The sequence below is a fragment of the Amblyraja radiata genome, chromosome 15 (assembly GCF_010909765.2).
Source record: "Amblyraja radiata isolate CabotCenter1 chromosome 15, sAmbRad1.1.pri, whole genome shotgun sequence".
Classification (NCBI taxonomy): Eukaryota; Metazoa; Chordata; class Chondrichthyes; order Rajiformes; family Rajidae; genus Amblyraja; species Amblyraja radiata.
The window spans coordinates 43,561,024-43,633,112 of record NC_045970.1 but is presented as its reverse complement, the minus strand read 5'-3'; the positions used below and the strand labels follow the sequence as shown (position 1 = coordinate 43,633,112).

At 44.1% G+C, this 72,089-nt stretch overlaps 1 protein-coding gene and 1 long non-coding RNA gene across 2 annotated transcripts; one reads left to right on the top strand and one right to left on the bottom strand.

The window, feature by feature from the left end:
* Positions 1–474: 474 nt before the first annotated feature.
* Positions 475–4,146, bottom strand: egr2 (early growth response 2). Its single transcript, XM_033034280.1, has 2 exons — positions 3,599–4,146; positions 475–2,832 (listed from the first exon to the last, which is right to left on the bottom strand). The coding sequence occupies exons 1-2, from the start codon at positions 3,765–3,767 to the stop codon at positions 1,745–1,747; spliced, it is 1,257 nt and encodes a 418-aa protein (XP_032890171.1). The 5' UTR covers positions 3,768–4,146; the 3' UTR covers positions 475–1,744.
* Positions 4,147–40,375: 36,229 nt separating this feature from the next.
* LOC116981625 lies at positions 40,376–57,039 on the top strand. The gene is made up of 3 exons (XR_004414263.1): positions 40,376–41,034; positions 52,194–52,341; positions 56,980–57,039. It is a non-coding gene; the product is annotated as an uncharacterized LOC116981625 (long non-coding RNA).
* The last annotated feature ends 15,050 nt before the right edge of the window (positions 57,040–72,089 follow it).

Below are 72,089 nucleotides of genomic sequence, written 5' to 3'. Positions count from 1 at the left end.
CTGCATTTTTATTCACCACACTTTTCTCTCGTGGCGTTCAAAGAATACTATGCATGGATCGTCCCTGTGACTCCTACAACGCGCCATATCGAATAATGGCCTTGGTTTGTTGCGGCAGTTAGCTTGGCGCGCACTTGCCTCAGAATTATGTAAACCCCGCGAATTCAAGACCCCCGCTGATTCTTGGGGCTATAATCCAGGGCGATACATCATTGTAACACCTAGATGGTTGGTAGTTCTAAACCAAAAGTTAGAATTGTAGAATGGCCCTCCGTAGGAGGTGGAAATGGTCTAATCGTATCTCTACAGACCGTTTGGGACAATTGCTTCCCTCTTTTATTTTTCTCGTACTCATTTCTCTTTCAAAGTCAGTATTAAATTCTGTTCCATATTCCTTCAGAGAGTACATTTCAGATCACAACAATCTGATATGTGCAAAAAAGATGAACTTAGTTTATAAACACACACGCACAATCTACTTAATTTGTAAAATTATATTTACATCAATATAACAATACATTTTTAAAGGACTGAGAAGTCCATTGTTCACCCAGTTAGTGGTTTCACACCAATACATTAAACCATTGACAGGTCAGCATCAGCAACATAAGAATTATTCACACTCTTTACAACCAGAGCTTTGCTACAAAATGTAAAACACTTGGAAAATATTAGCACAAAACACGTACAAAAATATTTTCTAAAAAATTTCCAAATTAATTGGCAGGAATTGGACCGTTTCGCCAGCTTGTGGGGGTTATTGGCGATTTGACGGTCGCCGTGCTCAGTCTTTTAAGGCCGGGTATTTACATGCAGACATATAGAATCGTCCACAATAAACAAGGCACCAAAAAATCTCATCATGCAGTGTTTAAATGTGAAAGTACAAAACATCCACTTGCGATTTAAACTAACACAGGATAAAGTTGCCTCTCAGTAAATCTCTGATCAGGTCTAAATTCTCTCATCCCATTTGGGCTTTCCCTGGACCAGAATTTTCCTGGAAATTTTCCCTGGAAAGAATTAAAACATGAATTGTTTGCTGTACACATCGTATTAAACATTAAGACTTCAGCAAAAGGAAGCCTGTTTCTGGTTATCTTGTTTTATCTGATTAGAGAGCTTTTATATCGGTTATCATGCTTAGCTTTTTTTTTCTTGTTGAAAGTATTAGTGACGAATGAAAATAAAAGTGCCGAAGTTAGTTTCCTCAGACTAACATTCGCTGCTCTTTCCACAACCCCCCCCCCCCTCCGTTTTCCCCATCCACGTACATGTTTCCCCGCAATAACACATTCGCCGCCTCAACCCAGTTCCCTCCGTCTGCGATCGCTTTCAACCGTTTCACAACTGGATACGTCTAAGAAATGGCTCTGGAGAAAGGGCTGGTCCCGCCGAACCGTAGACGGTGAAGTACAGGTGAGAGACTTTGCTGACTAACTTGGCCGTTGAGCGAAATCACAGACCATGCACTGCAAAATACATGTTTTTCCTCTCTTTTAAAAAAGTTGTCAAGGGGAACACATTTAAGAAGACAGCGTGCTTTCCCCAAAGATCTTCAGAGGAGAGAGGGGCTCGGGTTCCTTGAGACGACGCCGGAGGAAGGAGCAAAACAGAATCATGCTGCTGTCGGAAACCCGGGTGCAATCTGCCATAAATACTCTGCCCTGCGCCCCCGAGGTTGTTAGCCTGTGGGTGCAGTCGTGTCATTTTACTGCGGGCGTGTGTGTGTGTTTTTCCCAGTTTACAGTGTCCTGGGCGGACAGATGGGCAAGGGGGTGCTCCCGCTGCTGCAGAGGGTCGCCACCGTGGAACCGGCCGCCCTCTCGCTGGCGAGTTTCTTCTCCTTCTGCCTCAAGTGGATCTTGGTGTGCCTCTTCCTCTCGTCGCTCCTGGCGAACTTCCTGCCGCAGAAGTCGCAAGAGAAAGGCTTCTCGCCGGTGTGGGTGCGGATGTGGGTGGTGAGGTGGTCGCTCCGGCTGAAGTTCCTCATGCAGATGCGGCACTGGAAAGGTTTGTGGCCGGTGTGGATGCGGATGTGCCGGGTGAGCTCGTCAGAGCGGGAGAACCGGCGGTCGCAGCCTTCGGCCGGGCACGGGTAAGGTCTCTCGTGGACCGGGGTCTTGCTGGGTCGGTTTGGGTATTTCCTGAGCCTGATGGGCCGGAGAGGTAAGTTGTGTCCGCCGTAAGCGCTGGGCATCCTGGAGCCCTCTCCTGCCGGGTTACCCAAGGTAAAGTTTCTGATGGTGGAGAGGGGAGTCAGAGGTGGTGCCATCCTACCTGGGTCCACCGGGCAGGAGAAAGGCTTGCGCTCGGTGCCCGGGTGCATATCCCGGTGCGGATGTTGAGGTTGGAAGATGCTACTGTAGTCCGGCAGGATGGGGAATAAAGTGCTGTCCACCATGGATTTCGGCGAAGGGTAGGAGGGGGGAGGAGGGTAGCCGAGGCTGCTGGCTGGGTTGCTGTAGAAAGGAGTCGGGTCCTGATACATCTCCCCGCAGGTGTACGGAGGTGGCGGCGAGTACATGTGCTCCATCTCGTTCTGGCTCTGCGCCATGGTACAACTGAGGGAGCTGGGGAGGGGGTTTGGAGAAGCCGTGGACGCGGAAGAGGACGACGAGGGAGAGGACGACGCGGGGATCCCGAAGATCCCGGCGCTCACGATGATGCCTTCAGAACTCCAATTGCCACCGGCGCATTGAGATTCAATGGAAAACTTCCCCGTGTAGCCTAGAGTCTGGGAGCGGTGAGCAGAGGGTAGATGGTAGCCGCTATGATACGGTAAATCGACGGGTCTCTTGTCGCCGCTCATGTCCACGTTGAGTATTCCATCTGAAAAGTAAATGAGATGAGTTGGTCGGTGTCCCGAAGGATAGTTACATGGCAGAGTTTCAGACAGATTTGGACGAGTAACTAACTGCAAGGGGGGGGGGGGGGGGGGGGGGGGGGGGTGAATCAGGACACGGTCCGTAAAAAAAATGAGGCGCACCTGAGACACAAAACCCCCTGGAAATACTCCGGGCAAGTCAACAACACACCAGAAGCTGGGCGTCAGACTAAACAATCGCCTCTACTCTAGCGAAGAGACTTTGAACAATTACACCCACCACGATCTACTGACCGGGGAGTAAAACACAAAGTGCTGGAGTAACTCAGCGGGTCAGCGTCTTTGGTCAGAAGATGCGAAATATCGCCTGTCCATTCCTTCCACGGGTGTCCCGCGGAGTTACTCCAGCACGTTGTGTTTTTTTTTTACTAAAGATTACAGCATCTACGGTTCATCGTGCCTTCACGATCTTTAACTTTTTTTTGGTTATAAAACAGTGGCATGTTTATTCTATTTTCATCTCTAGGTTCACGCGTTTTAATAATCGTCGCTGCTGGCTGCCCGCGAACAGAATGAATGAGAGGGAACGTGTATCTTCCGACCGCCGCTACGCTACTACACAGAGTGTTGTCGCTTGAGGCGAGGAGTGAAGAGGTCCCTGCGTGGGGTTTGCGAGCGGCAGCGGCAGCGGCGGGCAGTGAGAGCGGCGGTGAGAAGCCCCGGTGCAAGTGGCGCAATGGTGTACAGGTAGGTAGGTGCAAAGTCGCTTACCTGAGGACATCTGCTCGTACGGTGTCATTTCCGGGTTAGGGTAGATAGTGACTGAGGCGGGCAAGCCGTTGATGTCCTCCACGGGGAACATGTTGTCGGGTAGCTGATGGAAGAGACCCCCGAGCGACAGCGGGATCTTCTCCAGCGTTTTGGCAGTCATCATTTGCATTGGCCGGGTCTCGAGTGAAAATATTGAAAAATCCCAAACTTTTCTCCTCTCACCTCCAGTTCTGGTTTAGTGTCAATGATGAAGGCGTGCTGGTGTCAGTGTGGGCTTGCCCTGAATTCGGAGAAGCTGAGGAGGTGACAGGGTTCTTACCTCCCCTTTTATTAATGTTTAGCCCTCTTGAGCTGCTGCTAGTCCCTGCCGCTTGTCTCTCACTCTCTCTGTGCTTCAGTCTCTCTCTCTCGAGCTTCATTTACTATTTATCCAGAGTCACCGAATGCCCCATGACGTAAGAGACCATATAAGGACGAGAGAAGAAAAGGACTACGATTCGGTGACGCGGTGGGCGGAAAAGGCGGGTTGTTAGCAGGCGGCTCTCCCTCTCCCCACGGCCCGGGCTAGCAAGCAATCTCCTGGGCACAGCCCAGCGCCTTGGGAGCAACCCCAACCCCCCCACCCCTTCCTCCCCCCACTCCCCTCCATCCCAGGCTAGGTGGTGCAAACGTTGCCAATTGCACGCATTGGCGCTGCCGACCGCTCTGCTCCCTGGAACCCCCAGCGATCGAGGGATTCCGGTTGCCTTTGACTGTCCATGTAAGGCGAGAGGATCCGGCGGGAGGAGGCAGGCCGAGCGACGCCCACGCCCTCCCCTCCACCATATTTGGCATCGGATTCCGGAGAACAAGTCACGGAAAGATCTCAAAGAAGCCACGCTGGTGACTGCGAGACACAACACAGGGAAGCCGACAAGTGGAAGGAACGAGAGACCGCAGAGAGCGCCGTACAGCAAGCAGCCAGCAGCCAGCCGCAGAGAGCTAACCAGAGGTTATTTAAAGAGAGAAAAGAATAATAATATATCTACATCTCATACACGCCGTTACTCCATTAGGGACGCTGTTTATTGATTTTGTAGTGGTTCCATTCCACAGACTCTGCCCCCCTCCCTCTCTCCCCTTTTGGTTTATAAACATTGGTTTTGGGGCTGCGGGGGAGTAAGCATCAAGTGAAGCTTTTTCGCTTTGAGCAATTCAGGTTTCAAAATGTTCCACAGTTTTCACTGCACAGAGGGATATTTTCGCTGGGCCACTGGTCTCGACTTTCTCTCCCAATCCACATAAGTGCTTGAAAGGAAAAGCGGCAAAGGCTCTGCGAACAGTCGCTCCGTCTGCTTCTAATGCAGACCCCCGCAACAACAAAAAAATGTTGCAAGTGAGAAGCACATATGACTGAGTCAGCATTAACTGCTCCCCAGAAAAATCTGATGTTCCGGAAACAATTGTGTTTGAGGAGGCACAGTAGTCTGGGATGCAACATCCACAATGTCACACACCGCCGCAGAAACAATGCAAAACGCGGGAAACAATGTGAACTTGTGTAGGAAGGAACTGCAGATGCTGGTTTAACCCGAAGATTAGACACAACAAGCTGGAGTAACGCAGCGGGACTGGCAGCATCTCTGGAGAGAAGGAATGGGTGACGCTACGGGTCTGAAGAAGGGGCTCGACCCGAAACGTCACCCATCCCTTCTCTCCAACCAATGTGAACGGTCCGTTTTCAAAGCGCAATTCCTACATTTTGGGGGGAAATCTTCATTCACGGTCCTCTAACTCTTTCAGTCCCCTCTGCCCCCCCCCCCCCCCCCCCCCCCTCTCTCTCTCTCTCTCTCATACACATTTAGTCTATACTGTATCTGGCTCATTCGGACCCTCTCACTTGTCAGCTCACACACAGCCACTCACACTCCCTTGCATCCTGTCCCAGTACTCTTTCTCAAATATCCACCGCATGCACTTCCGATCCAACGCTGAACTTACGAAAGGGGTCTCGACCCGAAACGTCACCCATTCCTTCACTCCAGAGATGCTGCCTGTCCCGCTGAGTTACTTCAGCGTTTTGTGTCTATACTCAACTTTCGATGTACGATTGTCCTCATTTCTCCCGACTCCCACGGCCTGTCCTTGTTGTATTCTTGCATACATATTATATGTGTGTGTGTGTGTGTGTGTGTGTGTGTGTGTGCGGAGAGAATAGTTGCAAGTGTGTAGGTGTGTGTTGGTGAGTTGCCATTGTGAAACATTTCTTGTGCTGGGAATTGGACACTTCATTTGCACCAATATGCAGCTGTCAGACACTCCGAAGGCACCTTATGCTGTTCAGAAAAAAGCGGAGTAAAAGCTAAGTTTGGATTCCAATTACTTGTATCAGAGTGATGGTTTATCCACTACTTAATGATAGGAAAATGCGAATGGCACCATCGAGATTCAAAGGCTAGGACTGATTGGAGGTCATTAGAAAACATGGCTGGGTTGGACTCTGTCGGCTCTCATACGCAGGGACCACACTTTCTCATTGAGGACCTGTGAATCAAAATGTTGGAGCATGGTTCCCATCCAATCGCAGGCTCCCCGCTGACCCTTTTGCCTTTCATCCCACGCCACTGCAAAAAACAAAACAAAACATGTACATCAGCTTTGAGCTTTGAAACTGATAATTTATTGAACAAGTTTATGGTTTTGAAAAAAAAAGTAATCACTTTGTGAACAGGACTGAGACTTCAACTCTCTTAATGCGCAGCACATTAGTCCGGTTTAATAGTACATTTGTGTCTAAACATAGAAACATAAAACATAGAAAATAGGTGCAGGAGTAGGCCATTCGGCCCTTCGAGCCTGCACCGCCATTCAATATGATCATGGCTGATCATCCAACTCAGTAAACCTTTCCAGACTCTTAATTGATCTTGGGCATGTTCGTCCCACTCTCTGTATCTCACACTCTGAATCTGCTTTATACTTTTCCTCTATTTTCTGTCACACATCTCCTCACGTATTAATTGGGGGTAGGTGGGGGGCATGTCTTCATTGCTTAGACCAGAGATATTACCCATAGATAATTACCCTTGGGAAACCACACAAGCACTGGAAATATGAATGTCCTCTCATTGACTTCAAACGTTGTTATTTCTCTATCCACAGATGCTGCCTGACTTGCTGAGTATTCCCAGCAATATTTCTCCTTGATTTGCCCATGAAAAGGTAACGGCGAGCCACCTTCTTCGCGGCCCTTCTAGTCCATGCCGAGACTAGAAGGTTGGTTTGGTTGGTGCTGGAACAGATTCCTTTCCCCAGTGGTATCGAGCTTCCTGAATGCATTGGGACAGGATTGGCCTGCTGTAAGGAGAGAATTTCCACCATCATTCTCCTGACTTGTGTCTTGTCTAAATATAGTGGAAAGGTTTTATGTTATCATAGGGTGATCCCTGGTGGAGGAATACTAAGGCTTTGACCTGATCTTGTTGAAACTGTATTTACATGGTAGTCCAGTTGAAATTTTAACCAATGGTAACCTGCCACAACGTTGACAGTGTGGATTGGGAGAAGATAATTCTGCTGAATGTCAAGAGTAGATCGTTAGACTTTCTTTTAGAAGATAAAACATAGAAAAGTATGGCACAAGAACAGGTCTTTCAGCCCACAATATCTATGCTGAACATGATGCCCATACCAACTGTTATCTGCCTGTATGTAATCTATATTCCTCCATTTCTTCAGTATCCGTGTGCCTATCCCAAAGTCCCTTATATGTCACTATTGTATCAACCTCACCCACCATCCCTGGCAGCATGTTCCAGACACTCACCACCCTCTGTAGAAAAATCTTGCCCTGCACAGGTAGCATGGTGGCACAGCGGTAGAGTTGCTGCCTTACAGCGCCAGAGATCCGGGTTAGATTCTAACTGTAGGTGCTTGTCTGATCGTAGTTTTTTACGTTCTCCCCGTGAACTGCGTGAGTTTTCCCGGCAGGCCAAAGGGCCTGTTTCTGCGCTGTATTTCTAAACTAAACTAAACTAAACCTCCTTTATAACACAATTGTTACTTGTCACATCATTGTATGCCTGAAACTTGTCCAGTTCTTCTTACATACACAAACAATTCACGTTGGTTGTCATGGGATGAATGTCTTCGTGAACTACTTCATTTGCTGAGAAGATATCAATGGAATTGAATGTTGTGTAGTCACCAGTGAACCGTACACCTGTGATGTTGTGATGGAAGGGAAAGTCACTGATGAATCAGTTCTACAAGCTATAGGAGTAGAATTAGGCCATTCGGCCCATCGAACTCCGTCATTCAATCATCATGGTTGATCTCTGCCACCTAATCCTATTTCCAGCCTTCTCCCCATAACCCTTGACACCCATGCTAATCTGTGTTCCTAGAATACAGTACAGAGGAACTCTACAAGCTGTGCCCTGCATTTGGGATAATTGGGCTCCACCAACTACATCTATCTGTCTTTGTGCTTCCTTCAACCATTGGAGTATTATCTTTTTGATACACATTGGCCTCGTTTTTACTGAAGCTCCTTGATTCCACACTTAGTCATGATCTTGGCATCACTCTGACCACAGCTCTGTAATCTGGTTAATGTTGGGAATAAAACCGTATTGAGATCTAGAGTTGAGTGGCCCGAGTGAAATCCAAATCTGGGCATCAATGAATAGCAATGAACATCTCACGGCGAGTAAAGGATGCTTGGTAATGCTGCTGATGACATCTTCCTTCACTTTTCCGATGACTTGAAATGGTGGTGGGTCATGCTGTAATCCATCTGTTGGCTTTAATCTTACATAGAAACATAGAACATAGAAAATAGGTGCAGGAGTAGGCCATTCGGCCCTTCGAGCCTGCACCGCCATTCAATATGATCATGGCTGATCATCCAACTCAGTATCCTGTACCTGCCTTCTCTCCATACCCCCTGGTCCCTTTAGCCACAAGGGCCACATCTAACTCCCTCTTAAATATAGCCAATGAACTGGCCTCAACTACTTATTGCGGGAGAGAATTCCAGAGATTCACCACTCTCTGTGTGAAAAAAGTTTTCCTCATCTCAGTCCTAAAAGATTTCCCCCTTATCCTTAAACTGTGACCCCTTGTTCTGGACTTCCCCAACATTGGGAACAATCTTCCTGCATCTAGCCTGTCCAACCCCTTAAGAATTTTGTAAGTTTCTATAAGATCCCCCCTCAATCTTCTAAATTCTAGCGAGTACAAACCGAGTCTATCCATTCTTTCTTCATATGAAAGTCCTGACATCCCAGGAATCAGTCTGGTGAACCTTCTCTGTACTCCCTCTATGGCAAGGTACTGGTTCTGGTACTCTTGTTTCATGCTGGCCGATGAATGGGGTTCTGAACAGATCCACTGGTATTCAGACATGTAAATGACAGCATGTTCCAGATTACCATGCATGTCACATCCAGAAATCCAAGACTCTGTTACAGATATGGAAGGTAGTTCAGTTGCAGAGATCAGTCTTGCTGCGATTTCCCAGCACTAAGTTTGGATATTATCTCTTAGATCCATCATCAGGCGCATGATTTGACATTCCACTGATTCCTGTGGGGATTACAGAGCTGCTGATTAAGAAACAAGTGGAAACATATTTTATTATAGTCATTTCGCAAGAACTTAATGTTTTTAAGAAGTTACATGTTTTAGTTGATATTTAATTAATGTTATTTTAAATATTATTTTATATTTTACAAATCATTTGCTTTATGTTTTATATTTTTAAATGCCTTGGAATTTTCTATTTTCCAAATGGGGAGAGGATTCAGAACTTGGAGGTGCAAAGGGACGGGAGTGCTGGTGCAGGATTCCCAAAAGATTAATTTGCAGGTTGAATCGGTAGTAAGGAAGGCAAATGCAATGTTAGCATTCATATAAAGAAGGCTAGAATATAAAAGCAGGGATGTAAAGATGAGGCTTTGTAAGTTAATGGCCAGACTGCATTTGGAGTATTGTGAGCGGTATTGGGCCCCATAGCTGAGTTAGGGTGTGTTGGCATTGGAGAAGGTCCAGAGTAGGTTTACGAGAATAATCCCTGGGGTGATTGGGTTAATGTATGATGAGCGTTTGATGGCTCTGAGCCTGTACTTGCTGGAGTTTAGAAGGTTGAGAGAGGGATCTCATTGAAACTTACCAGACAATGACAGGCCTGGACAGAGATGATGTGGAGACGATGCTTCCACTGGTGGGAGAGTCTATGACCAGAGCTTCAGAATAAAAGGACGTACCTTTAGAAAAGAGATGAGGAAGAATTTCTTTAATCAGAGGATGGTGAATCTGTTGAATTCATTGCCACAGACGGCTGTGGAAGACTAGTCTTTGGGTTAGCTGAGATTGACAGGTTCTTGATTAGAAAGGGTGTCAAAGGTGAGAGGGGCAAAGTTTAAAGGACATGTGCAGGAGAAGTTTTTTACATAGAGTGTCTGATGCCTGGAATGCGCTGACAAGGGTGGTGGTGGAGCAGATAAGATCGGGGCATTTCAGAACATTTTAGATAGGCACATATATATGCAGGGAATGGAGGGATATGGATCACGTGCTGGCAGGAGGAGATTAGTTTAATTGGCACATGTTCAGCACAGACATTGCGGGCCGAAGGGCTGTACTATCCTATGTTCTATGTTTATCAAAAATCACATCAACTGTACTATGTTCACCCAGGCACTAAGTTGCCTCTTTGAAAACTGTAATCAAATCAACAAGACTAGATCTCGCTTATGCAAAACCCATCTACTGCTGATCAAACCCTGCCACTCCAAGTGCACAATAAAACTATCCCTCATATTTTGTTCAAATCATTTCCTTTTCACTGATGCTAGACCCTTCAGCCTTCATTACATGGCTTGTTCCTGCTGCCCTATTAAAGGTAACACTTTTGTTGTCCTCTGGTCACCTGGCAGCTGTTCAATGGTCAGAGAAGATGTGACAATTTCTCTCAGAACCTCAGCAATCTCCTTCCTTGCCTCCCATAGCAGCCTTGGAGAGACCTCGTCAGGCCCTGGGGACCACCTACTTTTAAGCCCATGAAGATACATCATAGCTTCTCACGGTAAATTGTTCTAAACTACACCAACCATTCATGATGTCTCCAATAACAATGTCCTTTTACATATTGAATGCAGATGAGAATTATTCATTTAAGACTTCATCTACATCCTCCTTAAACATTCTATACTCCCGAATAGCCTATTTGGTTTACAATTTTTAAAGGTGCATAAACTACCTTTTATACCTTTATCTAACCCTTAATGTTCCTTGACATCTAGCGTTGCTTGGACTTGTTGGTTTTTCCATTCACTCCTATAGGAGCATGGTGGCCCTGAACTCTCACTATTTCATGTTTGAATCATATCATATGAATCATATGATTCATATGATTCATAGAATTCATAAGGATTCATATGGATCATATGAATCCTTACTTGCAAGTAGCTTCTCCTCATCTACTTTTACCTGGTCCTGTCATTTCACACTGAAATTCACCCAATTTGCTTAATTAATTTCTGCATTAATTTCTAATTGATCGTAAAACTTCTCTATTGCAACTTTAAAACTTACAGTTTTGGTCTTATCGCCAAAATGCACCGCCATTGACATACCCTCCACTTGCCTGGCTGCATTCTCTGTTTATTTATGTAACTATCTACATAGATTGAAAAATTTAGGATTAAAATATTAAATCCTCCTGAGGATCCTGAGTCCATACCGACCATCAATCACCCGTTTACCCTAGTTCTATGTTATCCCACTAACGCATCCCTTCACCTGCACACTAGGGCCAATTAACAGAGGCCAATTAACTTGCAAATCCACACGTCTTTGGGGTGTGGGAGAAAACCAGACTACCCATGGAGGAAACCCACGTGATCACAGGGAGAACATACAAACTCCACACTGACAGCACCCGAGCTCAGGATCGAACCCGGGTCTCTGGCGATTTGAGGCAGCAGCACCAGCTGCACCAACTGTACCACTGTGCTGCCAATATTGGCTCAAAAAGCTTTAACATTTCTCCTAAACCTTTAATGCAAAGGCGACCCCTGCTAATATTAAGAAAACAGAATTCCTCTCCCATTGTTTAATTTAGTTTATTTTAGTTTATTTTAGTTTAGAGATGCAGTGTGGAAACATGCCCTTTGGCCCACTGAGTCTGTGCCGACCAGCAATCCCCCCACATTAACACTATCCTACACACACTATTGTCAATTTACAATTATATAAAGCCAGTTAGCCTACAAACCTGTACATCTTTGGAGTATGGGAGGTAACCAGAGATATTGGAGAAAATCTACGCATGTCACTGGGAGAACGTACAAACTCCGTACATACGAGCACCCGTAGTCAGGATCAAACCCGGATCTCTGGCGCTGTAAGGCAGCAACTCTTCCGCTGTGCCACTGTGCTGCCATTGTTACCTTAAAAGTTTACTCCTCTCTCTGAATTGCCTACATACAGTATCTCCTATTGACAAATTGGAGGCCTCAGTACAACCCCAGCATGGTTATTGTCCCCTTATTTCTAAGCTGCAGAACCCCTTGCTGAAAAAATAAGAACACACCTGGATATTTACGGTTATAATACAAAATATTCAAATAACAAAATATCCCTATATGCCGATGATGTACTACTGTACATCACAAAACCACAAATTAGTATACCGAATATATTAAATTTAATTGAGGACTTTGGATCCTTTTCAGGATATAGAATAAATTGGAACAAAAGTGAAATTATGTCGATAAAACCAAAAGACTCAACACATCTCAGGAAATTCCCCTTTAAAATAGCTACAGAAAAATTCAAATATTTGGGAATTGAAATTACTAGAAATTACCAGGATATGTTTAAAGCCAATTATAATCCCCTACTTAAGAAATTAAATAATTTGATTAAATTCTGGAAAACACTTCCGATGTCCTTAATAGGCAGAATAAACGCTATAAAAATGATTTTCTTACCACAAATTCTATACCTATTTCAATCAATACCTATATATCTCCCAAAAAAGTTTTTCAAAAAATTGGACTCAGACATTACAAATTTCATATGGGATTATAAACCCCATAGAATACAAAGAACACACCTTAATAAACGAAAAGAGTGGGGGGGTCTAGCGCTCCCTAACTTTATGTATTATAATTGGGCAGTAAATATTAAAAATATGATTCACCTGCTGGACAATTCTGCCCAGCAGGCGGACTGGATTGTAATGGAAAAAGGGGATTGCTCCCCGAGTAATATAGGAGCGATTATCCTCTCACCAATAAATCTGAATAATAAAAATTATAATAAAAACCCAATTATACATAGCACAATTAGAACATGGAAACAAATAAAACAGAATCTAAAATTAAGAAACCTATCTCTCTCAATACCAATAGCCAATAACCCATCGTTTAAACCATCAATCATAGACAAATCATTTATACATTGGGAAAGAATGGGAATCAAAACGCTCGAAGATCTGTATGAAGTGGGAAAATTACTATCATTTCAACAACTACAACTGAAATATAATTTGAAAAATAACCAATATTTTAAATATCTTCAAATTTGTGATTATTTGAAAAAATACACAAAAGACTATCATAATATGCCTTCCGACTTACTGGATGAAGCAATGAAGACAAAGGCGGAATCAGCTAACTTAATATCGTACTTATATAATATCATTTTAAACATAGAAATACCCACAACAGATGGAATTAGAAGAGACTGGGAACAAGAATTAGCTATAAAAATTTCAAAAGAGAGCTGGGATAAACATTTACTACAGGTGCATAAATGCTCGATCAATGTACGACATACGCTTATCCAATTCAAAACATTACATAGACTATACTATTCAAAAACTAAATTAAATAAAATCTTTCCCAATGTTTCACCAATCTGTGATAAATGTCTGTGTCAAGAAGCTACCATAGCGCATTCTTTTATTTTTTGTACAAAAATCCAAAAATTCTGGCATGGAATATTTGATATTTTTTCAAAATTAATTAAAATAAAACTGGTACCAAAACCAGAATGGATCATTTTTGGGATATCGGAAGATATCCCTGAATTAAACGTGTATCAGAAGAATTTACTCAATTACGGGCTAATAATGGGAAAAAAGCTCATACTTAAATTCTGGAAAAATGCGCCCACACCAACAATAAAAATGTGGATATCAAATATGTTTGAAACATTACATCTGGAAGAGATGAGATTCCTCTTAGCAGATAAAGCAACCCAATTCCAAAAGACGTGGTCTACGTTTATGGACCTATTACAAGCATGAGGTGCAATAGTAATTTTAAATAAATAAATAAATAAATAAATGGTATCAGGACCTGGCATTGGGAGATAAAACAACAAAAACAGACTTGGTTGGTAGTCTTTCTGCGGAGTTTAATGTTATAATAGAGCGATTGTCCTTACTTTCTTTTTCTTTCTTTTCTAGGGTCTACTTTCTTACTTACTTCCTTCTCTAACTTCTTTTCTAAGGGGCTTTCTTTTCCCAACACTCTTCTGCACTTCACAACTCTTGCGCACCTTCTTTACTTTCCTTACTTCTATCTTTTTCTTAAAGCTTTAAAAAAAAAAAAAAAAAATGAAGCGGTACAAAAAATGTATTAAGATATATGTGTTGTGTGTTATTGTAATTTACCGTACTTCTAATAAATAAAAAAAAAAAAAAAAAAAAAAAGCTGCGCACATGTGGCCTAACTTCAAGGACATCCATCCTCCTTACTGCAGTACTGCTAGGGCACCATGGTGGTGCAGCTGGTAGAGCTGCTGCCTCACAATGTCAGAGACCCGAGTTCGATCCTGACTGCATGTTCTGTCTGTGTGGAGTCTGCACATTCTTCCCTTGACTACCTGGGTTTCCTGTGGGTGCTCCGGTTTCCTCCCACATTCTAAAGATGTGCAGGTTTGTAGGTTAATGAGTGAATGAGTGATGAATGGCTGGCTTGGACTCAGTAGGCCATAGGGCCTGTTTCCATGCTGTATCTCTAAATTCTAAAACAATCAAGGTGGCACAGTGATGCAACTGGTAGAGCTTCTGCCTCACAGCACCAGAGATCTGGGTTCGATCCTAACCTCAGGTGCTGTCTGTGTGGAGTTTGCACATTCTCGTAATGACCATGCGGGTTTCCTTCGGGTGCTCCGTTTTCCTCCCACATCCCAAAGATATGGGGGTTTGTAGGTTAATTGGTCTCCCTAGTGTGTAGGGAATGAATGGAAAAGTGGGATAACATAGAACTAGAGTGAATTGGTTATTAATGATGGGCCGAATAACCTGTTTCCATGTTGTATCTCTAAACTAAACTAATAAACTCTTTGATTAATATTGAATGCCACCTCCTCTTACATTCCCGTGACTTGCCTGAAGATTGCACACCCTGGAATGTTAAGTTGCTAGTCTTTTATTTTATGTCTTTTCATGTTCAGTGTCTCTGAAATCTCCCTTTCACTTTATCTGTGTTCTACCTTCATCTTCGGTGTTTTATTATTACGCTCTGCTTATACTTATGTGATTCACCACGTTCCCACCATTTCTTTTTGTATTCTTCCTTTACTGCAGCAGTTTCCAATCATGGGATTGTGACCCAAATAAAGGGGATCCCCAAAACATTTGACAATGTAATATTGGCATGTTGGCCTTCATAACAAGAGGAGTTGAGTATAGGAGCAAAGAGGTCCTTCTGCAGTTGTACAGAGCCCCAGTGAGACCACGCTAGGAGTATTGTGTGCAGTTTTGGTCTCCCAATTTGAGAAAGGACATTCTTGCTATTGCGGGAGTACAGCGTAGGTTCACACGGTTAATTCCCGGGATGGCGGGACTGTCATATGTTGATAGAATGGAGCGGCTGGGCTTGTATACTCTGGAATTTAGAAGGATGAGAGGGTATCTTATTGAAACATATAAGATTATTAAGGGTTTAGACACGCTAGAGGCAGGAAACATGTTCCCGATGTTAGGGGAATCCAGAACCACGGGGCACAGTTTAAGAATAAGGGGTAAGCCATTTAGAACGGAGATGAGGAAAAATGTTTTCACACAGAGAGTTGCGCGTCTGTGGAATTCTCTGCCTCAGAAGGCGGTGGAGGCCGGTTCTCTGGATGCTCTAGAGGGAGAGCTAGATAGGGCTCTTAAAAATAGCGGAATCAGGGGATATGGGGAGAAGGCAGGAACGGGGTACTGATTGTGGATGATCAGCCATGATCACATTGAATGGCGGTGCTGTCTCGAAGGGCCGAATGGCCTACTCCTGCACCTAGTGTCTATTGTTTGTTTTCATTTGGCTGGATAACTGATTCACGGCCACCTTAATGGTATTTATCTGTTCCACACAAGTTTTAGATCAATCAATTTATTTTCAGTATAAAAATTATATGCAGATATTCTAATGCATATCTAATACATCATTTCAGTATCGAAAGAAAATCTCTGGTGTTTAAACGGAGATTAGCAGTGCTGCTTTATTCCATCTATTCTATATTTTATACTCTCTCTTTATAACCATTTAATGCCATTATATTCTTCCTTTTGTTTAACTTCCTTTAAACATGCATAATTTCCCATATGCTTGCTTTATTTTCCCATGCCCAATTCGTAACATTCTCAATTTTACTTTAATTCATATTATCTCTTTATGTTCTCAGTATGCTTGTTTATCTTCAAATTATTTCCCTTAATTTTCCATGTTCCCAGTTCCACTCGCTGCATTTCCTTTATCGCCCTTGTTACATACACACTTCCGAAACGAAATTGCTTTGTGACTCCAAAGGCAGTCAAGCAATAGTTCTATTAAGCAATATTCAAGCCTAACTAATGAATAGGCTTGGACGACTGTATGCCAGGAAGCATCTTTGTGTATCCCCGTAATCTGTGACCATTATACCCATGCATCAGGGCCTGGATCGTCTTGTCACTGGATTAAGATCTTGCTCTGTGAAGCATGTGTGGTAGGTTGAATGCAATGGCTGCCCACATTAAAAGATAAATGCCCTACAGGCAAGTTCCACTCCGCTAAATGTAGCCCACAATACCAGAGTGGAAGCACGTTATTCTCTAAGATGATGTTCCTCTTTTACCTTCACCTCACAATTTGTTTATTGCTTTGATTCTCGCCTTCCACTCATTCTATCGTATCCCCTTAATTCTCTCCATCTCTTCTATCTGCCCCACAGAGAAGAGATAGAGGGAAGGTAATGGATATGATAGGATGAGTGTAAAGAGAGAATCAAGACAATAAACAAATAATGAGGTGAAGGTAAAAGGAGAACATCTTCTTGGAGGATAACTTACTTTCACTTTTTAATCTCATCTTTGTTGCCACATTTCTCCCGTTACACTTTCACTTACAGCATTACCATTTCTCCTTCTTTGTTACCTTCACTTCATTCCCTCTGTTATCATTTTCTCCACTTTAAATTCTCCCTTTTCCCCCCCAATTATTCTTTCTACGGTGGATAATCTAGATTGATCCTTTTATTCTCCATATTCTCATTTTGCTCTTTCAATGCATTCTTTATCATCTATAAATCCTCCAGATCTGCCTTTCATTCTCCGCAAACTATCAGTTGATCCATTACATTCTAATATTCTCACTTATCATCCAAATACACACCCTTACAGTCCTCAGAGAGCAGTGAATTGTTTGCACTTTTTCTGATCTAGTGTATTCCAATTAGGTATTCACAATGTCACATCGAGAGACTTAATGTTTAGGGTGTCCAAGGATATGTCAATTAAGTTGGCTGCTTCGTTCTCTATTTACACCCAGTACTCTGCATTATCCTCTTATTTTACCAATTCCCCTGGATATCTAGATCAAAGTATTGGAAAACTCAGTGTTTAAGAAGGAACTGCAGATGCTGGAAAATCGAAGGTAGACAAAAGTGCTGGAGAAACTCAGCGGGTGTGGCAGCATCTATGGAGCGAAGGAAATAGGCAACGTTTCGGGCCAAAACGTTGCAAAACGGGTTTCAGCCTGAAACGTTGCCTATTTCCTTTGCTCCATAGGTGCTGCCACACCCGCTGAGTTTCTCAGGCACTTTTGTCTATATTGGAAGAACTCAGCAGGCCAGGCAGTATCAGTTTCAGTTTAGTTTATTGTCATGTGTACCGAGGTACAGTGAAAAGCTTTTGTTGCATTTGTTGCGTGCTAACTAGTCAGCAGAAAGACAATACATGATTACAATTGATCCGTCTGAAGAAGGGTCTCGACCTTAAATGTCACCCATTCCTTCTCTCCAGAGATGCTGCCTGCTCCACTGAATTACACCCAGCTTTTTCTGTCTATCTTCAGTTTCAACCAGCATCTGCAGTTCCTTCCTACACATTACAATGGATCAATTTACAGTGTATAGATACATATAACCATATAACAATTACAGCACGGAAACAGGCCATCTCGGCCCTACAAGTCCGTGCCGAACAATTTTTTTCCCTTAGTCCCACCTGCCTGCACTCATACCATAACCCTCCATTCCCTTCTCATCCATATGCCTATCCAGTTTATTTTTAAATGATACCAACGAACCTGCCGCCACCACTTCCACTGGAAGCTCATTCCACACCGCTACCACTCTCTGAGTAAAGAAGTTCCCCCTCATGTTACCCCTAAACTTCTGTCCCTTAATTCTGAAGTCATGTCCTCTTGTTTGAATCTTCCCTATTCTCAAAGGGAAAAGCTTGATCACGTCAACTCTGTCTATCCCTCTCATCATTTTAAAGACCTCTATCAAGTCCCCCCTTAACCTTCTGCGCTCCAGAGAATAAAGACCTAACTTATTCAACCTATCTCTGTAACTTAGTTGTTGAAACCCAGGCAACATTCTAGTAAATCTCCTCTGTACTCTCTCTATTTTGTTGACATCCTTCCTATAATTGGGCGACCAAAATTGTACACCATACTCCAGATTTGGTCTCACCAATGCCTTGTACAATTTTAACATTACATCCCAGCTTACATGATAAGGGAATAACGTTTAGTGCAGGGTAAAGCCAGCAAAGTCCGATCATGGATAGTCCGAGGGTCATCAAAGAGGTAGATAGTCGTTCAGCACAGTCTTACAGTGTGGTCATTCCACATCTAGGCTTGCAGTTGGTGAGATGAGAGGTCTTTAATTCTTAGAGGTTGGATAGTCATAGTGTGGAAACAGGCCCTTTGGCCCAACTTGCCCACCACGGCCTACATCCCCCATCCACACTAGTCCCGCCTGCCTGCGTTTGGCCCATATACCTCTAAATCGATCCTATCCACATACCTGTCTAAAATGTTGTAATAGTCCCTGCCGCAACTACCTCCTCCGGCAGCTCATTCCATATACCACCACCCTTTGTGTGAAAAAATATCTGTGGAGGGATGATCAGACGACGTTTTGGATCAGGACCATTCCTCAAACTGCCCAGTTACTCAACAGATGCTGCCTGACCCGCTGAGTTTCTCTAGCACTTTGTGTGTTGATCAAGATTCCAGCATCTGCAGCTTTGTGTGTCTGGGTTGTTATCTGCTACATTTTATATAAGGTCATAAGTGATAGGAGCAGAATTAGGCCATTCGGCCCATCAAGTCTACTCCGCCATTCAATCATGGCTGATCAATCTCTCCCTCGAAACCCTAATCTCCTGCCCCCCCCCCCCCCCCCCCATAAACCCTGACACCCGTCTATTTTATATTAGATATATTATATTAGATCTATTAGATATAGAAAATAGAATATAGATTAGATATTTTCTCTATCTATTTCCTTTTTTCTCTCTTTATGCAAACATCGGCCGCCTTTTCCCTTGGATTCTGCATCGTATTTTTCCTCTTGCCCAATGAACCCCCATTTCTCCCCCACCCTCTTGCCTCTACAACTCAAGTTGCCTCGCTCTTCCCCGGCTCGGCGCGTACAGCGCCCTCTGCGGAACGCAGCCCGGGCGGAAAGCAGCGCTCGGCACTTTCCGACCATCAGGATTTCCAGCTTCTGGTTGATTTCATTCCGCAACAACGTTGGCCGAGGGGCTCCCAAACGACCGCGTGTTTGTGTTCTTGTGTGTGTGTGTGTATGTGTCTTGTTTCCAATTTGCAAAATGCATTGCACTACAGACTGGAGTTACGGCAGGAAGTATCAAGGTACAAGCAACAACTCTGTGGGCAACCCCCGTGCAGCGGAGAGAATCCAGCGCCGCTGCCCACACGGTGCGAGCGATGTGCTGGTGTGGACAGGGTGCGGAGAAGCGCCCGGACGAGTCCCTTCCACTCTCCTCCACGGATAGAAGTCGCGCCTAACGGAGAGGAGAGAGGAGCCTGAGTATCAGAGCAACGCGGATCATAACACGGGCTGTAATCACCCCCATATGGGAAATATTTAGATAATTAAAACACTAGGGGACATTTAGGAAACAGCCACAGAGACATCCGCCAGGGTGGAGGGGGCGAGAGGGCTCATACTTTCCTAAGGTCAGTTTCGCATTACATTTCATGCTACAAAAGGCGGGTCTACAGAGGCCGGAGAGGGGGGAGGGGGATTTAAATCCTAGCACAGAAAACCCACTCTGGCCTTGGTGACACCAAAAAAAACACACACAAAAAGACAGCATAAAAGTAAAAGAGAAGGCATGGATTAGCAGAAACATAGAGGATTGGGAAGTTTTTAGAAACCAACAGAAGGCAACTAAAAAGGCAATAAGGGGAGAAAAGATGAAATATGAAGGTAAACCAGCCAATAATATAAACCAAATGTTTCTTCAGATAACTAAAAAGCCAATACGTGGAGAAAAGATGAGGTACGAAGGTAAGCTAGCCAAGAATATAAAGGAGGATAGTAAAAGCTTCCTTAGAATTGTGAAAAGGAAACAAATAGTTAAGACCAAAGTTGAACCCTTGAAGACTGCAAAAGGTGAATTTATTTTGGGGAACAAGAAAATGGCAGACGAGTTGAACAGATCCATCTTCACTAAGCAGGACACAAACAATCTCCCTGATGTACTAGTGGCCAGCGGATCTAGGGTGACGGAGGAACTGAAGGAAATTCACAATGGACAGGAAATGGTGTTGGGTGGACTGATGGGACTGAAGGCACATAAATCCCCAGGGCCTGATGGTCTGCATCCCAGGGAACTTAAGGAAGTGGCTCTAGAAATTGTAGACGCATTGGTGATCATTTTCCAATGTTCTATATATTCAGGATCAGTTCCTGTGGATTGGAGGGTAGGTAATGTTATCCCACTTTTTAAGAAAGGCGGGAGAGAGAAAACGGAATTATATACCAGTTAGCCTGACATCGGTGGTGGGGAAGATGCTGGAGTGAATTATAAAAGATGAAATAGTGGCACATTTGGATAGCAGTAACAGGATCGGTCCGAGTCAGAATGGATTTATGAAGGGGAAATCATGCTTGACTAATCTTCTGGAATTTTTTGATGCAACTAGGAAAATGGACAAGGGAGAGCCAGTAGATGTAGTGTACCTGGACTTTCAGAAAACATTTGATAAGGTCCCACATAGGAGATTAGAGCACATGGTATTGGGTGCTGACATGGTTAGAAAATTGGTTGGCAGACAGAAAACAAAGAGTAGGGATTAACGGGTCCCTTTCAGAATGGCAGGCAGTGACTAGTGGGGTACCGCAAGGCTCGGTGCTGGGACCGCAGCTATTTACAATATACATTAATGATTTAGATGAAGGGATTAAAAGTAACATTAGCAAATTTGCAGATGACACAAAGCTGGGTGGTAGTGTGAACTGTGACGAGGATGCTATGATGACATGGACAGGTTGGGTGAGTGGGCAGATGCATGGCAGATGCAGTTTAATGTGGATAAGTGTGAAGTTATCCACTTTGGTGGCAAAAACAGGAAGGCAGATTATTAGCTAAATGGACTCAAGTTGGGAAAAGGGGAAGTACAACGGGATCTGGGGGTCCTTGTTCATCAGTCAATGAAAGTAAGCATGCAGGTATAGAAGGCAGTGAAGAAAGCAAATGGCATGTTGGCCATAACAAGAGGAGTTGAGTATAGGAGCAAAGAGGTCCTTCTGCAGTTGTACAGGGCCCTAGTGAGACCACACCTGGAGTATTGTGTGCTGTTTTGGTCTCCCAATGTGAGGAAGGACATTCTTGTTATTGAGGGAGTGCAGCGTAGGTTCACCAGGTTAATTCCCGGCATGTCATATATTGATAGAATGGAGCGGCTGGGCTTGTATATTCTGGAATTCAGAAGGATGAGAGGGTATCTTATTGAAACATATAAGATTATTAAGAGTTTGGACACGCTAGAGGCAGGAAACATGTTCCCAATGTTGGGGGAGTCCAGAACCAGGGGCCACAGTTTAAGAATAAGGGGTAAGCCATTTAGAACGTAGTTGAGGAAAAACGTTTTCACACAGAGAGTTGTGAGACTGGAATTCTCTGCCTCAGAGGGTGGTGGATGCTTTCAAGGGAGAGCTAGACAGAGCTCTTAAAGATAGCGGAGTCAGGGGATATGGGGAGAAGGCAGGAATGGGGTACTGATTGTGGATGATCAGCCATGCACACATTGAATGGTGGTGCTGACTCGAAGGGCCTAATGGACTACTCCTGCACCTATTGTCTATTGTCTATTCAACACACCGGGTCTGGCACTGAATATGAAACATATTTATGGTAATTTATTTTATTCCCGTCACAATCCCATCAAACTTCCCAGATTCTACCACTCACCTAAACACCGGTGCATCTTTGGAATGCGGGAGAAAATAGGAGCACCTGGGGGAAACCAATATAGTCACACGGAAATGGTGCAGAACAGAGGTCAGGATTGAACCAGAGTTAAACTGGAGTCGTGAGGCAGCAGATTCAAGCTGCATCACTGTGCCGCTGGACTTTCTTGCAGAGACTAACACTGGGAAAACTCCGACCAACAGCTCTACTGTGGGCAAGTTGAGCTGAAGGGCCTGTTTCCATACTGCATCACTCTATGAGTCTACGCAATGGAACTTATTATAAAACCCAAGTAATCACTTAAAAAATGAAAACATTCCAGATATGTACATGTGTTTTTTAAGCTGTTGGGTAAGTTATGCCCCTGTCCCACTTAGGAAACCTGAACGGAAACCTCTGGAGACTTTGCGCCCCACCCAAGGTTTCCGTGCGGTTCCCAGAGGTTGCAGGTGGTTGCCGGAGGTTGCAGGTAGTGGAAGAAGGTAGGGAGACTGACAAAAACCGTTGTCGTGGAGGTGCAATGCAAGAACTTGCCATGTTCTTGCTAAGGGTAGTATTGGCAAGATCATAGAAGGAGTTAAAAGTGTTCATGAACAATTCATATGGCACAACCCTTAGCATGCTGGCACGAGTTGACGAACCGCATTGAGATGCATTTAAAGATCGAAGGCACAAGTTGAAGAACCACATTGAGACACATTTAAAGAGTGCAGAACTTACGTGCATTCCACTTTGAATGTACTCGGCACCTGTGGTGCTGTGTGCACTTCAGCTGGTGAACAGATCTATGTGGAAGAATGTTGTGCAGGAAGCTTGCACAATTTCCAATGTCTGCATTCAATCAATGATTAATTTGTGAGAGGATTGCCCAAGTCAGTGTGAAATTATTGTGCTGATATCATTTTCATTGACACTTCAAAATAAATGCTGCCAAATGGATTACTTAATCCCCTTTCTCGCTTTCATTCCCACTTTCCTCAATCCGTCATCATCCTTTTCCCACAGTCCCAGCAATAATTTTTTTTTATAACTGTTACGTTCCTCTTACGAACAGCAAATTCTGATGCCAATTCTGAGTGTTTAGTTTTCCACCTCCCACTGAGTCCTACCATCCCCTCGGGAGATGCGTTCAGTACAAATACCTTCCAGTCAGAGTCTTAGAAGGGCATTTAGACCCATTTTCAAGTTTTACTGCCCAGTGATTAAGCAAATAATAATCCCTCAAACAATTTAAGGATTATCTGGCTCATCATCATATTACTGTTTATGTGACTTTGCTGTGCAAATTGGCTGAGATGTAACAGGATATGGAGAAACAAGGAATTGCAGATGCTGGAATCTTGAAGTGCTGAAGTAACTCAGTGGGGCAGGCAGCATCTCTAGAGAAAAGTATAGCTGTTATCAGGCAACTGAACCATTCTACCAACAAGTAGAGAGTACTCCTAAACTAATATCTATTTCATTGAAGACCCTCGGTTTACCTTTGATTGGACTTTAATGGGTTTATCTTGTTCTAAATGTTATTTATCATGTATCTTTACTCTGTGGATGTTCGATTGTAATCATGTTTTGTCTTTCCACTGACTGGGTAGCAGGCAACAAAAGCTCTTCACTGTACCTCGGTACACGTGACAAAAAACTAAACTCAACTCAACTCACCCATCAAAAAACCAAGAAGACAGCCAGGTGGGGCCAGATGACATGGGTATCATTTAAAACATTTGCTTTGTATTTGAACTCACAAATGATGGGGATAGCACAGATATTCAAGTTGGGATCCTTCTTCAAGTACCAACTCAAAACATCGCCTATCCACGAACTTCAGAAATGTTGCCTGACCCACTGAGTTACTCCAGCAGTCTGTGTTCTGATGTAGCAGGATATCACATCCTGAATGATTGAATGATTCAATGATTGAATGATGAAGCTTGAATGATTTTGTTACACATATGTTATGAAGGTTTCTCCATACATATGTCACAGAGTGCATTGATCTTTCACTCCACTCACTCATTCAGTTATTATTTTAGCATAACTAAATATTTTACAACCAAATAAAATTCTATTTCACATGAGTGAACACACAATATATTGACTGATACAAATAACAATCTTTTATTGTCCACAAATATATTCATTTTGCTCAAAATTATCAATGTGGCCATAGAAAATTAAATATAACAATAATTTAATTCGATATTATTTAATTTTAACCTGGTCATACCTGGATTAATAGTCAATGAAACAATGAAATAACTGTAGGGTCCTAACCAGAAATGTCACCTATCCATGATCTCCAGGGCTTTGTGTCTTATGGTGAATTAACCATTTCAATTCACAGCCTCGGGTAAATTAAGAACAAATTTACAATATGGGCTTGATTGCATATATATTTTTGTTTGCTTTTAGGTGGGTATGAAAAGGGCAGCAAATGTTTTGGTTGTTTGATTTCCTTAAATGTTATCAAATTTTCATAGTATAAAATTTCCAGACTTTAAATTTGGAAGGCAAAGTTAGTTCATGAAAAGTATTAAGGGAAATGTAAGCTGTTTTTCCAGAGTATATAGGTTTAACCAGAGGACATAGGTTTAAGATGAAGGGGAAAAGAATTTATAGGAATCTGAGGGGTAATGTTTTTACACAAAGGGTGGTGGGCTTACAGAACAAGTTGCCATAGGAGGTCGTTGAGGCAGGGACTATCCCAACATTTAAGAAACAGACAGGTACATGGATAGCACAGGTTTGGAGGGATATGGGCCAAATGCAGGCAGGTGGGACTAGTGTACGTAGATGGGACATATTAGCCGGTGTGGGCAAGTTGGGCCGAAGGGCCTGGTTTTCCACGCTGTATCACTCTATGACTCTAAATATGCCAACAAGAGATAACAAAGGAGAGACCAAGAAGGCAAGCAGGTGGGAACAGATGCTAGGTGTATCATTCCAAATAATTGCTTTGTATTTGAACTCACAAATGGTAGGGGTAATACAGACATTAAAGTTCAGAAGAAAGATGGAAATCATAACATTATTTGTAATATTTAGAGGTATAACAACTTTAAAAAGCATCACGATGCTCTAAAAAAAAAAAACAAGGAGGAAAAGTGTGTCGGCTTTGATCAATATTTGATGATTGGTTTTGATGGCAGGCTTAGTATTGGTGGACTAGCAGAAATCTAACAAGGGAGCATTGTTTAAAAAATAGTAGAAAGGATATACTGCTTGGAGTGTGTACTGTCGTTGTGTCCTTGGGCAAGACACTTCACCTACCTTTGCCTGGGACTAGAGACGGAAATTAGCTACTCATTAATATGCACTGTCCCTATAAACAAAACATTATTAATATTATTATTAGTTAAAGACTAAGGAGCCTGTCATTAGTCTCAGGAATGCGTTTTGAAGGAAGGTAAAGCTAATCATCACATGGAAGTGCAATTAAGGATGGTTGGCATGAATTTATTGACAAAATACTGGTTCTGCCTAAATTGATTGAATTTTTTTCACAGGCAGCAAGGCATGTTGATGAGGATAGCATATGGGCCATAAGGCTAAAACATTGGAGCAGCATTAAGCCATTCAGCCTATCCAGTCTACTGTGCCATTCAATCCTGGCTGGTCTATTTTTCCCTCTCAACTCCATTCTCTTGCCTTTCCCCTGTAACCTTTGATGCCCTTTGTAATCAAGAACCTTTTAATTTCTTAAAATACCCAATGTCGGCCTCCACGGCCATCTGTGGCAATGAATTCTAAAGATTCACCACTCTATGGCTAGAGAATTCCCATTTAATTTAGTTTAGTTGAATTTAGAGATACAGCGCAGAAACAGGCCCTTTGGCCCACCGAGTCCACGCTGACCAGCGATCCCCACACATTAACACCATCCTACACACGCTGGGCACAATTTTACATTGATACCAAGCCAATTAACCTACAAACCTTTACATCTTTGGAGTGTGGGAGGAAACCAAAGATCTCAGAGAAAACTCAGGGGGAGAACGTACAAACGTCGTACAGACAGCATCCGTAGGCAGGATCGCAACTCTACTGTTGCGCCACCGTGCCGTCCCTATTTTGAGGGTACATCCTTTTATTCTGAGGCTGTGCCCTCTGATCCTAGACTCTCACATTACTGGAAGCATCCTTTTTCATGTCCACTCTATCTAGGCCCTTCATTATTCGGTAGGTTTCAATGAGATCTCCCCTCATTCCTCTAAACTCCAGCGGAGTACAGGCCCATATTCTTCAAACACTCCCCATACATTAATCCAATCATCCCCCCGGGATCCTTCTCATGAACCTGCCCTGAACTCTCCCCAAAGCCAGCATACCCTTCCTCGGATATGTGGCCCAAAACTGTTCACAATATTCCCAATGTGGCCTCACCGGTACCTGATTATGCCTCAGCATTACATCCTTGCTTTTATATTGAATGCTAATATTGCATTTGCCATCCTTACTGCCAACTCAACAACTCATCAACTCATCGCGTGTTTGCTTGGGATCGCCGCAATGGGGCTCGTTTCCTGGTCGACACCGGGGCGGAGATAAGTGTACGGCCGCTTCTAACGCGGGCCCCTCCTCACCATGGCAAACGGGAGCCCAATCCACAAATATGGGGTGCGCACGCTCTCCCTCAACTTCGATGATGCCTGCTTTTCATGGCCATTCGTCATTGCTGATGTTTCCCACATTCCCTGCTGGTGGATGTCAGGCAGCAGCGTCTGGTGCTGCCTGATTGGAGCCTGTTTCCCTCCGCATGGGCGACCCTGTCATCCGTAGATGCTACATTCTCGTGGGCACTGGCCGACTTCCCTGAAATCCTCGACCCGCAGTTATCGCTCCTCCGCCCCGAAACATGGGGTGGAGCATCACATTCCCACAACAGGCCCGCCCCTGCACGCCCAGGCGCGCCATCTTCCACCGGACAAACTCCGTCGAGCTCGGGAGGAGTTCCGCCTTATGGAGTCGCTGGGTATCGTGCGCCGCCCAGACAGCCCATGGGCGTCCCCGCTCCATATGGTCCCCAAGGCAGACGGTGGCTGGCACCCTTGCGGAGACTATCGTCGGCTTAATGATGCCACCATCTCTGACAGGTACCCAGTCCCACACATTCAAGATTTCAATGCGCACCTGGCCGGGGCTGCAGTGTTCTCCAAGGTCGACCTGTTGCGTGGATACAATCCCCGTCCACTGTGACAACTAGCCCAAGACGGCCATCATAACACCATTCGGCCTTTTCGAGTTCCTGCGCATGCCCTTCGGGCTTTAGAACGCTAAACAGGCATTTCAGCGGCTTATGGACTGCGTGTGCCGTGGCCTGGACTTTGTGTTTGTGTACCTCGATGACATTTTGGTGGCAAGCAACTCACGACAGGAGCATTGTACCCATCTCCGCCAGCTGTGCCAGCATCTCAGCGATCATGGGCTGGTCATCAATCTAGCCAAATGCCGTTTCGGGGTGACGTCAAGTGATTTCCTGGGCCACCACTTAACTCCGCATGGTGCGGTGCCGCTCCCGGCCAAGCTAGACGCTGTGCGCCAGTTTCCACGACCAGCCACCATGAGGGGCCTCCAGGAATTAGTCGGGATGGTGGCCTTCTACCACTGTTTTGTACCGTCCGCGGCTAGAATCATGCGCCCACTGTTTCACCTCATGGCGGGCAAACGAAAGGAGGTCGAATGGACTGACGAAGCGGTGGCGACGTTCCACCAGGCCAAGGAGGCCCTGGCTAGAGCCACGATGCTCGTGCATCCACGGGCAGATGCACCAATCAGGCTGACAGTCGACGCATCCGAGGTAGCGGTTGGTGTGGTGCTAGAGCAGCTGATTGACGGGCGTTGGCGGCCTCTTGCTTTCTTCTGCAGGCACCTCAGCGGCGCACAGCGGCACTACAGTGCCTTCGACCACGAGCTCCTCGCCTTTTACCTCAGCGTGCGCCATTTCTGTTATTTTTTGGAGGGGCGGACATTTACAGCTTACACGGACCACAAGCCCCTCACTTTTGCGTTCGCCAAGGTTTCCGACCCGTGGTCCACTTGTCTGCAGCGGCAGTTGCCGTTCGTCTCGCAATACACTACCTCCATTCGTTACATCGCGGGCAAAGACAACAGAGTAGCCAACGCCTTGTCTCGCCCCACGGTCAACGCCGTTTTGCAGATGTCCGATGGCATTGACTTCTCAGCCCTGGCTGCTGCCCAGCTGACAGATGAGGAGATGTCCGCCTATCGTACTGCAGTTTCGGGCCTACGGTTGGAGGACGTTCCATGTGGCCCCGGAGGTGCGAGGCTGCTGTGCGATGTCTCGACTGGTCAGCCGCGGCCTATTGTCCCCGTCGCCTGGCGGCGCAGAGAGTTCGAGGTTCTCCACACGCTGGCCCACCCTTACATTCGGGCAACGACGGCCCTCGTGGCTTCCTGTTTCATGTGGCACGGGTTGTGCAAGCAGGTTGGACATTGGGCGCGTATCTGCATCCCGTGCCAAACTGCCAAGGTACAGCGGCATGTGCGGGCACCGGACCAGGAGTTCCGCGTCCCACACCAGCGGTTTGACCATATCCACGTGGACATCATGGGGCCGTTGCCGCCTTCTCGTGGTCGACCATTTCACGCAGTGGACGGAAGCGGTTCCATTGGCAGACACCTCTGCGGCCACTTGCGCCTGTGCTTTGGCGGTGCACTGGATTGCCCGATTCGGAGTGCCGCTAGACATTACGTCCGACAGGGCGTCTCAGTTCACATCTGAACTGTAGTCGGCCATGGCCCGCCTCCTCGGGTTAACCTGTATCGCACTATGGCGTATCATCCGCAGGCGAACAGCCTGGTGGAGCGTTTCCACCGGCAACTCAAGGATGCCCTGAAGGCTCGGCTCAAGGACCCGGACTGGGTCGATGCATTGTCGTGGATTTTGCTGGGTGTCCGCACCGCGCCCAAAGAGGACTTGGCCGACTCCTCAGCTGAGTTGGTGTATGGGGCCCCGCTGACAGTGCCCGGTGAGTTCATACCATCAGCACATGGCCAGGTGGAGCAGCCATCAGCTGCCCTGCAATGGCTTCGAGACACAGTGGGCAAGCTGGCACCGGTGCCGACGTCTCGCCACGGTTTGTGTAGGCCGCACGTTCCTTCTCTCTCCAGGACTGCCTGTTTGTTTTCCTGCATCGGGACGCGTACCGGACGCCTCTTCAGCGGCCGTACGAAGGACCATTCAAGGTCCTCGAGCGTGGCCCTTCCACATTCGTTTTGGAGATGGGGGATCGTCGTGAGACGGTCTCATGTGGACATCAGACAGCCGGTGCTACTTGCACGGCCTCGTCCTCGGGGTCACCCCCCGTTCCGGCCCCTTCCACAAGCGCCCGCACCGCCACCTTCACCTGGCAGTGTGTCTCCGGTTCCTGCGCCTGCCGTGGTGCGCACACGGGCTGGTCGTATCGTACGCCCCCCTGTTCGTTTCGCGCCTCCGGGTCTTGCTGGGGGGGGGGTCCTGTGGCGGTTCCTGGGAAGTAGGCTACTCCCTGGTTCACCCCCCTTGGCACTTAATGGACTGGTCCGGGGGTGGGGCCCAGCTACGAGTATAAGAGCAGGGGCTCTTAGTGGCAGTTGGGCTTCAGTCTCCCACTGAAGCAGAGAGTTGTCTGCTGAACTAATTAAAGCCTTTACAGAATTCACCTGGCTCCTTGCCTGCATTCCGGGCTTTCCCCGCACCCACTACAATATATATATATACACACACACACACTCACACACACACACTCACACACACACATGCACACACACGCACTCACACACACACACATATATAGATATAACTTTTTTGCTGTTTATCATGGGTTTTACATCTGTTGCTCTCTTGTAAGTAAGAATTTAATTGTTCCGTTTTGGGACATATGACAATAAAACGCTCTTGACTCTTGACTCTAGTACATGGCGACCAAATCTCTTGCATCAGTGATCAAATCTTTCAGTTCCTTCCACCGATGGACCCCACTTGAAGTCTAGCAGCAAATAGTCTTTTGCTGGAGTTTCCCAGCATCAGATTAGACCTGGTGAATGATAAGAAACCCATTGATTACAATGGGGATGTAAAGCATGGATCTGTGAAGCAACAAAAAAGTTCACATATATTTACTACGACTATTTTGATTTGCATTAATATACTTTCATATTATTTTTTTATTGATATACTTCTGATTCAATTATTCTCATGTTTGTCTAAATACAGCGCTTGTCCTAGAAACTCCTACCTTTGTACACAGCGTTAAAGGAACGTCGGATAGAAGGAATGGGTGACGTTTCGAGTCGAGACCTTTCTGACCAGTCTGAAGATGGGTCTCGACTCGAAACGTTACCTATTCCTCCTATGCAGAGATGCTGCCTGTCCCGCTGAGCTACTCCAGCATTTTGTGTCTATCTTCAGTATAAACCAGCATCTGCAGTTCTTTCCTACATGTTTTAGTAATGTTTGCACTGAAACATGCTGCTGCTTGTGGAATGAAGTGGGTGGGGAGGCAAAGTCGCTCCCAGGGGCTCAGGTATCTGCAAAACATCATCCCCAGGGGCCATATTATTTGTGAGCGATGAAGGAAGTGTTTGGGGCCATGGAGATTTCTAACCCCAACTACATACACCCCCCCCCCCCCCGCCCCTTCTTGAAAGTGGAATTATTTGCCACAGAAGGCTGTGGATTGCGTCTGTGGATATATTTACGGCAGATATAGATAGATTATTGATTCGTACAGGTGTCAGAGGTTATGGAGAGAAGGCAGGAGAATGGGGTTAGGAGGGAAAGCTAGATCAGCCATGATTGAATGGCAGAGTAGAGTTGATGAGCCGAATGGCCTAATTCTACTCCTATAACTTATGATCTGGCCCCATAGCAGAAGTGCCCACGTCACGGGGCTGGAAACTGGAAGTATCCTGTGCTATTTCTGCCACCACCATCATCTATTATGACAAGTGATGGCTCCCACTGATTGTCGCCGGATGCTTGCGTCCTTTTCAGGACGGCCGACGACAGCGAGGTCAACATTTGTAACAAGATGGACACGAAAAGAAGAAGACTTATGATCTTACAACCTTATGATCTCCAGTGCTACCCACACCTCCCCACGAGCCTCTGGCAGGAGATTTCCAGCAAGGTGTCTCTGAGGAGGTGTAATACCTGGGTGCAGTGTATGAATCGCAACACCTGCAATATCAGCAAACCCCCTTGCCCGCTCGTGTGGGATAAAATGCAGACGTACTTTGATAATGGAGTTTGGATGATCTTCCTAATGCAGTAGTGCAGTGTGGCAAAGGTCAGTGGCAGCAACCTGAGGCCAGAGAGGCATGTGACAATGACCTTGATCCCCACAGCCAAAGTAGGCCTGTATTAAAGATCTTAGGTGTTCACAGGAGGACTGCCATGGTAAAGCTTCATCTGCAATGGCCGACACAGTGGCGCAGCAGGTAGAGCTGCTGCTTCACAGCACCGGGGACCCGGTTCGATCCTGACCTTGGGTACTGTCTGTGAGGAGTTTGCATGTTTTCCCTGTGACCATGTGAGTTTCCGCCAGGTGCTCCGGTTTCCTTCCACATCCCAAAACGTGCGGGTTTGTAGGTTATTGCCCCTTGTGTGAGGGGCAATAACTGTGGGGAGTGGATGGGAAAGTGGGAGAACTAGTGTAAATGGATGTTCGATGGTTGGCATAGACTTTGTGTCCATGCTGTATCTTTCAATCAATCTTTCAGTGAATTAATCAAAGAAATTCCACCACAGAGAAGTCCCATTAAACTTTTCTTGGATATGATCTTGGGTAATGAGCCCTGCTCACCTCCCCTCCCCTCCCCCACTCCCTCCACGTGGCCCCTGTAGCTGTGATGACTCTGATGCCTAAATCCCATCTCCATGTAGATAATGCTCATTTGGAAAGCGGAAAGGCCATTGTAAATACACGGAGTGCGCTGTGCTGAGCATGAGAAGTGTATAAAGAGATCCTTGAGGCTGCAGCATGGTGAGGCAGCCTGGCAAAGCATATAGATTCTATGTTGTCCCACAGTTTCAGGGGAAACAGAACAACTAAAAGCTGGCTTGTGAATAAACAAGAACTGTCACTTTTCAGACTAATGAGGAAGCAGGTATTGGGCCTTACGCTATTGTTAGCACATTTAGAGTGTTTCGAGTACTAACGTAAATCCTGCAGAAAGTGAAGAATGGAATTTCCCATCATGTGTTGAGTACATGAAATGGCTACAGTTTTGCTTCACCTGAATCAAAACAATTTCACTTGCACTTCACAGTTTCTTTCTGGGACCTTGTGTCCTTTAAACTATGGGACTTCTCATTCCTTCACTCCCTTGCTCTTCTTCATCACCGTCTTACATTAGACACCATCCGCATGAAAGTTTCCCACCCTACCCCCAACTTCCTTCACATTTGTGCATTTCAATTACATGGAAGGCATGAAAACCAGGGTCATTTTCTACTGGAGCAGAGAAGGTTATAGGGCAATTTAAAATGTTTTCTTACACAGTGCTCATATTTCACAGGCATGGTGGCGCAGCGGTAGAGTTTCCGACACAGCACCTACAGCACCAGAGACCCGGGTTTGATCCCGACTACGGGTGCTGACTGTACGGAGTTTGTACATTCTCCCAGTGACTGTGTCGACTTTCTCCGAGACCTTCGGTTTCCTCCCACACTCTAAAGGCGTACAGGTTTGTAGGTTAATTGGCTTGGTGTAAATGTAAAATTAGCCCTAGAGTGTGTAGGGTAGTGTTAATGTGCGGGGATCGCTGGTCGGTGCGGACACAGTGGGCCAATGGGTCTCTGCACATCCCTCTGCAATTGGATCCTTGACTTCCTCATCCACAGACCACAGTCTGTCCGTATTGGTGGAAATGTGTCCTCCTTGTTAACAATCAGCACGGGAACACCTCATGACTACGTGCTCACACCCCTGCTGTACTCACTCTATACTCATGACTGCGTAGCCGGACATAGTGCGAACTCCATCATCAAGTTCGCCGACGACACCACTGTTGTGGGACGAATCACTGATGGTGATGAGTCAGAGTATAGAAGTGAGATCGACCGATTGACCAAATGGTGCCATCACAACAACCTGGCTCTCAACACCAGCAAAACCAAGGAACTGATTGTGGATTTTGGAAGGGGTAGGATAGGGACCCACAATCCCGTTTATATCAACGGGACAATGGTGGAAAGTGTCAAGAACTTAAAATTCCTCGGCGTGCATATTCCCGAAGATCTTTCCTGGTCCCAGCACACTGATGCAATCGTAAAGAAGGCACATCAGCACCTCTACTTCCTGAGAAGGTTACGGACAGTCGGTATGTCAAGGAGGACTCTCTCGAACTTCTACAGGTGCACAGGAGAGAGCATGCTGACTGGTTGCATCGTGGCTTGGTTCGGTAACTTGAATGCCCAGGAGCGGAAAAGAATGCAGAAAGTTGTGACCATTGCCCAGTCCATCATCGGCTCTGACCTCCCCACCATCGAAGGGATCTCACGCAGTCGCTGCCTCAAAAAGGCTGCCAATATCATTAAAAACCCACACCATCCTGGCCACACACTCATCTCTCCGTTGCCATTGGGAAGAAGGTACAGGAGCTTGAAATCTGGAACATCCCGGTTCAGGAACAGCTGCTTCCCCACAGCCATCAGGCTATTAAACATGGCATCAAACAAACTCTTAATAATAACAACCTATTGCACTTTATCTGTTTATTTATTGTGTATATATATGGTCAATGGTATATAGACACACTGAACTTTTATCTCCTGTTCTATATTATGTTTACGTATACTGTTGTGCTGCAGCAAGCAAGAATTTTATTGTCCTATCTGGGACACATGACAATAAACTCTCTTGACTTGACTGTTTCCGTGCTGTATCTCTAAATTAAACAAAATGTATCTGTCTGCTTTACATGGTTAGTGGTTTTGTGTGAACCATGAATATTGTGGTGCTGTAGCACGGTGATTAAATTGTTAGGATTAGTCTCCAGAGTTCCAGATTTATGCCGTGATGAGGTTCAGAGTTATGGGGTTTTCTGCATCCATGGTCTAGAATCATACTGGTATATTTGGGTAGTGGTTAAATTGTTAGACCAGAGTACTGGCCTAGCGTTCCTGAGACATAAGTTTGGATCCCACTACAAGTAATTAAATAAATCTGGAATTTAAAATTTGCAGTCTCAGTAACACTGTATTGTATTGTATTGTATTGTATTGTATTGTATATTGTATTGTGTATTGTATTGTGTATTGTATTGTGTATTGTATTGTACTAACCATGAGATAGGTCTGGAAAACAAAAAGCTACCATTGCCAATGACAGCTACATTAAACAAATCTTCCTGCAAAAGATGACAACTATAACTCCCACTGTGTTCCTGTCTCTCTCAGACAGAAGTTGGCAGCAGGGGGCTTAAATTCCCAATTAGGTTACCTGCCTGCAGAGTACAAGCGAAGGATCGATGGCACTCTGCTCTGACATGGAACGTTGTGAGCTCAAGGTCCATCCAGAAACGGGAGCACACATTTTGGGGTGAAACTCCATTAGTAGCATTACCACTTCCAAGATAGAAAAATACAGATTACAAACCCCAACATGAATGAACCCTGATGTTCTGGCTCTAACTCTGGACTAATATTATGAACACATAGGTACTCAGCAACTAAGGTGGCAGTTATGGAAAGATCAGTGAAGCGATCATGTGGGAGGCAGAGATTTCTGTGGAGCATTCACATTGCAAACCAGGTGGGTTAAATGGCCTGCCTTTGTCCTGTGAATTTAATGTAAAATGATATGCATTATTTCAAGTATCCCTATTAATACCTATACCAAGTGCTAGAATAACTCAAGTGTCAAGAGTGTTTTATTGTCATATGTCCCAGATAGAACAATGAAATTCTTACTTACAGCCCTGAAACTGTCAGAGATAACTCAGGCAGCATCTCTGGGTATAGATAGACCACCCTTCATTCTGAAGAGGGGACCCGACCCAAAACGTCGCTTCCCAATGTCCTCCAGAGATGCTGCCGGACCCACTGTTACTCCAGCACTTTGTGTTCTACACAGGATTCCAGCATCTGCAGTTCCTTATGTCTTCATCACTGAAAACAGACCTGGTTATTACCACATAAGTGCTGGTGGGGTCTGTGGGCAATTAGGTTGGCACATTTTGTTGCATTACAACAGTGCATAAGCTTCATACTGATTCATAAGCATGTCTAGAGGTCACAAAAGGTTGTTCACCAATACGTCTTTTTTTCCCTTCAACAGCAGTACCGGAGTTGACACTAAAACAATAAACAGAATCTAAATGAATGGTTTGCTATTGTTGTTTTGTCATCTCGAATTGGACACATTTATTTAGATTTCACCCAAGAACCTCTTGGCTCCATCCCCACCCCCCTGCCTGGTCAAAGAGCCCTGTCCCCATTTTATTTTTTCAATAAAACACCCAAAATAAAATTTAAAAGAAAAACCTATTCTTTAGGTGCACCAATGAATTTTCTACAAGGAAGCAAATACAACCACGCAGGCTGGAATCTGAAAACAAGAACAGAAATGCCAGAAGCACTCAGCATCTGTGGAAAGAGGAAGCAGTCAACATCTCAGGTTGGTGAACTCACAACTTTCTTCTCGGTTGTTTTCAACAAATTGCAGGTGTTTAATCTAGAATTCCTGGAGACCAGGATAAGGCACTGGAATCCTCTCCTGCAGGAATGAAGGATCGTTGATGTGAAGCATGAATTCTATTTGTGTGCAATTTTGGTCTGCTACTTTGAGGAAGGACATTATTGCTATTGAGGGAGTTCAGCGTAGGTTAACCAGGTCAATTCCCAGGATGGCGGGACTGACATGATGAAAGAATGGTTCGACTGGGCTTGTATTCACTGTAATTTAGAAGGATGAGAGGGTATCTTATAGAGACATATAAAATTCTTAAAGGATTGGACAGGCTAGATGCAGGAAAAATGTTCCTGATGTTGGGGGGTGGGTCCAGAACCAGGATCACAGTTTAAGAATAGGGGTAGGCCATTTAGGACTGAAATGGGGAAAAACTTTTTCACCCAGAGAGTTGTGAATCTGTGGAATTCTCTGCCACAGAAGGCAGTGGAGGCAATTCACTTGATATTTTCAAGAGAGAGTTAGATTTAGCTCTTAGGGCTAAAGGAATCAAGGGATATGGGGGAAAAGCAGGAACGGGGTACTGATTTTAGATGATCAGCCATGATCATATTGAATGGCTCGAAGGGCTGAATGGCCTACTCCTGCACCTATTTTTCTATATTTCTATTTCACCCTCCACAGATATTGCTATGGACAGCCACCACTTTTCTGAGTTTATTCCAACTAATTTCTCCTTTCATCAACTCCATGTTCCAATCTGGCGATGATTAATTGAGAGGAGTTTACTGGCATATTCAGAGTGCACTGTTTAAATGAAGTCAAAGATACATCATTTTGTCTCAAATGCCAGAAGTTGAGGAGAGAAGTATATAAAGGCATAGATCGGGTCGGCAGTCAGAACCTTTCCCAGGATGAAAATGTCAAAGACTAGAGGGCATAGCTTTAAAGTGAGAGGGGTAAAATTTAAAGAAAAATGTGCGGGGCATGTTATTTACACCATTACAGCTAATGGCGAGTGCCTGCAATGTGCTACCAAGGGTGGTAGAAGGGGCAGATATGATAGTGATGTTTAAGAGGCTTTTAGAGGGGCTTATGGATATGCTGGGAATGGAGGGATATGGATCATGTGTAGGCAAATGAGTAGTTTATTTTGGCCTCATGTTTGATACATATATTGTGAGCTGAAGGGCCTATTCCTGTGCTGCACTGTTCTTTGTAAGTGACAGGATGTGTTGCAGTCAGAAACAGGTGAGTTGATCATGGGGAACAAGGATATGGCGGACCAATTGAATAACTACTTTGGTTCCGTCTTCACTAAGGAAGACATAAATAATCTGCCGGAAATAGCGGGGGACCGCGGGTCAAAGGAGTTGGAGGAATTGAGTGAAATCCAGGTTAGCCGGGAAGTGGTGTTGGGTAAATTGAATGGATTAAAGGCCGATAAATCCCCAAGGCCAGATAGGCTGCATCCCAGAGTACTTAAGGAAGTAGCTCCAGAAATAGTGGATGCATTAGTAATAATCTTTCAAAACTCTTTAGATTCTGGAGTAGTTCCTGAGGATTGGCGGGTAGCAAACGTAACCCCACTTTTTAAGAAGGGAGGGAGAGAGAAAACGGGGAATTACAGACCAGTTAGTCTAACATCGGTAGTGGGGAAACTGCTAGAGTCAGTTATTAAAGATGAGATAGCAGCACATTTGGAAAGTGGTGAAATCATTGGACAAAGTCAGCATGGATTTACAAAAGGTAAATCATGTCTGACGAATCTTATAGAATTTTTCGAGGATGTAACTAGTAGCGTGGATAGGGGAGAACCAGTGGATGTGGTGTATCTGGACTTCCAGAAGGCTTTCGACAAGGTCCCACATAAGAGATTAGTATACAAACTTAAAGCACACGGCATTGGGGGTTCAGTATTGATGTGGATAGAGAACTGGCTGGCAAACAGGAAGCAAAGAGTAGGAGTAAACGGGTCCTTTTCACAATGGCAGGCAGTGACTAGTGGGGTACCGCAAGGCTCAGTGCTGGGACCCCAGCTATTTACAATATATATTAATGATCTGGATGAGGGAATTGAAGGCAATATCTCCAAGTTTGCGGATGACACTAAGCTGGGGGGCAGTGTTAGCTGTGAGGAGGATGCTAGGAGACTGCAAGGTGACTTGGATAGGCTGGGTGAGTGGGCAAATGTTTGGCAGATGCAGTATAATGTGGATAAATGTGAGGTTATCCATTTTGGTGGCAAAAACAGGAAAGCAGACTATTATCTAAATGGTGGCCGACTAGGAAAAGGGGAGATGCAGCGAGACCTGGGAGTCATGGTACACCAGTCATTGAAAGTGGGCATTCAGGTGCAGCAGGCAGTGAAGAAAGCAAATGGTATGTTAGCTTTCATAGCAAAAGGATTTGAGTATAGGAGCAGGGAGGTTCTACTGCAGTTGTACAGGGTCTTGGTGAGACCACACCTGGAGTATTGCGTACAGTTTTGGTCTCCAAATCTGAGGAAGGACATTATTGCCATAGAGGGAGTGCAGAGAAGGTTCACCAGACTGATTCCTGGGATGTCAGGACTGTCTTATGAAGAAAGACTGGATAGACTTGGTTTATACTCTCTAGAATTTAGGAGATTGAGAGGGGATCTTATAGAAACTTACAAAATTCTTAAGGGGTTGGACAGGCTAGATGCAGGAAGATTGCTCCCGATGTTGGGGAAGTCCAGGACAAGGGGTCACGGCTTAAGGATAAGGGGGAAATCCTTTAAAACCGAGATGAGAAGAACTTTTTTCACACAGAGAGTGGTAAATCTCTGGAACTCTCTGCCACAGAGGGTAGTCGAGGCCAGTTCATTGGCTATATTTAAGAGGGAGTTAGATGTGGCCCTTGTGGCTAAGGGGATCAGAGGGTATGGAGAGAAGGCAGGTACGGGATACTGAGTTGGATGATCAGCCATGATCATATTGAATGGCGGTGCAGGCTCGAAGGGCCGAATGGCCTACTCCTGCACCTAATTTCTATGTTTCTATGTTTCTATGTTTCTATGTCTATGTTTGAGTTTGGATCTACATCTCAAAAAAAGGTCCATTACAGGGGAGGTGTTTAACCCAAATACAATAGTGTAAAGGGCCTGTCCCACTTTCACGATCTAATTCACAACATTTTTTACTCGTGGACAGTTTTCATCATGCTAGAAAAACGCCCCGACCTACTTGATGCCACGAGTACCTACGACTAGCATCACAGCATGCTACGACCTACCTACAACCCCCTACGACCTCCTACGACCTCGTGGCGACTATGCTGCGAGTATGAGTCAAGGGCAAACTTGGCAGAGGTCGTGAATTAGGTCGTGAAAGTGGGACAGGCCCTTAACAGAGATTTCTTAGTTCCTTTTTTGCTTTCGTGGAAACACTTATCGGGAGAACCAAGCTTCCCAAAATCTTTACCATTGTGTTTATCTCGCCTCATGGTATAATGGATTGGTGTTTTTGTTTTGTTCATCATACCTTTTCATATGTCTAGTTAATTTTAATCGTGGACAATACAGCTCACCCCCTCCATGACACACTGGTCAACCTGAGGAGCACCTTCAGCAACAGGCTGGTTCCACCAAGATGCAGCACTGAATGCCACAGGAGATCCTTCTTCCCTGTGACTGTCAAACTTTAAAGGGCCTGTCCCACGAGCATGCGACTGCATGCGGCAAGCGCGACCTAATGTGGTCGCTTGAGCCATACGGCCTCGCGGGGCCGGTCCCACTTCAATCGCCGGAGCCGTATGGAGTCGACATCGTGCGGGGCTCTGAAAAACTGACACTGTCCAAAAATTCCGCGCGGCAACGGCCTGCCGGCCCGCAGCCGCATTAAGGTCGTAAGCACCGCCTCGACGGGCGTGCGCAGCGTCTTGACGCCGCACGTCACGCGCGAACTTCCCGCGGACTTCGCTCGAACTTCACGTCAACTCGTACGGGATCACTCGACCGCCTCGCGGCCCCCGCTTCCGGTTTGGTCGCGTTTGCCGCATGCAGTCGCATGCTCGTGGGACATGCCTTTTAAGCTCCGCCCACTTCTGTCGTGGGGTAGACTGACTCCCCTCCTCACTCCCCTACTCCCCAATCTTCGCACATCCCAAAACCTGGACTTTTCACTCAACACTTTAATTTCATGTTTCATGGATCTTGTTGTATTTTATGACTGCTGGCAGACCAATTTCCCTCCTGGGATAAATAAAGTTCTATCGTATCGTAGTTTCCTTCTCCCCTGACTCTCAGTCTGAAGAAGGGTCTCGACCCGAAATGTCACCTATTACTTTCTCCAGGGATGCTGTCTGACCCGCTGAGTTGTTCCAGCCTTTTGTATCTATGAGCATCTCGCTAAGTTTGCTTAGTCTACCCAGGATAGACCGCTTGGAATACCTGTGCTTACAGACTAATAAAACAAAAACAGAATACAATATGGTCCAAGAGAAACATCAGAAGACAAAAGTAAATACAAAACTATTTGTCACAAGGACTTGTAAAGTGGGAGGTTTAATTGTTTACTGTTATCAATATAGGAAATGGGTCAAACTTCAGGGCTAATTTTAATTCTCTGATTCTTTTCTTATTCCAGGGGAATGGAAAGATCTATTTGCAGCCGTGTAAATTCATTATTTCTGGTAAGAGATAGGCCGATGTTTCCATGCGTTTATGACGAGCTCAGCCCATGTGTGGCCGGGCCGCCCACAGACTTCCTCTCGCAGCGAGTTTCAACTCGATTGGACCGAGCTGGGATTTTACTCAAAAGTCAAGAGAAAACCATTACGTCTTTGAGTTTTCATTGAGCGATATCTTCAGAGGTTTTTTTCTCTCTGGCTGTGTTTTTTTACAAACTGGATAATCTCCAGATTACGAGCAAAAAATAAATATCAGTCGCTTGCTATTTACAAAGGAGCCGAGGCGATGGTTCAGTCCCCAGCTGGCGGGCCGGCCCAGTCGCTGACAATGGGTCTTAACAGTAAAACCCCTTTGATGGCGGTCCAGCCACTGACCATGTGAACGTGACTTCTGCCCCATTGTGCGATTCTTTGATCTCCACTTTCATAGGTCCGTTCTAAACAGACAAAAGGTAGCTATGATGCCTTTGATTGGGAAGCTTTAATAGTTGTCGGCCTTTTTTCTTCCATTAAACCTCGCAAGTACCTTTGGTTGCAAACTAGGCAAATCCGGGGAACATTGTTTCCTTTAATTTAAAGATACAGCGCGGAAACAGGCCATTCGGCCCACCCAGTCCGCACCGACCAGCGATCCCCGCATGTGAACACGATCCTACACCCACTAGGGAGATGTTTTACATTTACCAAGCCAATTAACCCACAAACCTGTACGTCTCGCTCCCTGAATATTTCCGGGAGAGAAATCCTTATTGCTGATAAATCCATTAGTAATTTTATATTATGTAGATTTATACTACTTTGTAAATATATATATATAGATATATATATATATATTATATATATATATCTATATAATATATATATAATATATATATCATATATATATATATATATTATATAGAACGTATAATATATATATATCTAATATATCTATATTAGATATTATATAATATATATAATATATATATATATATAATATTACAAAGTATAATATAATATATATCGAGTATATATAATTCCTTAGAGATCTAGTTAATATTCTATATAGATATAATATATCGATATAATATAGATATATAATAATAGATATATAGATATCTATTATAGATATAGTATTATTATATTATTATATATATATATATAGACATATATATATATATATAGGATAGTAATTGATGTATATATATATATATATATAATAACTATAGAGATAGATATAGATATATATATCATCTAGCTATATAATATATATCTATATATATATAGATATATCTATATAGATATTATATCATATATTATATATCTATCTATATATATCTATATTATCTATCTATATATAATAGATATATTATATATAGATATATCTATAGCTATATATATATTAAATCTAAATATAAGATCTATATCTTATATCTATATAGATATATATATGCTAAATAATATATAATATTAATAATATAATTATATATATTAATCTATATATATATATATAAGCTATAATATATATACATATATCTATAATATATATCTATATAATAATATATTTAGAATATTACTAGATATAGAAGAATATATAATCGATATATATATATTATAACTTTGTATATATATAATATTTAGAATATTAACTAAATATATAAGGCATTATATATATCTATATAGAATTATCTACAATTCCTTATATATTTAGGTTAATATTTTTAATAGTAATAGTTAAGTCCTTAATATATGATCCGTACGATTCCATAATTATGATGGAAGTAAGGCATCCTTATATCTACAGTCATGTTATTATTTGCATTAACTGAACTAATTCAAAAAGGGGATTTTATTGAACCATTGAAAATTAGACTCACTTGTAAGAAAAGCTTTGAATGGGGAATAATTCATCTTCTGCTACTCAGGATTTATTAGGCTTTGGAATTTGAATGAAAGTCATCAGTCATGGTATGAAAGAATCCAGGGGCTGAATCGTCCCCTCTGTTGATCAGATCTGTTGTCAAAGAATAGCTTTTAACTGTGTTTGCCACAACTAAGTTCATTCAGCAACGTAGTTGTAAAATAAATCAAACCCTGTGAGAAAATGGTAAAATATTAGGATTTTATATTTACATTAACAGCTATAATTCCACAGAACTGCCTTCAGATGTTTATAAATCATGTAGCCTAATGTGTAGGAAGGAACTGCATGCAGATACTGGTTTGCACCGAGGATAGGCACAAAAAGCTGGAGTAACTCAGCTGGACAGACAGCATCTCTGGAGAGAAGGAATAGGTGACATTTTCTCCGGAGACTGAGAGTCTCAGTCTGAAGAAGGGCTTGACCCGAAACATCACCTATTCATTTTCTCCAGAGATGCTGCCTGACCTGCTATGTAGCCTAATATACTCCATGCTCAATGTCCATGGCTTTAAGCAACATTCAGGCTTACGTTGATTAGTGGCAAGAAACATTAATGCCACAAAAAAAATGCCAATAAAAAGTCTATAACTACTTAGTAATAGTCTATAAGAAAGAGTCCATAACTACTTATCCTTGACGTTCAATAGCATTACCATTGTCAATTCCCCCATCATCAATATTCTGAGATCAGCATTGACCAAACACTCAATGGGGCCAACCAGAAAGACACTGTGGCTCCAAACGCAGGTCAGAGACTCTGCATCCTGTGGCGAATGACTCAACTCACTTTCCAAAGACTTCTCGCTGTCTACAAGGCAGAAGTCAGGTGTGTAATGGAATATTCTCCACTTACCCAGACAACTGGAGTGCCAACAGTACTCAAGAAGCTTAACATCATCCACGGCCTGTGTGATTCCACCACCCAAAACAGTCAGTCCATCGTTCAGTGTTTGCAGTGTGTACCCTCCACAAATAGCACTGCAGTTACTGGGCTATTTCAATAGCACTGCTCACATTTGTATATGTGCCATTGCCAGCCAATGCCCATCCAACATCCTAACTTGGAAATAGAATATAGAACAGTACAGCACTGGAACAGGCCCTTCAGCCCACAATGTCTGTGCCGAATATGATGCCAAAATAAACTAATCGCATCTGCTTGCGCATGATCCATATCCCTCTATTCCCTGCATATCCATGTACCTATTCAAAAGCCTCTTAAATGTCACTATTGTGTCTACCCCCACCACCGCACCTGGCAGTGCATTCCAGGCATGTGCCACCCTCTGTATAAAAAAAACATGACCCGCACATCTCTTTTAAACTTTTCACCTCTCACCTTAGAGCTATGCCCACTCATCTTTGACATTTCCACGCTGGGAACAAAGGTTCTGGCTTTTTACCCTATCTATACCTCTCATCATTTTATATACTTCTGTCAGGTTTTCCCTCAGCCTTCAACACTCCAGAGAAAACAATTCAAGTCTGTCCAACCTCTCCTTGAAGCTAACACCCACGAATCCAGGCAGCAGAAATGTAACCCCGTTTCTCCACCAACACTGGGTCTAAATCATGGACGCACTTTGGGATCTCCTCCATCAGATGGACTGCGGCAACTCAAGGAAGCAGGTCAGGACTACTTCGTCAAGAGCACTGAGGCATGGGCATTGAAAGCTGCCCCTAGTTGGCAGTGCCTTTTGCAGCAACGTTAGAAAGTGACCTTGATTTCCACACCCCAATAAAACTAGAGCTGAAACACACATTTGTGTGTTCAGGTTTCAATAAATTTAAAAGAATGACGAATTCACTTTGGCCCAGAACATGTCACAGCCCATGAAGCAACTTTTGTAGTTTACTCACTTTGGGCAAACCTGGCCCCAAATGTAGTCATGGAAAGGACTGGCAAACAGAAATGACCAACTGAGTTAGACACAAAATGCTGGAGTAATTCAGCGGGTCAGGCAGCATCTCTGGAGAAAAGTAATCGGTGACATTTCGGGTCGAGACCCTTAACTTGCTTTTGATGTTGTTGGTAGAGTGATAATTGTGATGTGATTACTGGGTAAAAACCTTAGAAAAATAATAACATGTATTTTTTTTTATATCCTCCTGAGATGCTTGGTACTTGGTCATCTAATTAACAACTTTGTTGAGTGACGGATTTTAAAAATCAGTTTTAAGTCTGAAGAGGGAAAGCTGAGTGATAATGTATTTATTTAATGCAACTTATAATTAAACTGGCGTCAAAACAGGAAGCTGATATCAATGGCCGTACATACTATAAACAAAGTCGATGTGGATTAATCAGTGCAGTGAATCAGGGATATCTTATTTGTTCTGAGGCACAGGTAGACAGTGATCGCAGGTCCGAGTGGGCCAAAGGGCCTGTTTCCGCACTGTATCTCTAAACTAATTTTCATAGGTAGTTTGTGAGGCCTTGTGTGCAAATTGACTCTCATTGCAAAAGTATTTGAAGATAGATACAAAATGCTGGAGTAACTCAGCGGGACAGGCAGCATCTCTGGAGCGTTTCCGGTCTAGATCCTTCTTCAGTCTGATGTTAGGGGAGTGAGCGGTTCAGAGATCTCTCTCCAGAGGTGCTACCTGTCCCGCTGAGTTACTCCAGCATTTTGTGCCTATCTTTGATTTAACCCAACATCTGCAGTTCTTTCCTACACATTTTTCCTTGTAAAAGTATTTCATCGATAGGGAAGTGTATTTGCAGATTATGAGGTTGTGAAAGGTGGGTATAAGTGAAAGCTTCATTTCTTTCAGTGACAGATCAAAGGGTAAGGAGTAGAATCAACATCAACGCTGACTCATTTTCTGCATGGGAGTTATGGGGGATGTGAGGATATCCAGTGAAAGCTTCCTTCAGAATTATTTATTCGTATAAAACAAGGAGTGTACCAAATGTTAAGATTGACTCACTCTTGATTAGATAACAAAACCACCGTGGTTGACATTGAACAATAGAATGACACCTTACTCAATGGGTTCAAATGACATCATAAGTGGTTTAAGAGTATTTTATGGACGTTTATTTCAAGGACATTTATTCACTGTTAAAGAACTCGCTGTCTACTGCATACTACTTTTGAGAACACGTATTATAGTTGCATTAAATGTGAACAATGATGTTGACAATTAAATTAGTACCAGGATTGCATTGACTGATCAAGGCATTGAAAAGCTTTCTGCTGTCATCGCTGCAGAATGTATGGAATAATAGGGTCTGATGATTGTCAGGAGAGTAAGACAGAGAAAAGAGGAATTAAAAAGAGTGAATTCTAAATTTGTACACCAATCGCAGGAAGTTAAATCTGACGTTACAAACTGTGAGAGTGAAGCTTGAAGGGAAGCTGAAAGTCATGGGAATGTGAAAGGGCATTGCTTAAATATTTCCCTTAATTTATTTTTAAAATAATTAGTCTCTCTCCTCTTTTCTCTCACGGTAATATTCTCTATTCCTCTTTCACACTGGTTAAGAGTCCCGTTATATCTGTCGGTTTACCGTCTAATCTCATGTTCTCTGTCTCGTATCCACAAGTGGGAGAGTCTCGAACTAGAAGTCATGGGCTCAGAATTAAAGGACGTTCTTTTAGGAAGGAGATGAGGAGAAATTTCTTTAGTCAGCGGGTGGTGAATCTGTGGAATTCTTTGCCACAGAAGGCTGTGGAGGTCAAGTCAGTGGATATATTTAAGGCAGAGATAGATAGATTCTCCCCATAACCCTTAACAAAAAGACAGGAGAATGGGGTTAGGAGGAAGAGGTAGATCAACCTTGATTGAATGGCGGAGTAGACTTGATGAGCCGAATGGCCTAATTCTCCTTCTATCACTTGTGACCTTATATATATTTTTCATTGGGATGTGTGCCATTGGAAAATGTCTTTATCTATTCTATTAGCATAGGATGTTCAGAGAAATCATCACTGCACTAAAGTAAAGCAATCAGCTACCCCACTGTAAAATTTCATTTTTCCATCTCGCTTTTCCCTTGTGTTTTTCTCCAGTTTCTTTCCCCTATTCTCCATTCTGTTTCTTTCTCTTCTTTGTCTTCTTACACAGTCCCCCAGGGGTTGAGGGTGACTTGCTTCCAATCCAATTCTGTGGTGGCCAATGAAGCCAATGTGAAATCAGCAAACCCAGCCAAAGGCGGGCGGCAGATGCTTGGCAGGTTGGCTTGCGGCCTGGAAGGTGGTCCATTTCTTCCACCATTTGCATTCTCTGTGCTCTTGCCAGAGAGCACAAGGTTCCAGTGATGTCCCAAATGCCCCCTTCTCTATTTTGAATGTCCATGGGTCAGGATTGCCATGAGCCTGCATAAGTCTGTGGCATTGTCTATACCTTTTCATGGAGGTTTTGAGAACATCCTTCTATAATTTCTGCTGCCCTCCTGGTCATCTTGTGGAGTATGGTGTCTTGTTTAGAATGCAAATGACATGGCCTGCCCAAAAGAGCTGAGTAAATATAATTGGAATTGCAATGTGTAGAAAGGAACTGCAGGTGTTGGTTTAAACCAAAGATAGACACAAAAAGCTGGAGCAACTCAGTGGGAAAGGAGAGAAGGAATGGGTGAATTGTACGCACCCCACCAGTGGATTTGAAGGATTTCCTACATTTTTCTTGGAGCTTTGGTGGGGCAAAGATCACATCTATACCTCAAGGTGGATGGAGTACACTCTGGTGTTTGGGGAGCAGCTCTTCACCCTCATGGTGGAGGTGGTGAGAAGGACCCAGATGATGATCAATAGTGGGGGGAGAGCTCCCTATATTCAGTAGGGAGACAAACCTGACTACCACATCTCTGAGATCCTCTGAAATACCCTCACGTTCTAGATATGGGTGATGAGGCTGCGGATTTGTTCTGACATTCTTCTCTGTCATTGTTATGTCCTCTTTAATGTCTTAGGGCATGCGATGATGGCAGGTCCAGGTAGCATGATGTGAGATGCAGTCAAAGAGAGAATCACGTAAGAGGGATTGTTTAAAATGATCTGTCCAGCAGACGTGGACTACCTTTGTATCCTCAATAATCTCCCCTTCATTTTAGCCCTTCCCAGTACTGAAAAAGCCATACATTTCATGGTTACTGCCGAGTTGCAGGACCACCTTCACCTTTTCCACCCATCCACTGCTTTATTGTGGCACAGTAGCGCAGTGGCCGACTTGCTGCCTTATCACACCAGAGACCCGGGTTCGATCCTGACTGCGGGTGCTGCCTTTACGGAGTTTGTAACATCTCCCTGTGACCGCGTGGGTTTCCTCCAGGTGCACCGTTTTTTTCCCCATATTCCAAAAACGTGCTGGTTCGTAAGTTAATTGGCATTTGTAAATTGTCCCCAGTGTGTAGGGTAGAACGAGGATAGACTCGGTGGGCCGAAGGGAGTGTTTCCATGCTGTATCTCTAAATGGATCTAAACTAAACCAATGGTCATGGACTTTCTGTTGGACCACAAACTCAGCTGCCTGTAAAACTCTTTCTTTGCCCTCCAGACACAGTCAAGTTTACAATCCAACAACACCTTGTGTTTGTGGCCAATTAGCAATTGCTTTTCTTAGTTATTCTCATCAAACCAGCCTTGATGTTTTCTGGTAGAGAAACTGAGAGGCACTAATTATAGTGGAGCTCAGGGTAATAATCCACATCCTGCAGACTCTGCTGTTAGGAGTCATCAGATCGTTTGTCAGGCAATGTCTGAGAAGAACTACCTCAGTGAAATCTGTAGGAAGGAACTGCAGATGCTGGGTTAAACTGAAGACAGACACAAAACGCTGGAGTAACTCAGCGGGACAGGCAGAGAGAAGGAATGGGTGACATTTCGGGTCAAGACTGAAGAAGGGTCTCGACCCGAAACGGTGTCTGAAGAAGGGTCAGGTTTGGTAATATTCTGGTGAATTGACTCTGCTCACTTACCAAGGCCTGAGTTGCCAAGATAATGATCTGCCTAACAAAGTTTTGTACAGCTACAGCCTCTCTATTTTGGACCCCTATAACCTTTTAGGTTACGTTATGTGCCTACTGTCATCTACGTGTTTCCATACACGGAGTACCTACATCAGAAGAATCTCCTTTCATTCATTATTGTGATTGGAGTGTCACTGGCGAGGCCAGCATTTCAAGATTCAAGAAAATCAAGAGTGTTTAACTATCATATGTACTCACTGCAGAATAATGGAATTCTTACTTGCAGCAGCATAACAGGCCTGCAAAAGCAATGCGCATAGATAATATATAATAAACAAAAATGCATATTCAATAAATTAATAACCACAATACCAATGCAAAAAAAACGTAGTCCTTAATGCAACCAAAGGCAGTCCAATGAAGTTCATGGTTGAGATTAGTGTTGTGTAGTGTTCAAGAGACTGATGGTTGTTGGGATGAAGCTATTCTTAAACCAGATGATGGTCATGGTTTTCACACACATATACCTTCTTCTCGGTGGTAGGAGTGAAATGAGAACGTGGCTAGGGTGGGGGGGGGGGGGGGGGGGGGGGGAACTTTGATGATACTGGATGTCTTGTTGAGACAGCACTTCCTATAGATCCCTTCGATAGTCGGAAGTTACCTGTGATGGACTGGAAAGTGTCGACCACTCTCTGTAAGCTCCTTCATTTCATAATATATTGGTCATCCTTACTTGCTCTTGAGAAGGCAGTTTAGTGCAGCCTCCTTCAACCTTCTGGTGAAGGTGCTCACAGAGTGTTGATGTACCAAAAGTCCTAGGATTTTGAAAGTAGACAAAAATGCTGGAGAAACTCAGCGGGTGAGGCGGCATCTATGGAGCGAAGGAAATAGGCAACGTTTCGGGTCGAGCCCCTTCTTCAGACTGATTTTGAATTCAGTCAGATTTAAGTCAGATTACAAGTGATAGTGTTCACATGCACCTTGTCCTTCTTGGTGGTAGAAGTCATGAATTTGGGAGGTGCTAATGGAGGAGCCTGCGTGATCACCATTGGACATCCCTACTTATGAAGAAAGAAAGCACATTAGCGCAGATGTAACGTTGTTGCCTCACAGTGCCAGAGACCCTGGTTCGATCCTGACTACGGCTACTGTCTGTGCGAAGTTTGTACGTTTTACCCTGTGACCTCATGGGTTATCTCTGGCTGCTCCGGTTTCCTCCCACATTCCAAAAGACCTGTAGGTTTGTAGATAAATTATCTGACTAAAGAAATTCCTCTTCATCTCCTTCCTAAAGGAACGTCCTTTAATTCTGACGCTATGACCTCTAGTCCGAGGCTCTCCCGCTAGTGGAAACATCCTCTCCACATCCACTCTCTCCCAAGCCTTTCACTATTCGGTACGTTTCGATGAGGCCCCCCCTCGTTCTTCAAATCTCCAGAGAGTACAGGCCCAGTGCCGTCAAACGCTCTCTGTGTGCAAGGCATGATTCTTAACATTGAAGTGAAATTCATTGACTTCAGTATAATCAGGATCAGCCACACTCAGTCAAATGCTGCCTTAATGCCAGGGTGGCCAGTCTATCTAGACCCTTGGAATTCATGTTCGGGATTCATGTTTGGATCAAGTTGAATTGACCAGTGATGCACACATCCTGTAGATAAAGGTCCCAAAATCCCAATGCCTATCAACCGATAGGATGGTCAATATACTGAGAGGCTGAGAGGCTGAGATGGTGCTGTAAACTACAAGACTCATATTGACGGATTCAAATCATTTGCTATGTCGCTCTTCCAGGGAGATGCTAAATGCATTTCGTTGTCTCTGTACTGTACACTGACAATGACAATTAAAATTGAATCTGAATCTGAATCTGATTGCCTGATTGTTTTTTGAAATCCAGATGTTACATTTTTAATAATAATAGTTAACATATTCTGTGGGATCCATGCGTTCGTCTTGTCTCTCGGTATTAATAAGCTTTGCTGTTGTTGCTATCTTTATTATGGTGAAAGAGGAAACATTTCAGATTATTCCATTCTATTAATACCAGGAAAATTACATTTATGAGATAACAATCGCTGCAAATTAAAGCTGCAAACTGATAATCTGGCAATGGGCCTCAAGAAATAGAATTTACTCAGAATCTCTCAAAAAGAATTGCATGGAACTGAATATTTCCAGTTAAATCATGTTCTTAACATAACTAATTCGTTGAACCAGAGCAGCATCATACCTGAATAAAACTGAAGGTTAGATCAAATTCAGTAGATATATTCGACTCGTCTCTGGTGATTCACAATTGAAATCATGGGCCATAATATTATTTTCCACGCAATGGAACAGAAGAATACCTCAAGACACTGACTTTTTATTAAAATGTTTTTAATAAAGATTTTAAATTTCACTACTCAGTTAATATTGCACAGAGAAATAAACAAGGTGGCATTATTTAGCAATATTTCCGGACTGAAAGCTTGGAAAGGATGCCTGAAAACATTTGTCATTCATTTTCTAAATGATTTTCCCTTCAATGGTCTCAAGTGTCTTTTCAGTTGGGGTTTGTTTGTTGTTCTTCTTTGTCTTTTAGTCACTGCATTTTCCCTTAACATCGACTGCTAATTCAACATTTCCCGTGTCAGTTCCTTCCTGCATTGTTTATTTGATGTGGTGGGGAGAATGTGTTATAGATTTACTCTGGTAAGTGGTCTATTTGGCCAAACATGGTAGATTGCCATCATGCATTAGATCTCTGGTTTGCTTATTTTGTTGATTGATTCAAATTGAAACATGTGCCTGCTTTGCTTTGCCCTGCTTTACATTTGATTGGGTGAGAGTTACTTCCTTTGATTTAATTAAAATACGCCGTAATGTGTACAAGATGTACGAGATACTGCGGCAATAAAAGCTGAGAAATGAACAACATAGAGAATTGTTTTTGAAAATGAACTCAAAGGTATCAGGTTTCTAACTCAACAGAAAAGTAGCGAAGCTCAGAATGACAGAGAGTCCATCAGCTCTCTAGGAGGAAAGAGGAAAAAAGATAAGAAGCAAAGGAGAAGAAAGAGAGAAGAAAGCGAAGAGAGAGAGAAAGGACAGAGAGAAAGAGAAGAGAGAAAGAGAAAGAAGAAAGAGAAAGAGTAGAAAGAGAAAGAGAAGGACGGAAAGAGAAGAGAAAGAGAAAGCAAAGAGAAAGAAAGAGAAGAGAAAGGAGAAAGAGAAAGCGAAAATCTACTCCCTCACACTCTCCCTCTCCCTCCCTCTCTCCCTTTCCCTCTCCCTCTCTTTTGTCCTCTCTTTCTCTCCTTCTCTCTCTCTCTCTCTCTCTCTCTCTCATTCTCGCTCCTGCCTTATCACACTAACTATTAGGAAGTTGTTTTACCTCTGTTCAATTAGCAAAATCACCAGCCTATCACCAAAACTAATATGTGAATTTGGGTGGTTTGGGGGTGATGCTGTCTTTGCCAGCAGTAACCTGCATTGTGTAAAGCTTGCTGCAGATAGTGTAGCCTCCTTTTTCGACTCTCTGTCATTTTAGAATTCATGTTTGTAATGTGCCTTGACTGAACGCTGGCATTCCAGCACACATGGGTGTACAGGTTAGGAACTCAGGACTAAGAATTGCACTTTGGTAAGTCACAAATATTCACTGACGAGTGCTGGATTGTGGTGAAAATCCAACCTGCGCTTTAAAGTCCTTCAATGAAAAAGAAGAAATCATAGACAGAAATAAAGTAAAGGCAGCATCTTATCTCACTGCCATCATGAATTGGACCATAACCGATTGTTCTTAACAGGTAAATGGGAGAAGAGTGGAGACGTGAGATAGATCTGCAGAGTAGCTTGATTCCAGGGCATCAGTAATTTCAGCAAGAATCGTGAAGGGCCGTTCCTCACCAAAATAAGATCCGCACAGATCTACATCACTATACTGTACTGATTAAGGTGAGCTATGTTACACCTTTAAGTATATTTTCATTGAAGCCATGCGGACCAGGAGAATAAAACAATGATGAGTGAACAAAGATCACAAGCATTTTCAATTGAGTCATAGTCATGGAATCATACAGCACAGAGTCATGGGATCATTGGCCCAATTCATCCATGCTGACCAAGATGCTCCATCTAAGTTGGGCTTATTTCCCTGCTTTTGGCTCATACCCCTCGAAAGCTTTCCCTTGCATGTACCTGTACAGGTGTCTTTTAACTAGGCTGTTTCTTTCTCATCTCATCCTCTGATCATTTCAAGATTTCATTTTTAAGTGTTACAGCTTTGGAAAGGCCCTTCGGCCCACTGAATCCACGCCAACTAGCAATCACCCTGTACATACTACACATTATGGATAATTTACAATTTTATCAAAGCCAATTAACCTTCCTTGGAGGTCATGTTGCAGTTGAATAAGACGTTGGTGAGGCCGCATTAAGAATATTGTGTTCAGTTCTGGGCACCATGTTTTCGGAAAGATATTGTCAAGCTTGAAAGGGTTCAGAAAAGATTTACGAGGATGTTGCCAGTTCTAGAGGGTGCGAGCTATAGGGAGAGGTTTAGTAGGTTGGGTCTCTATTCCATGGAGCGCAGGAGGATGAGGGGGGGATCTTATAGAGGTGTACAAAATCATGAGAGGAATGGATCGGGTAGATCTATAGAGTAGGGGAATTGAGGACTAGAGGACATAGGTTCAAGGGGAAAATATTTAATAGGAATCCGAGGGGTAACTTTTTCACACAATGGGTGGTGGGTGTATGGAACAGGCTGCCAGGGGAGGTAATTAAGGTATCCATGTACCTGTCTAACTGTTTCTTAAATGATGGGATTGTTTAAGAAACAGTTAGACAGGTACATGGATAGGACAGGTTTGGAGGAATATGGACCAAGCGCATGGCAAGTGGGACTAGTGTAGCTGGGACATTGTTGGCCGGTGCGGGCAAGTTGGGCCGAACGGCCTGTTTCCACACTGTATGACTCCATGACTATAACCTACACACCTGCACATTTTTGGGTTGTGGGAGGGAACCGAAGCACCCGGAGGAATCCCATGCGATCACAGGGAGAACGTACAAACTCCGTACAGGCAGCACTTGTGGTCAGGATTGAACCCGGGTCTCAGCAACTCTGCGCTGATGTGCCACTCTTTTCATAACACATTTGGAGCCCTGCATATCATTGGAATCCATCTGAATGTAGCACAGCACAACAGAGAAAAAGGCCCTTTGGCCAATATCTGTGCCAAACATGATGCCAAGTTAAACTCTCTGCCTGCACTTGAATCACATCCTTCCATGCCTACATATCCTTGAGCCTATCCTAAAACCTATTAAATGCCACTATTGTATCTGCCTCAATATTCACCACTATCCCAGGCAGCATCTTTCAGATACCCTCCACTCTCTGTGTAAAAGTTTGCCCTGCAAATCTCCTTTAAACTTTGCCCCACTCATCTTAAAGCTAGCCCTCCACCCTTTGACATTTCCATCCTGAGAAAACAATTCTAACTGTCTACCCTCTCTATGCCTCTCATAATTTAACATATTTTCTTCAGGTCTCCCCTCGGCCTCCATTGCTCCAGAGAATACAATCCAAGTTTGTCCAACCTCTCCTGAAAGCTAACGCCTCCAATCCAAGCACCATTCTGGAAAACCTCTTCCACACCTCTCCAAAGCTTCCATGTCCTTCCTGTAATGGGGTGAACAGACACTCAAATATCTCTCTTTTTTTTTAAAATTATTTTTATTAGAAGTACGGTAAATTACAATAATACACAACACATATATCTTAATACATTTTTTGTACCGCTTCATTTTTTTGAGCTTTAAGAAAAAGATAGAAGTAAGGAAAGTAAAGAAAGTGCGCAAGAGTCGTGAAGTGCAAGAGAGTGTTGGGGAAAAAAAGCCCCTTAGAAAAGAAGTTAGAGAAGGAAGTAAAGTAAGAAAGTAGACCCTAGAAAAGAAAGAAAAAGAAAGTAGGAACAATCGCTCTATTATACCATTAAACTCCGCAGAAAGGGGACTACCAACCAAGTCTGTTTTTGTTGTTTTACCTCCCATTGCCAGGTCCTGATACCATTTATTTATTTATTTATTTTTTAAATTACTATTGCACCTCATGCTTGTAATAGGTCCATAAACGTAGACCACGTCTTTTGGAATTGGTCTGCTTTACCTGCTAAGAGGAATCTCATCTCTTCCAGATGTAATGTTTCAAACATATTTGATGTCCACATTTTTATTGTTGGTGTGGGCGCATTTTTCCAGAATTTAAGTATCTCCCCATGCTCCTTCACAGTTTAAAGGCACAGAAGGCTGAAGGAAATGAAAGTCCACAAATGACGTTGAGTTTAGTTGGACTTTTGTGGTCCAGAACAGTTGGCTCATGAGTGTTCTTTGAGGCTTTATTGATCAGACAACCTTGCTGTCCTGTAATTAGATGAAATCGGTGGTCTTGGTAAGGATGGAATAAAAATGAAATAAAACTATGCCTGAATTTCAGTCAGGTCACTCTGTTCCTATTGGAAAAAATATATTTTTTTTGATGCTAGGTACAATGATTGATGAGCACAAAGTTTGCAACTTTGGATTCTAACTCAGCACAGGTAGGGAAGATGTATGTTTCATCTCTCTCTGCTTCTTATGTATAATCTGCTTGGAAAGTCTTCATTTGGTTTATAAGTGTCCTCAACACTAAGCTTTCATAATGGCCATCTCATTAAGAGATACTTTGAAAATGGTAGGCGTAGGAAGTGGAACTTTGTACTTGGGGCAGTAGGAGGTGCTCTTAATAGAAACATAGAAACATGTTTCTGAGGTTTAGTGTGAGGGCATCATGAATTAGCGGAGTAAAGGAAGAGTTAATTCTGAGTCTGACTCACGTCATTTTATGTGCGATTAAGAAGTGTTTGATGTTGACAAAGGATGACAAATGTGTTCCATTCCTGCATTCTTCTGATGTGTTTGTAAATGCGTCGTTCATTTTAGACACAAAGTGCTGGATTAACTCAGCGGGACAGGCAGCATCTCTGGAGAGAAGGAATGGGTGGCGATTCGGGTCGAGACCCTTTGTCAGACCTGGAGAAGGGTCTCGACCCGAAACGCCACCCATTCCTTCTCTCCAGAGATGCTGTCTGTCCCACTGAGTTACTCCAGCACTTTGTGTCTATCTTCGGTTTTAAACCAGCATCTGCAGTTTCTTCCTATGTTAGCCTTGCTCATCGGTCAAATCTCGGGTTGAGTGGATCATTGGTCTGCTGTCTCAGTGAGCTAAGGATGGGCAAGTGGTGTCTTCTTTCAGATAAAGAGTCAGACGGAGGCAAACTATCCAGAGAGTTGCAAAGAGGAAGGACGTGAGGTCTTTTGGGACGACAGATGGCACAATGGGCTAAGTGTTCGGCTGGCAACCGGAAGGTAGCCGGTTCGAATCCCGCTTGGAGTGCATACTGTCGTTGTGTCCTTGGGCAAGACACTTCACCCACCTTTGCCTGTGTGTGAATGTGTGTGAATGTGTGTGAGTGATTGGTGGTGGTTGGAGGGGCCGTAGGCGCAGATTGGCAGCCACGCTTCCGTCAGTCTGCCCCAGGGCAGCTGTGGCTACAGAAGTAGCTTACCACCTCCGAGTGTGACTGAGGAGTGAATGAATAATGCGATGTAAAGCGCCTTGAGTATTAGAAAGGCGCTATATAAATCCCATCCATTATTATTATTATTATTCTCCTGGCACAAACTGCTGTCAGTCAATGCAACCAAGTGCTCGTTTACTGGTCTCATCATAGTTACCATTTATGGGACATCGACTCGTACAATGTAGTCACCTGCATTACAATATTAATTGTGAAGGTAACTTATTCAACTCTTTAGGACGTCTTTGAGACATAAACAACACAACGATTCCTTTACATTAATGAACTGAGGAATTGTTGCAGAGCAGTTACCTTCCTGGCAACTGATTATGATTTCTAGCAAGCAAATAGAATGTTGATATCTGGGTTCAGGTGAAGTGTCCAGACTGCTCCAATGTAGAGCCGGAGAGCATGGAACTGGGACATTGGCCACAATGGCAGACAATGTTAGAAGATAAAGTCAAACATTAATCATTCAAAGCTCACGTTTCTTCAAAAGCAGCAACAAGTCTGATTCACAAGTTTGTGTGCGTGGGGGGGGGGGGGGGGGGGGGGGGGGGGGGGGGGGGGGGGGGGGGGCAGCTTTAATTTGGCTTACTTATAGGAAGTGATGGGATTTGGTACAATACTCTTTTATAGTGTGCGGCACGGTGGCACAGCGGAGAGCTACTGCCCTACAGCGCCAGAGACCTGGGTTCGATCCTGATTACCGGTGCTTGTCTGTACGGAGTTTGTACGTTCTCCCCGTGACCTGCATGGGTTTTCTCCGAGATCTTTGATATCCTCCCACACTCCAAAGACATACAGGCTTGTAGGTTAATTGGCATGGTGTAAATGTAAAATTGTCCCTGGTGTGTGCGGGGATCGTGGACTCAGTAGGCCGAAGGGCCTGTTTCTGCACTGTATCTCTAAACTAAACGATCTAAACTAAACTAAAAAATATCTCACCTCGTTTTATTCCCGGCTAAAGCTCCACCTGATGCCATAACTTCCTACCTCCTTGACAAATTAGATCAAAATTACCTCCAGACGGTTCAGCTCTCTGCCTCAAAAAGGCTGCTGCATCAGCAACACCTCGAAGGTCAGGTAAGAACCTAGAAGTGCATGAACAGGCTCCTCACCCACCACTGAGGTCCTTCCCAGCCAGCGGATCCGAATACAAACATCTGCAGTAAATGTTCTTGTGCAATGTAACAGGTTCCGTCAGACAGCAACTTGTTAATCTGGGCTTCCTTTCGCCACATTTGGATCCCTCATCCCCACTTATGTCAATGTTGTGGTAGATGTTTGGTTTTGGAATAATTAACGGGGGCTCAACCAGCTGCTAGTGGAAACCTCCTATTTTTTCTTAAGTGAGTGAGTAGAACAAATAATTCTCTGAATGTTTGTATCCTGTCAGCAGCAATCCTTCTTGGTGATCCTCTCACCATGTATTTCCCAATTGTTATTAAACACCCCCGCACTACGACAGACAATCTCATCCTACTATTCCTCCGCTGGTGCAAAAGTGTCGATAGTCTTACATTAAAGGGCGTATTTTCGAGAGTTATCATTTATTTTAGTCAGCAGACGGCTTTGCAAATAAAGAGGTTTTCACCCACATGGCCATAATTAGTCAGAGACAAAAAATGTTGACGATGCTTTAAATTCTGATTCTCAATAAACAGAAGAATGGCGTTTAAGTGTACACGGGAATTAATGATTTCAATGGTTTCTTTATTGTCACGTGTTCCAGGTATAGTGAAGTCAATTTCCGCATACTGCTCAAGAAGACTATCCCCACACACAGGCACAATCACCCCGGTCAGTACAGAATGTACAGCACAGCCCACTGAGTCCATATGCAAGAGGCGCCATTTTACAGTCCCAGCTACAGCTGGCCACAAAGGCCCATTGCAGCCGTCACCTCCATTGCGGTCGTCCCGCGAACCGATGTCCCTCTGCAATTAATTAATCGTAAATATCAGTGGTACTCGATTCACATGCATGAACCTAGCATGACGCATTTATTCTCAGCCTAATGGGCCTGTCCCACTTAGGCGATTTTTTAGGCAACTGCATGTGACTAGTTTGTTGCCACATGTTTGCCGGTGGTCGCCGGGAATGGACTCTTCAGTCACGCAAAAAGTCGTAGCGTCTTTCTGGTCGTCGCTAAATTTTCAACATGTTGAACATTTTTTGCCGACAATGGGTTTGACGCCAATGAGCGTAACTTGACTTCTCCTGACGTAGGCGCTGTCGTAGGTTGTCGCCAGGATGACGTAGGTTGTCGCCGGCTTTTGGCAACCTGCTACGACTATGACTGTAGCCGGCAGTTGCCTAAAAAATCGCCAAGTGGGACAGGCCCATAAGGATGTCTCAAAATCTCCACACAATAAAAATGTTCTTGATAGAGATGACACATGTACCCATTGTCGAAGGAATTGTAACAGCCAATTTGTGGACAGCATCGTTCCAAAAACACAACAATAAAGGCGAGGCAAGGCCTACGCTGAGGGGTGCAGGGGGAAAAGTGATGCAAAGCCTAGATAGTGGGAAGGAAACAAGGTGGGTCTCGCACAGCTACTGCACCTCAAAGCAACACACTTGAAAGTGTCACTTTGCTGTACATTTGAAGGATGATGAACAGAAATGGTACATACAGGAAATAAGATTCAAGTGACTGGCTGGTGAGCTTGCAGATCAACAAACAGGCAGTAATCAATTAGAAAAAAATAACAAACAGTTATCAGACGGCCATCAAGGAAATCGCCTTCTCTGTGTCATTCTATTAACAATGGTATATTAACAAATAATAAGGCACGGTTGCCAGCATTTCCTGTTTCTGGATTCAAAAGTCTTGGCTCGCCCAAAATCAAAGGCAAAAATAAATGCCCGAGGGATTACTGCAACAAAACACAACTGAAATGAGAACTTGGAAATAAATGCACTTCAGAAGAATTTTTAATTGAAAAATGTTGATTTGCAAAGAATGCGTTATCAGGAATATATATATATATATTTAAGTGATACATTGTTGTCTGTTATGACACTAACGTGAGACCTTGGTGCACCACAAACACCAGCTCAACCTCAACATGACTTCACTCTTGAACAGGGTGACACCCTTGCATTCTTGAGTCCCTTCCCCTCTCTCCCTGGGCTCCATTCCAATTTCCAGGCCCCAATCACGTGATTCCCAACCCTTTTTTCCCAAAGTGCTGGACTCCGTTCCTGCTATGGAGACCCGGGTTCGATCCCGACTACGGGTGCTGTCTGTACGGAGTTGTACGTTCTCCCCGTAACTGCGTGGGTTTTCTCCAAGATCTCCGGTTTCCTCCCACACTCCGAAGACGTACAGGTTTGAAGGTTAATTGGCTCGGTACATGTCTAAATTGTACATTAGTGTGTGTAGGATCATCTTAATGTGCAGGGACCCCTGGTCAAAGGGCCTGTTTCCGAGCTGTATCTCTAAACTAAACTAAACTAAACTAAACTAAAAAAAACTTAGCTGGAAGAGTCTTTAATTTTGTCCTTCAGATTATCTTCTATTTGAGGGCAAGATCTAACATTTCTGTTATCCATTTCACCACCTCCATACATCCAAAAGGAATTGACAACCAGCGAAGAACTTTGTTCCAGTAAAAAACTCTTTTGCAGTCAAGCAATACGAGAGTCAACTTGCGCATAGTAGTGTCCAACAAAATGGTACAACCTAAAAGATGGTGAACTAATAATGTGATGGGGAAGGATTGTTTACTTTGCTGCACCGTGATTGAAGGTGAACTTTTCCCACGGTCAAATTTGATAATGACCACTTGCAGGTCAGTTAACAACTATCTGGAAATTCATTTGCTAGCCTTTGTGCATCCAAAGAGTTTTCAATGTTCTTACAAACACTATATCCTGTTCAATATTCCTTTTTGCTGAGAGCTCTTAGGGCTGATGGAATCAAAGGATATGGGGAGAAAGCAGGAACGGGGTTCTGGAATTTCAGCCATGATCATATTGAATGGGGGTGCTAGCTCGAAGCACCTATTTTCTATGTTGCTATGCTATAATAGACCTTTTCCATAACAACTAAGTTTAATTGACACTCTTTTGACTGCAATCTCACAAAGGTAAGTCCCATTATTTTCCCACTACAGTTTCTTGATCTACTAGATCCCTCGTACTCAAACTCTGTGATTAGATCTTGGACTCAGCCTCCCGCAGAGGGTAGTCCCCAGTCAAACAGATTATCCAACCCTATCCCTTCAATCTGATCTTCACTCTGCAATTCTCTCTTCTTCCTTTGGGTGACTCAATGGATCAATGCACGCCCAACCCGTGTCCTTATTGAGTCTCTGTAATCCGAAGCCCATTACCCAATGTCCAAATTGAGCATCGCAAAAGTCATCGCTCTCTTGTCCTAGAGGTCGCACTGCCTTTCCTGCACAGCAGAATCCAGAAATAAAAAAAAGCTGTAAAGGGATATCTTGCAAATAGTTGAAGGTGAGATGGGGTGAGTTGAGGGATAGCATGCTCTTGTTTGAGTGACGGCATGGCTGGCAGATTTAGGGAACAATGGCTGACGAGGGATATTGCGGCTCTAGTCAGAAAAAAAAGATGGAAGCATATGTCAGGTATAAGCAGCTGGGATCTATTGAAGCCCTTAGGAATATAGGAGAACACTTAAGTAGGTAAATCACGAGAACAAAAATAGCACATGAGATAGTTCTGGCATTCAGCTTGAAGTAAAGTCTCAAGAGATTCTACAGACATATTACATGTAAGAGAAAAAAGTAACAAGAGAATAGGTTCCCTTAAGGATAAGTGTAGTCCTCAATGTGTTGAACCAAATGAGATGAGCCAATTGCTACATTAATCTGTACAGTAAATCTTCAGTGTAACGGACCACAGGCGGGGAAGGAGGTGTCCGCTATTACCGATTGTCCGCTATAACCGTGACAGGGGGGTAAAGTTTAACCCAAGGCTGTGAGGAAAGAAACACGGCATTGGGGAAGGGGGGGGGAAACAAGTGGGAATTTACAGGTCGGAGCCCACGGAGCTCCCGGCCCCACAGGTGGTGTGCCAGAGACAGGCCCGGTACTCACGCCACCTTCATGCTGCCCGCTCTCTCCACTCCCACAACTGGAATACGGCACCTGGCTCCAGCTCACTGGGGAACTTGCGAAAGTTGTGGGGGAGAGCGGTGCGACGGGTGCCTCGGCCCGCTAGTGCCGAATTCCGCTCTATAGACGTTTGTTGTTGCAAGGGTTTACTGTGTTTATGAGAAGACGGTCATGGAAACAAAGGAATTGAGGGAAATGATTAGTGTATTGTTGGACCATATGCGAATTGTAAAAGAGAAGGTGCTAGCAGTCTTGTAGGCTGTTACGATGGATACATTCCCAGCTCTTGACCAAGTGCACCCTCGGACATTGTGGGAATCCAGCAAAGAAAATGCTGGGCCCTTGGCAGAGATATTTGCATCGTCCTCAGCCACAGAGAAGATAATGGAAGACTTAACGGTGGTTAAATGTTACATCTTTATTTAAGACGGGCTGCAAGGACATGCCGGGGAACTACAGACCAGTGAACCTGACATCAGTGGTGGGTAAATTACTGGAGAGGAATTTAAGGGTCAGGATCTGTCAGCATTTGATTAGGAAAGGAATGATTAGGGACAGACAGCACATCTTTGTGCATGAGAAATTATATCTTCCAAATTTAAGGGAGTTCTTTAAAGAGGTCACCAAGGGATTTGGCACCAAGATGGACATTGTCTATATGGGCATTAGCAAGACCTTTGACAAAGTCCCATATGGTGGGCAGTCTGGATCCAGGTAGGCTCTCTCTTCTCCAACAGACTTCAGGGATTCACTATTTGATCTTGGGTCCCATATACCCAGAGGAATTTAAAAACAATTTTGATTTTGTTCATATACTTTGCTAAAACTTCACTTTATTTGTACAGGCAAAGAAGAGGCTGTTTTTCAAAAGCAACTAAACCTTAAGGCAAACAGTCAAGCAATGTTTAATCCCTTCTTCTGTCTGTAGGAAGTGATTGCTGTAAGAGTTGGTGTCAGGTTACCTGGACCCATAAATCGTTATCTTGAATGAAGAATGGTGAACGGAGATTTGTGTGGAACAGGGACGTTGATATAGGGTTGACTGACCCACAATCCTCTGCTGTAAATTCAGAGTAATTGTGTGCAAGCTAACAAAGGATTATCTATCAGAAATAGTGTTCAAAAGGGAACTGCAGATGCTGGAATATCGAAGGTACACTAAATTGCTGGGGAAACTCAGCGGGTGCAGCAGCATCTATGGAGCGAAGGAAATAGGCGATGTTTCGGGCCGAAACCCTTCTTCAGACTGATGGGGGGTGGGAGAAAGAAGGAAAAGGGGAGGAGGGGGAGGAGGGGGAGGAGGGGGAGGAGCCCGAGGGCGGGCGGATGGGAGGGTGGGAGGAGACAGCTAGAGGGTTAAGGAAGGGGAGGAGACAGCAAGGGCTAGCAAAATTGGGAGAATTCAATGTTAATGCCATAAGGACGCAAGGTCCCCAGACGGAATATGAGGTGCTGTTCCTCCTCCGCTCAGTCCGCAATAACCTACCTGAACTCCCGGTGGCTCAGCACTTCAACTCCCCCTCCCATTCCCAATCCGACCTCTCTGTCCTGGGTCTCCTCCATTGCCAGAGTGAGCAACAGCGGAAATTGGAGGAACAGCACCTCATATTCCGTCTGGGGACCTTGCGTCCTTATGGCATTAACATTGAATTCTCCCAATTTTGCTAGCCCTTGCTGTCTCCTCCCCTTCCTTAACCCTCTAGCTGTCTCCTCCCACCCTCCCATCCGCCCGCCCTCGGGCTCCTCCCCCTCCTCCCCTTTTCCTTCTTTCTCCCACCCCCCATCAGTCTGAAGAAGGGTTTCGGCCCGAAACGTCGCCTATTTCCTTCGCTCCATAGATGCTGCTGCACCCGCTGAGTTTCCCCAGCAATTTTGTGTACCATCTATCAGAAATAGTTGCTTTTAAAATGTTCTTGTAGTGGAGACCCACAACCAGCAGATGGTGCTCAGTTAGTCAATGTTAGATGCACAGGACATTGAACGGAAACCCCATAGCTCCCTGGCACCGCTCTATATTTTCCCACTACTGGAGTGTGTGGTGACTGACAGCTAGACTACACTCTTCATACTGAACGCCTTGTTGTAACCTTGATTTGTTGGTAAGCATTCACATTATAAATCACCCTCAACAATATACGCCGTACTCTAAGGTTCAAATGTGTAGGAAGGAACTGCAGATGCTGGTTTAAACCGAAGATAGGCACAAAATGCTGGAGTAACTCAGCAGGATAGGCAACTTCTCAGATGTCCGGGCTGCTGCCTGTCCCGCTGAGTTACTCCAGCATTTTGTGTCTCTCCACAGTTGAAAACAGGTAGGAGCAAGAGTGCTGAGGTCGATGTCAGAGAAAATTAGTTCTGATGGTAAGATTAAACCTTCAGGGAGGAGAACTTGGTGACTATAATCCCTCATTGCAGTGATAAAATGCAGGATGCATGAGAACTCCGAAACAGGCTCAGATAGAGTGGATGTGGAGAGAACGTTTCCACTGGTGGGAGAGTCTAGGACTAGAGGTCATAGCCTCAGAATTAAAGGATGCTCCTTTAGGAAGAAGATGAGGAGGAATTTCTCGAGTCAGAGGGTGGTGAATCTGTGGAATTCTTTGCCGAGTCAGTGGATATTTTAAAGGCAGAGATACAGGTAGATAGATTCTTGATTAGTACAAATGTCAGGGGTTACGGGGAGAAGGCTGGAGAATGGGGTTAGGAGGGAGAGATAGATCTGCTATGATTGAATGGCGGAGTAGACTTGATGGGTCAAATGGCCTAATTCTGCTGCTATCCTTATGACCTTAAGACCAATAAAACGTGTGATGTGACGGAATCTACATGAAAACACACAACACTCCCTCTCCTTTCTCTCAACCCCTCTGCATCGACGTAATCTTCCAGGAAAAAAAAAAAAAAAGCAGAGAGGAAACGTGGGATCAATAAGAAATTTCACAATGTCTATGTCAACATACAATTTCATAAAAGTTATGGTAGGAGCAAAAAGCGATGCAATAATATCATATTTGAACCTGCCTTTCACTCCCTGCAGTTATGATATCACCATTTAATTTGTTGTGTGTTCCTACAAGTTCGTCATGCTTGAGTGAAAATATGAAGGGTTTGCCAAATCTGTCCAATTGTTGTGATTTCTTGAGGCTAGAAATAACAATAGATATACATGGAAATTCAACCAAACCTCACCTCCCCCATTCTTCACCTCCCCCATTCCTCGGCTCCCTACATTATTAATCGACTAATATCCTAATTTATAAGAGTAGGCTTAGTATTTTTATTGGAACAGATGATATGCAATGTCAGGAGCATGCCAACACAGATATCCGGCAAGCCTTGTGGTTTTTCTTTTTGGCAAGAACTATTAGAAATCAAAGAAGATTTTCTGTTGCGACAGACAATAAAGTTTTCTGAATCTGAATCTGAATCTGAATGGGGCAATGACTGGAAGGCAGGAATCTGTGAAGGGGTTTTGTTAAATGGAAACGTGTGAATAGGGGAGGATAGACGGGGGAGAGAGAAAAACAAGAGGAAAAGACGGAAATAGTAGAAATATATTAGAAAATATTAGCCCATTATTTGGCGCCAGCTATCAGTACTTGTTTATACTGACGGAACTGCTTACAGTCACTAGACCTGGTTTAGCACAATGATGAGACAGGAGAGCATGGGGGAAAGAGTAGGAGAAATTAGCCAGGGTGAGCACTCATGGTGATCATGACATTGCTTTCAGAAAATATCAGATGAAGATTCAGTTCTCTGTTCAGTTCTGGGCAATTGTGTTCAGTTCTGGGCAGCATGTTATAGGAAAGATATTGGTTCAGAGAAGATTCACGAGGATGTTACCAGGACCAGATGATCTGAGCTATAGGGAGAGGTTGAGTAGGCTGGGTGTCTATTCCCTGGAGCGCAGGAGGATGAAGGGTGATCTTATAGAGGTGTATAACATCATGAGAGGAATAGATCGGATAGATGCACAGAATCTCTTGCCCAGAATAGGGGAATCGAGGACCAGAGGACATAGGTTCAAGGTGAAAGGGAAAAGCTTTAATAGGAATCTGAGGGGTAGCTTTTTCACACAAAAGGTGGTGGGTGTATGGAATAAGCTGCCAGAGGAGGTAGTTGAGGCTGGGACTATTCCAACTGTTTAAGAAACAGTCAGACAGGTACATGGATAGGTGGACCAAGCACAGGCGGGTGGGACTAGTGTAGCTGGGATGTTTTGGCCGGTGTGGGCAAGTTGGACCGAAGGGCCTGTTTCCATTCTATAACACTCTATGACTCTAAGATGGAGAATGCAGTTTGAGGCATAATTTGGGTTATGTAATCTGACTGTGAGGAAAAGGTAACTTTGAACACTGGGTCAAGGATCATCCTGCAAACTTTAGGAATTAAAGGTTGACTGCGTGGGCCAATGTGCCATAAAGTCCATCGGCCCACCACATTAGTGCCGACCATTTTACACTAATTCCATTTGCCTGCATTAGAGCTGATTCTTCTATGCCATGCCTTCTCAAGTATCTATCTAAATGCCTCTTAAATTGAATGATTTTCTCTGATTCCACTACCTCCTCTGGCAAGGCGATCCAGATAGCAACCACTCTCTTTACAAAAAATTGTTCTGATCAGACCCCCCCTTTAAAACTACATCCCCTCACCATCCATCTATACACTCTCATGGGGAAAAGATATTGACCATCTACCTGGCCTATGCCTTTTATAACTTTACTCCTCTGTTCACTCCTCCGTATCCTTCACTCCCGGGATAACAAATTCCGCTTATCCACTTTTAACAGAGTGACAGTGAGAGTCCAAGATCTACATGTACCTGTCAGAGTGAAAGACCCCAAGGCAGGCAGTAATAAGGAACCCTGGATGTTGAGAGGAAATGAAGCACTGGTCAGGAAAAAGAAGAAGTCATGGATCAGGTGTAGACAGTTGGGATCAGGTGTATCCCTGGAGGAATATAGAGCATAGAAGAGCAAAAATAAGAAGGAAACCAGGACAAAAGCGGGGCAGGAGTTAGCTCTCGTAGATAAGGTCAAGGGAAAGGCAAAAGATTTTAAAAATATAATTAAGGGATAAAAGGTACCTGGAGAATAGGGCCCTTCCAAAATCAAAGTGGTCATCTCATTTGGATGAGAACGTGTATGATTAGCAAGTTTGCAGATGATACAAAAGTGGGTGGCATTGTAGATAGTGAAGATGATCAACAAGAATCGCAGTTGATCATTTGGAATGGTAGATGGAATACAGTGAAATGCGCGGTGTTACATTCTAGGAAGTCTAACGTAGGCACAACCTACACAGTGAATGGGGAGGCTCTGGGGAGTGTTATCGAGCAGAGGGATCTTGGAATGCAGGTAAATAATTCCTTGAAAGTGGTGTCACAGGTCAAAAAGGCACATTGGCCTTCATCTGTCAGAGTATTGCAGATAGAAGTTGGGAGGTCATGTTGCAGTTACATAAAATGTTTGTGAGGCCACATTTAGAGTATTGTGTTAAGTTTTGGGCAACAAGTTATAGGAAAGATGTTGTCAAGCTGGAAAGGGCGCTGAGAAGACTTACGAGGATGTTGCCAGGACCCAAGGATTCTTATAGATCTTATGGAGGTGTACAAAATCGTGAGAGGAATAGATTGGGTAAATGCAGTCTCTTGCCCAGAGTAGGAGAATCGAGAACTAGGCGTCATAGGTTTAAAGTGAGGAGGGAAAGATATAACAGGAACCTGAGGGGTTTTTTCCCCACACAGTGGGTGGTAGGTGTAGTGACCGAGTGCAAGAGGAAGTAGTTGAAGCAGGTACTATTGCAGCATTTAAACAACATTTAGGCAGGTACATGGATAGAATAGGTTGATAGAGATATGGGCCAAACAAAGGAAGGTGGGATTAGTGTAGATGGGGCATGTTGGTCAGTGTGAGTTGAGTTGGGCTGTAGTGACTGTCTATGACACTATATATGCATTATCATCTAAATCACCGATGGGGATGAGAATGTACAAGGCATGATAAGTAAGTTTGCAGATGATTCTAAGGGGTGGGAGATTGCAACCTTCACGTGGTCCACTCTGTTTCGACTAATGCAATCAACCCGACGTGCACAAACAAATAGATCAAATAGAACAAGTTGACCTACAACTTTAGGCTGTGCACGCCATACCCAAGAAGAAGAAGGTGATTCTAAAATTATAGAAGGATCTTGATCAGCTGGGCAAGTGGGCTGAAGAATGGCAAATGGAGTTTTATTCAGGTAAGTGGGAGGTGTTGTATTTTGGTAAGTCAAACCAGGGCATGACCTTCACGGTGAATAGGGAGTGTTGCAGAGCATTGCATATTGTAGTTGGTACACATTGAGGCCACTCTGCAGAGGGGACGGGGCCGGGGATATACTTAAAGCTTGGTTGAAACAGGGCTCCTTTGTGCAGGTTGGTGTGGAAATACCTTTGTCATAAACTGATGTGTGTTCCGTCATAAACTGATGTGTGAATTGTAGATGGTGGAAAGCTGAGAATGTCTGGAGGTGTGCCACTTACCACAAACGATGCAGCTTCTGACCTACTCTAGTAGCCACAATATCTCTGTGGCCATCAAGTCGAAATTCTGATCAGTGGTGATACGGATAGTCTGGAAAATGGTGATGGTAATGACATTTAATGACATTTGTGTAGTACGAGAGATACTTGGCATTTATCAGTCTACCCCTAATTGTTACCCAAACAAGGAAGATTTCGTTATCTGGTGAGTGGCAAATGGAATTGAACTCTCAGCAATTGTACCCAGTGAACCCTTGGATGGAAGGAAGATTGCTGGTGAAGTACATGAAGACTGGTCCAGGGACACAGCCCAGACAAACACCTGCAATGATGTTCTGGCACCAAACTAATGAATCTACAGCACCCACAACTATCTTCCAATTTGTGAGGTATGACTGTAGTCAGTAGCGACTTTTTTCTTTGATTCCCATTGATTTCAATTTTATCAGTGCTCCCTCAATCCATGCTCAATAATTTGCTGCCTTGGTTTTACGGCCAATAGCGCTTTCTTAGTTTAGTTGGTTTAGTTTAGTTTAGAGATACTGTGCGGAAACAGGCCCTTCAGCCCACCGGGTCCGCGCCGACCAACGATCACCCATACGCTAGTTCTATGTTATTCCAGTTTCACATCCCACACACTAATGCAAACTTTTTTTTACAGAAGCCAATTAATCCTATAAACCTGCTCACCCTTGGAACGTGGGGGCACCTGGAGAAAACCCATGCAGTCACAGGGAGAATGTACAAACTGTGTACAGACAGCACTCATAGTCAGGTTCGAACCCATGTTCCTGGCGCTGTGAGGCAGCAAATCTACTACTGCCTCTCTGCAATTCAACTCTTGCAACAACGGTGATTATGACCAGTTAATTCATTTTAGTAGAAACAAGGAACGGCAGACGCTGGTTTACAAAAAAAGACACAAAGTGCTGGAATAACTCGGTGGGTCAGTCATCATCTCTGGAGAGCATGGATAGTGAAGTTTCGGGTTGTGACCCTTTTTCAAACTGAGTTCTTAAGAAGGATCGTGACTCAAAATATCACCTTGTGACCCTTCTTCAGACCCTCTGAAGAATGACAAATGTACATTTGTCAATTTTGAATATCTTTCAACAAACTACAAGGAAGAGTGATTAATTTGCCAGATTTATTTAGCTGTACCACTGTGTTTCTTTTGACTTTACTTTAGAGTTTAGAGATACAGCGCGGAAACAGGCCCTTCGGCCCACCGAGTCCGTGCCGACCAGCGATCACCCCGTACACTAGCACCATCTTAACACACTAGGGCCAATTTACAAATTTTACCAATGCCAATTAACCTACAAACCTGTATGTCTTTGGAGTGTGGGAGGAAACCGGACTGCCCGGAGAAAACCCACGCGGTCATGGGGAGAATGTACAAACTCTGTACAGATAGAACCTGTCGTCAGGATCAAATTGTGTCTCTGGTGCTGTAAAGCAGCAACTCCACCGTTGCGACTTTACCGTGCACTGCCCAACGTATCCATGTTGTTTAAGATTATTCATAAGAAAGGTCAGGTTGTGGGAAGGAACTGCAGATGCTGATTTAAACCGATGTATGCACAAAATGCTGGAGTAACTCAGGCAGAATCTTTGGATAGTAGGAATGGGTGACGTTTCGGGTTGAGATCCTTCAGACACATTTTGGGTTGGGACCCTACAGACATGTTTTGGGCCATGACCCTTCACCCATTCCTTCTCTCCAGAGACGCTGCCTGTCCCACTGAGTTACTCCAGCATTTTGTGTCTGGAAAGGGAGGGTTGTTGCCTCTGGCAGAAAAAAAGTAGTTCCGTAGGGTGAGCTACTGAGGTGACTCGTTGGTCTCCGTCCTGTCCTCACTCATATCCAGTCCTTACGTGAACGCCACAGGCTCACCGGGAGGCTCAGAGTGAAGTGAATAAAGCAACACCTTATGTTTGTCTCACCGTCTTTGTCTTTGAATCGACTGCACTTTCCCCTCTAGGCGCAGTTAGTCATCGGGGAGAGTGAGTGCCAGTGTCACTTTGAGAGCTGCGGGTGTATCCACACCTTCTACAAACACTGCCTCTTTGTCGGCTTCCAGATCATTAACTCTGCTATCAATCCGTGCCTTTCCACACCCAATGACGATCATGCACCAAAACCTCATACTTTAAAATATTAAGAACTAATAGCTTACTTTTCATGCCCTTGTACAATCTGTTACAGCCTATGAAATGTTAGCACACTGTGTAGGACATCCAAGAAGAGCACAGCAGTGTGATAAATAATCTCATGGTTTACCTTTACTGTTACTGATTCGGGAGTAAACATTGACCAGACTGGCTGGAGAACTACCTTGCTCCATAAAAGGAGCCAATTGGACCTTCTTACAAACAGCTGGGTGGCACAGTGGCACAGTTGCTGCCTAATAGTGCCAGAGACCAGGGTTCAATCCTGACTACGGATGCTGTCTGTACAGAGTTTGCACATTCTCCCTGTGACCCTGTGGGTTTTGTAAATTGTAAATTGTAAATTGTCCCTAGTGGTGTAGGATAGTGCTGGTCGGCATGGACTCGGTGGGCCGAAGGACCTGCTTCCATGCTGTATCTCTAAAATCCAGAGACCCCTCGGTTAAGAGCAGATGCAGCAGATGGCTCTCTCATGGCACTACACAGAATGGTCACCCTGGATTTAGGGCATTGAGTGAGGTTTGGACCAGTGATTTAACTAGGTCAGAGGTGGGATCTACTGTAGCAAATGACTCCCCTCCTGACACCCCCAGGTCTTTTTGCCAACCACAAGGCACAAATCAGAATCAGGTTGCGATACTTTCCTCGTCCCTGACTGAGAGCAACATCAGCAACTCTCAAGATACTCAACATCACCCAGGCAAAAACGCCCATTTTATTGGCACCCCAAACATTCAACTCCTTCACAACCGACACAAAGAGATCACAGTATGTATCATCTACAAACTCACCCAGGGTTATTCTGACAGCACCTCCCAAACCCGTGATCGCTACCACTAAGAAAGTTAAAGGCAGCTGGCACATGGGAATGCTGTTAATGTTCCTCTCCAAGTCATGCACCATCCTGACGGATAAATGTCAATGTGTCCACCCTGGTCTAAATCTTGGAACTCGTTACCCAATAATGTATGGGGGAATCTTCACAAGAAGGATTTCATTGTTATAAAAGAGCTCATCACCACCTCATCAAGAACAAATAGGGATGGACAAAAAATGCAGACATTGACAATGGCACCTAGATTTTGAGAATGAACTTAAAACACGGTGGTGCGATCATTGACCAAGAGTTAACACTTTCAAAATACAGTGAGTCGGAACCAACCGTGATGTCATGGGTATTTCCTGTACTTTTATTTATTTTTTCTCCGTTGCCTCTCAGATTGTGTAAATGACCTTTAACTGAGTGATGCCAACCTCATCCGTGTCAATGCTTGTCCCTGCATGAATTCCCTGATATAATGCACATGGGCCAGTTCCAACACCGAAGTCCGTGAAGAGAGAGCAACAAGCTTTTGGTGGAATTCAGTGATTCAGGCAGCATCTATGGACGCATAGGGATAGTTGATGTTTTAGGTCAGGACTCGACATCAGGACTGAAATTGTGAAGGGGGGTAGCCAGCATGAAGAGGTGAAGGGAAGGAGTGAGACTAGAGATGGGAAGCAATAGGTGAATCCAGGTGAGGAGGGATTGATGGCAGATGGAGTCGGGGGTGGGAGGGGAGGGAGGGGGGGGGGGGGGGGGGGGGTGGGGGGTGTAAGTGGCGGAGTTTGTGACAAAAGCTGAGGTTATTCATGGAGATAGCAGAGGATAATCAGACAGAGACCAGTCACTTTATTTTACCACGAGAAATAATCGAGACCATTACATCCCTGGTTGGTTATGTAACTGACACGTAATGGACCACGTAATGGATCATATCTACCGGTATCTGACCTACAGCAGTAACAGTTCCACAGAAGGTTATTTATATCTGACCAGGAGCAGTACCCTAAATTATTACAACAAATAAAGTGAAGTGTGCTGTGTGAGCTCTCAGGCAAGTATATAAAGGGAATGTGGGTATGTATGGTTGGTTTAGAACCTGAGGTAGAAGAAATAAAGATGAACTACCTGTAACTAAGATGAACAGGGTGGCACGGTGGTGCAGCGGTAGAGTTGCTGCCTTACAATGCTTGCAGCGCCAGAGACCCGGGTTCGATCCCGACTACGGGTGTTGACTGCACGGAGTTTCCACATTCTCCCCGTGACCGCGTGCGTTTTCTCCAGAATCTTCGGGTTCCTCCCACATGCCAAAGACGTACAGGTTTGTAGGTTAATTGGTTTAGTGTAAATGTAAATTGTCCCTAGTGTGTGCAGGATAGTGTTAATGTGCGGAGATCGCTGGTCGGTGCCGGTGGGGCGAAGGGCCTGTTTCCGCGCGGTATGTCTAAACTGAACTAAAC

Bases quoted from the DNA above. Each gene is read 5' to 3' on its own strand.
- egr2 (XM_033034280.1), bottom strand. From the start codon at position 3,767: ATGCAAATGATGACTGCCAAAACGCTGGAGAAGATCCCGCTGTCGCTC. The intron at 2,833-3,598 runs GTAAGCGACTTT...TTTACTTTTCAG, and splicing joins GTACGAGCAGATGTCCTCAG to ATGGAATACTCAACGTGGAC.